General features: G+C 30.3%; 4 protein-coding genes across 6 annotated transcripts; 2 read left to right on the top strand and 2 right to left on the bottom strand.

The window, feature by feature from the left end:
- Positions 1-4,394: 4,394 nt before the first annotated feature.
- LOC135961830 (sodium-dependent nutrient amino acid transporter 1) lies at positions 4,395-12,868 on the bottom strand. The gene is made up of 7 exons (XM_065513450.1): positions 12,726-12,868; positions 12,311-12,596; positions 11,751-12,244; positions 11,572-11,675; positions 5,108-5,574; positions 4,770-5,041; positions 4,395-4,713 (listed from the first exon to the last, which is right to left on the bottom strand). The coding sequence occupies exons 1-7, from the start codon at positions 12,831-12,833 to the stop codon at positions 4,561-4,563; spliced, it is 1,884 nt and encodes a 627-aa protein (XP_065369522.1). The 5' UTR covers positions 12,834-12,868; the 3' UTR covers positions 4,395-4,560.
- Positions 12,869-32,112: 19,244 nt separating this feature from the next.
- On the bottom strand, positions 32,113-43,118 carry salto. Of its 3 annotated transcripts, XR_010576643.1 has the most exons (17): positions 42,897-43,118; positions 42,761-42,847; positions 42,566-42,696; positions 42,448-42,507; positions 42,080-42,395; positions 37,384-37,578; positions 37,191-37,324; positions 37,030-37,131; positions 36,842-36,973; positions 36,597-36,724; positions 36,236-36,539; positions 36,116-36,174; positions 35,976-36,054; positions 35,677-35,916; positions 35,412-35,614; positions 32,546-32,689; positions 32,238-32,379 (listed from the first exon to the last, which is right to left on the bottom strand). XR_010576643.1 is itself a non-coding variant. In XM_065514131.1 (16 exons), the coding sequence occupies exons 1-16, from the start codon at positions 42,943-42,945 to the stop codon at positions 32,211-32,213; spliced, it is 2,388 nt and encodes a 795-aa protein (XP_065370203.1). In that variant the 5' UTR covers positions 42,946-43,118; the 3' UTR covers positions 32,113-32,210. The 3 variants fall into 3 exon arrangements, 2 of the variants coding, with proteins under 2 accessions (XP_065370203.1, XP_065370205.1); XM_065514131.1 differs by lacking the exon at positions 32,546-32,689 and having other exon boundaries at positions 32,113-32,379; XM_065514133.1 differs by lacking the exon at positions 32,546-32,689 and having other exon boundaries at positions 32,113-32,379; positions 42,761-42,823.
- A 577-nt stretch (positions 43,119-43,695) lies between these two features.
- Positions 43,696-51,256, top strand: LOC135962119 (spondin-1-like). The gene is made up of 7 exons (XM_065513867.1): positions 43,696-43,986; positions 47,402-47,574; positions 47,638-48,224; positions 48,284-48,538; positions 48,605-48,776; positions 49,615-49,982; positions 50,051-51,256. Exons 2-7 carry the CDS (start codon positions 47,406-47,408, stop codon positions 51,161-51,163), a joined length of 2,664 nt encoding a protein of 887 aa, XP_065369939.1. The 5' UTR covers positions 43,696-43,986; positions 47,402-47,405; the 3' UTR covers positions 51,164-51,256.
- Positions 51,257-55,389: 4,133 nt separating this feature from the next.
- On the top strand, positions 55,390-64,534 carry LOC135961116 (spondin-1). Its single transcript, XM_065512611.1, has 7 exons — positions 55,390-55,516; positions 55,575-55,981; positions 56,043-56,255; positions 62,669-62,926; positions 62,995-63,160; positions 63,219-63,547; positions 63,599-64,534. Exons 1-7 carry the CDS (start codon positions 55,390-55,392, stop codon positions 64,532-64,534), a joined length of 2,436 nt encoding a protein of 811 aa, XP_065368683.1.
- Positions 64,535-65,940: the final 1,406 nt, after the last annotated feature.

Genomic DNA, 65,940 nt, shown 5'->3' with positions numbered 1-65,940 from the left:
GGTGATTTCGTGCATTCTTTCGAAATTTTGATTTTTTAAAAAAAATCAAGCAAAAATAAATAAAGGAATATTTGCTTAATATAATAAGTATTGCTATAAATTTGAGCCCAAAATTTAAAAAATTTTATAAAAAAATTTAACTTTTTGTTTCAATATTATAAATCCTTCTTATTTTAACAAGTTTTTTACTATTCCTTTACTTTATTTAATAAATTATTTTAAAGATCTTACACTTCTCTCAAATATATATAAAAAAAACACAAAACACTTAAAGAAAATCAATAACTTTTTACTTCAAATTGAAGCATTAATGATCTAGTCAGTCAATGAACTCTATTCATATTTTGAAGGCAATATGTAAAAATAAATACAAATTAATTAAATAATTTAATAAACAAAATAGTAAAGTATCAAAATAATATCATTAAGTAGTAAAAAGATATTAAAAAACTTAACAAATCAAAATAAAACATATAGAAATTTTTACTTAAAAAAAAATAAAATAAATAAATTTAGAAAAATCAAAAAGAGTAACAAAGAAATTTAAGCTTAAAACTAGTGATAAAATAAATAAACAGGCAAATAAATTATAAATAAATAAAAATCATTATAAAATTAAAGCCATAAAAGATGCAAGTGTTTTTTATTTAAGGAGGGAAAAGCAAGGGTTGCTGCAGGGATCGCACAGTGGTTTTGAAACGTTTTTTTTGGAAAGCATTGGAGATATTATTACGAAATTTCACTTGGTTGGAGCTGAGGTGTTTTCGAGTTGATGTACGTTTACTCAGCTTCCTAGCACTAATGGGGGCCAGTGTGTTGCCTCTCAAATTTGGTCAACTCGGGTGTAAAATTTTTTAAAAAAATCACAAAAATCTATTTATGATCCAAATGAGCTAAATTTTAAAATATAAATAGTCCTTTAAAAGATCTACTAAAAATGCACTCACATGTGTAAGTTATCTCTATTAGTTGAAGAGATATTAAGGTTTATTGATTTACTTTTTTTAATATCGCTCGATCTTTTTATGGATTTTTAAATATGGCAGGCCTAAGGAGGTTCGAAATTTATTTCTAAAATATCAGCTATATTGATGATAGAATTCCAAATAAAATAAATAAAACTTGCTAATAGTTATCTCTACCCTATAAAAAGTTACACTCGTTCAAAGTTGGAACATGTAAAAAGATTTTTCCCAAAAAAGTCCCAAAATTTTTTCTTTTGTAGAAAAAATTTTCTTCGAAACTTTATAAAATTTTTATATTATCCTAAAAGAGAACTTAATGCAAAAGCTTTTAAAAACAAATTTGACTCTCTTTATCTGACATATTACCTCCCAGACCAAAGCAAACTTAGCCAATTTTAAAAACAAATTTTAGGTTTGATAAAAAAATTCTAAAAACAAAAAAGCATTGATCCTCGAAAAAAATCCATATTTATATAACCCTATATGTTTCTTAAATATCTACAAAGTTTTTTTACTACCACAAGGTAAATAACGTTACAGTAGGCTTTTTTCTAAAATAACTCAATTTTTGGCACATATTTTCCTCGTTTTAGAAATTTCGGTATTTGAAAATAAAAAATTTCAAAAATTATAATTGCTTTGATTTAAGAACATTTGAGGGTATTTCAGATCCAAATTTTGTTATGATATCTTTAACCCGTAAAATTTTACATTAATTAAAATTTTATATTTTTCTTTATGTAAAATCTCTATATTATAATTTTTTCAGTTTTTAAGGTAAATGTCATTCCAAAAAATTATAAAATTATTTAATTTTTATAAAATATCATTCTTCAAGTCCTTACGTTTTCAGCAATATTAAATACTTATATCAAAATCTTACATTTACTCTTCAGCAGCTCCACAAACTTTGTCCCCTTTGAAACATTTTTAACATTTTTTCATATACTATATCAAGCCGGTCTTGCATGATCAAGATTGGGTAATGCTACGGGCTCGGATCATACTGATAATAATTTGAGTCCCTGTAAGTTATTATAAAAAAAGAGAAAACTAAATTTTCTTTTCATATTATTTTCCAAAAAAGTACAGGAAAAAGCTATTATTTTGTAAACAAATGTTAACAAAATTTATTTGGCAGACTCTTAGCTATATTATTGCCATATATAGTTAAGCTGTAAAAGCAAGATTGAATTAGCTGTTGGCCAAAAACTGATGACACCTTTTTTCGAGGGCCCTCACATTTTCAGAATCTTTGGAGGCCCATAAAAAATTGGTCATCTTTATGAGTTAATTAGAGTACCTAGAAGAAGAGCTCAGATTGCATTAAAATGTTCACAAGAGTTGTTCACTTTCACCGTAGCTATAACTGTGCTAAAGATTGTTAGTGACAAATTAGAAATACCTGTATGTTATTCTAAAAAAAGTGAAAAAAAAATTTTTCTTCTTATATTTTTATATTTTTTGTGAACAAATTTTAACAAAATTTATTTGCTAGACTCTTAGCTATATTATTGCCATATATAGTTAAGCTGTAAAACCAAGATTGAATTAGCTGTTGGCCAAAAACTGATGACACCTTTTCTTGAGAGCCCTCAGATTTTCAGAGTCTTTGGAGGCCCATAAAAAAAAATTGGTCATCTTTATGAGCTATTTAGAGTATCTAGAAGAGCTCAGATTGCATTGATATGTTCACAAGAGTTGTTCACTTTCACCGTAGCTACAACTGTGCTAAAGATTGTTAGTGAAAAATTAGGAGTCCCTGTAAGTTATTCGAAAAAAAGTGAAAAAAAAAGTTTTTCTCATATTTTTTTTCCAAAAAAGTAAACGAAAAAGCTATTTTTTTATGAACAAATATTAACAAAATTTATTTGCTAGACTCTTAGCTATATTATTGTTATATATAGTTAAGCTGTAAAACCAAGTTTGAATTAGCTGTTGGCCAAAAAACTGATGATAGCTTTTTTTGAGGTCACACGGATTTTCAGAATCTTTGGAGGTCCATAAAAAAGTTGGTCATTTTTATGAGTTATTTAGAGTGTGTAAAAGAGCTGAGGTTGCATTGATATGTTCACAAGAGTTGTTCAACTTTACCGTAGCTACAACTTTGCTAAATATTGTTAGTGAAAAATTAGAAATACCTGTAAGTTATTCTAAAAAAAGTGAAAAAAATTTTTCTTCTTATATTTTTTCAAAAAATGTGTAAGAAAAGGCTATTTTTTTGTGAACAAATATTAACAAAATTTATTTGCTAGACTCTTAGCTATATTATTGCCATATATAGTTAAGCTGTAAAACCAAGTTTGAATTAGCTGTTGGCCAACAACTGATGACAACTTTTTTTGAGGGCCCTCAAATTTTCAAAATCTTTGGAGGCTCATAAAAAAATTGGTCATCTTTATAAGTTATTTAGAGTGTGTAGAAGAGCTCAGATTGCATTGAAATGTTCACAAGAGTTGTTCAGCTTTGCCGTAGCTACAACTTTGCTAAAGATTGTTAGTGAAAAATTAGGAGTCCCTGTAAAATATTCTAAAAAAAGTGAAAAAAAAATTTTTCTCATATTTTTTCCCAAAAAATGTACAGGAAAAAGCTATTATTTTGTGAAAAAATGTTAACAAAATTTGTTTGCTAGACTCTTAGGTATATTATTGCCATATATAGTTAAGCTGTAAAACCAAGTTTGAATTAGCTGTTGGCCAAAAACTGATGACAACTTTTTTTGAAGGCCCTCGGATTTTCAAAATCTTTGGAGGCCCATAAAAAAAAATGTTTCCACCAAAATCGCCAAAATGAGTATGAAATATCAATCTTCAGGTCCTAAGGTTTCCATAAATACCAAATAGTTATATAAAAAACCTTTATTTACTTCTCAGAAGTTCCACAAACCTTGCCACCATTAACAATTTTTTTTTTATTCTACTAAACCCCAGTAACACGAAGTCTGGTTATTTGTTAACTAATAGTTATACTGACAGTTTTCATACAAAAATAATAAACGATAGTATAACTGCTAGTTAACGCATAACCAGGCTTCGAGTTAATGGAAGTAAGTTATACATTGAGTTAGGTTTTTTTTAGGTTGGTTTGATAGAGTTGACAATCTAGTCATATTCTTTGCCCCATGAGCATATGATTTGTGACTGTCCAATGTTGAGGTCATGCAGAGAGAATCAGCTTTAAAGGGCCTAATGAGCCTTGTGGTTTTTTTTTAGTATTTCATCAAATAGGAAAATTGGCTTCATAGGAAGCCTTAGTCTGTTGTGATGGATTTGAGGGTTAGTTAGATGGTTGGTAGTGCATAATTTTAAGAAGGAAATATATCAACCCAGATAGAATATGTTCTAACCTTCCAAAATCTCTTGAAAATCTAGCTAATTCTGACCAAACTCTCAAAACAAATTAAAAAATTCTATTGTAAAAAAATCAAAAAAATGTTTATAATTTTTATTAATATTTTTAATATTTTCTTAGAAAATATTAAACATTTATAAATTGCTTCTACACTTTTGTTTGGCACTGTAACAAAGTTAATACTAATTAATATTTAATACAAAAATCATCATAAAATTAAACTAAATTTAAACAAAAATTGTAACTAATGGAAAATATTATTATAAATTCGGGCCCATAAACTTGCATCAGCTTCATAGTCTTGCTCTAGGGTTTTTCTGTATGATAAATATTCCTCTAACAGCTTGGGCTCCAGGGGGCCCCAATGACCGCACGGCTTCAAGGAGTTGGAGAATTTCTGAAAGTCAAAAGTAAAATTTATTTCAACATAATTCAAATAGTTTTTCTACTTACCTCCTTTAATGTTTCCCCTGGCTGTTTATAAATTGTATAGAGGGCCCATAGGGGCAACTGACCCACTCCAATGCCCCACATTAGCCAGGCTAAATTATAAGCCAGCTGGGGATAAGCCACCTCTTTATATTCCAAGGGTTTTAATGTAATCAGGGTATAAATTAACACCAAAAACATTAAACCAGGCGTAATAATGGACCAACAAATACGCCAATACAGACTGGTTTTAACGCCCAGCATAAATTCAATGTCCTGACAAAGACGTTTCACACCTAAAAGAAAGGAAAATTAATTTAGAAAATTATCTAAATGTTATTGAAATCCCTAACAAAACTCACCATAAATCCAGGCCACCGCTATCAGCTGGGCTATGGCCAAAAATAACGCTATAAACGAACAGCCAAAGAAATCCACCAAATTCAACACAAACTGACCACCCGGTGTCATATAAACAATGCCACACAAGAAACCCACCACAGCCATGGCCGTCGACAAGAACCAATGCGGCAAATGATTAAAACGATCCTTTATGACGGTGATAACACACGAGGCCATGCCTATATTACTGCCCATACCCAAAACCAGAAGCATCAAAAAGAACAGCACAGCAAAGACTTGAGGTAAAACTTTAAATTTGGCTATAGCCTCGGGATAAGAGATAAAAGCCAGACCTGCACCGCCCTTTACCACATTGGCAATGTCCGAGGTATTGGTTTCGTAGGCTAAATTGCCCAAAATGCCGAAAATAATGCAACCCGCCAAAATGGAGGTCACCGAATCAACGCTGGTTATAATGATGACATCTCTGTAATAAATTTGAAAAGAAGATAAATTAAAATAAAAACTAAAATACCAAAACATAAAATCAAGCCGAAAATCGGAGGTGCCGAATCCTATATATCCTTCACCAAAGTAAATATTAATAAAGAATTTCCAAAAATCCTAAAAATTTCAAAACCGCGCTTTAGTATTTTTTTCTTTCTTCAAATACAATTTTTTGAAATTTCTATAAAAACACCCGGTCATAATAGTATAGGATATTAAAACCCTATACTCAGTTTAGAGATTTTGGTGGAAAAATATTTTTTTATGGGCCTCCAAAGATTCGGAAAATCTGAGGGCCCTTAAAAAAGGTGTCATTAGTTTTTGGCCGACAGCTAATTCAGACTTGGTTCTACAGCTTAACTATATATGGCAATAATATAGCTAAGAGTCTAGCAAATAAATTTTGTTAATATTTTATCACAAAATAATAGCTTTTTCCTGTACTTTTTTGGAAAAAATATAAGAAGAATAATTTTTTTTTCACTTTTATTAGAATAACTTAAAGGGACTCCTAATTTTTCACTAACAATATTTAGCAAAGTTGTAGCTACGGCAAAGCTGAACAACATTTGTGAACATTTCAATGCAATCTGAGCTCTTCTAGGTACTCTAAATACCTCATAAAGATGACAAATTTTTTTTATGAGCCTCCAAAGATTCTGAAAATCTGAGGGCCCTCAAAAAAAGGTGTCATTAGTTTTTGGCTGACAGCTAATTCAGAATTGGTTTTACAGCTTAACTATATATGGCAATAATATAGCTAAGAGTCTAGCAAATAAATTTTGTTAATATTTTTTCACAAAAAAATAGCTTTTTCGAGTACTTTTTTGAAAAAATTTAAGAAGAACAATTTTTTTCAGTTTTATTAGAATAACTTACAGGGACTTCTAATTTTTCACTAACAATCTTTAGCAAAGTTGTAGCTACGGTGAAGATGAACAACTCTTGTGAACATATCAATGCAATCTGAGCTCTTCTACATACTCTAAATAGCTCATAAAAATGACCAATTTTTTTTTGTGGGCCTCCAAAGATTTTGAAAATCTGAGGGCCTTCAAAAAAAGGTGTCATCAAATTTTGGACAACAGCTAATTCAGACTTGATTTTACAGCTTAACTATATATTGCAATAATATAGCTAAGAGTCAGGCAAATAAATTTTATTAATATTTTTTCACAAAATAATAGCTTTTTCGTGCACATTTTTTGAAAAAATATAAGAAAAATTTTTTTTTCACTCTTTTTTCAAATAACTTACAGAAACTTCTAATTTGTCACTAACAATCTTTAGCAAAGTTGTAGCTACGATAAAGCTGAACAATTCTTGTGAACATTTCAATGCAATCTGAGCTCTTCTATATACTCTAAATAGCTCATAAAGGTGACCAATTTTTTTTTATGGGCCTCCAAAGATTCTGAAACTCTGAGTGCCCTCAAAAAAAGGTGTCATCAGTTTTTGGCCAACAGCTAATTCAGACTTGGTTTTACAACTTAACTATATATGGCAATAATATAGCTAAGAGTCTAGCAAACAAATTTTGTTAATATTTTTTCCCGAAAAAATAGCTTTTTCGTGTACTTTTTTTAAAAAATTAAAGAAGAAAAATTTTTTTTCACTTTTTTTCGAATAACTTACAGGGACTTCTAATTTGTCACTAACAATCTTTAGCAAAGTTGTAGCTACGATGAAGATGAACAACTCTTGTGAATATATCAATCCAATCTGAGCTATTCTAGCTACTCTAATTAACTCATAAAGATGACCAATTTTTTTTTATGGGCCTCCAAAAATTCTGAAAATTTGAGGGCCCTCAAAAAAAGGTGTCATCAGTTTTTGGCCAACAGCTAATTCAAACTTGGTTTTACAGCTTAACTATATATGGCAATAATATAGCTAAGAGTCTATCAAATAAATTTTGTTAATATTTTTTCACAAAAAAATAGCTTTTTCGTTTACTTTTTTTTGAAAAAAAATATGGGATGAAGATTTTTTCTCACTTTTTTTAGAATAACTTACAGGGACTTCTAATTCTTCACTAACAATCTTTAGCAAAGTTGTAGGTACGGTGAATTTGAACAACGCTTGTGAACATATCAATGCAATCTGAGCTCTTCTACATACCCTAAATAGCTCATAAAGATCACTTGGAACCTTAAATATTTTTTTTTTTTTTACTATTTTTTTAAGCGAAAACAAAGATTTTTTTGTTAAAAAAAGTATGATCAAGTGCACCCTGCACTATTGTCCGGCAATAGAGAAGAATAAGCAAATCAGTATCAGTATGATCCGGACCCATCACGTTACTCAATCATGATCATGCAAGATATATGAAAAAAAAGTTAACATTTTTGAAAGGGGACAAGGTTTGTGAAGCTTCTGAAGAGTAAATATAGGATTTTTATATAAGTATTTGATATTGGTGGAAACCTTAGGACTTGAAGATTGATATCTTAGTACAATTAAATAATTTTATAAATTTTCCGGAAGACATTTACCTTAAAAACTAAAAAAAATATAATATAGTGATTTTCCCAAAAGAAAAATATAAAATTTGAATTAATGTAAAATTTTAACAGTTAAAGATATCATAACCAAATTTGTAACTAATATAGACTCAACTGTTCTTAAATCAATGGCATTATATTTTTTTAAATTTTTTAATTTCAAATACCGAAATTCCTAAAATGGGGAAAATGTGATTCAAAACTGAATTGTTTTAGAAAAGTGCCTACTGTGACATTATTTACCGTGTGATAGTAAAATAATTTTGCAAGTATTTAAGAAATATATAGGGTTATATAAATATGGAGTTTTATAGAGTATCGGTGCTTTGAGTTTTTAGAATTTTTTTGTTAAATCTAAAATTCGTTTTTAAAATTTACCAAGTTTGGTTAGGTCTGGGTTTTACTATGTCCGCTTAAGTGAGCCATATTTTACTTTAAATGCTTTTGCATTAAGTTCTCTTTTCGGATCATATAAAAATTGTATATAGTTCTGAAGAAAATTTTTTTCTACAAGAGAACAAATATATGGACTTTTTTGGGAAAAATACAAAATACGTCCATTTTCACATGTTCCAACTTTGGATGCATGTAACTTTTTATAGAGACGAAATAACTAAAAGCAAATTGTTTTTATTTTATTCGGGATTTTATAGCAATTATAACTGATATTTAAAAAAAATCTACCCTCCAGACAAAAAAAAACGAAAAAAAAAATTGGTGCAAAATAAAAATAAATAAACCTAAATATATCTTGAAATAAAAGAGACAACTTATATATGTTTACATGTATTTTGTAGATCTTCTAAAGGACTAATCAGATTTTAAATTTCAGCTCATTCGAATAATAAATGGATTTTTGGCCATGCCCCAATGGGGCATGTTATTTTGCTAATTAACCGCTTTAATTACAACTTTGGTATCTTTGTAGACCCTCACTGAAATTTTTCGGACAAAATTTTCGTGGAATATTTTAATCCTTAAATGTCCTTTTTGTAAGGACTTTTTTTGATTTTCTCGAAAAAGGGCTCAAATTGACCCCTAAAGAGTGGAGATAAAGGGTTAAGATCTTCCACAAAAATGATCACCATAAAATTCCACCATATAACTCTGACAATAAAAATTCTCTCAGACATTAACTTACAACATTTCTTTCATTTAGTATAATGCTCTCGTCGATCAAAAAAACTCAGACCACCTGGACTATAAGTTTATTCTACAAAAATTATCTACTCAACATGCTCTTTCAGAATTATTCAGTCGTTATTCTGTTCCAATCAAAATGTCTTAATTTGTTGGATAGTGTAGTGAACCTAAATATTAAGTACACATGATTCTGTGTGAGTTAGAATTCCTAAAAGATGACTTTAGTGGTACCTTTCATTTGTATTTTCTACTAAAAATAGTTTAAAAGTAAAAACAGAAGAATAATTGTCGGTTTCGCGTTTCGGTTTTAGACCTTGAAAACCCGCGGATTCGGATAAAACCGAATACGAAACTCTATTTCTTTGAAAGCTGTAGAAGTAGTTGGGCGAAAAAAATTCACATTTTGTTTAAATTTGGTGAAATAAAAAATTGTTGAAAAAAAAATTTTGCCAAAAAAATATTTGGTGAAATTTTTTTTTAGTTAAAAAGTTTGGTGAATTTTTTTTAAATTTCTTGAAATAAAAAACTTGTATTTTTTTTAAATTTGGTGAAATAAAAAAAATTATTTGGTTAAATTTTTTTTTTTTTAATTTGGTGAAATAAGAAATTGGTGAAACTTATTTTTTAATTTTTTGATTAAAAAATTTTATGAATTTTTTCTGAAATTTCGTGAAATAAAAAATGCTTAAAAAAAGTTCTTTAATTTTTTTTTTAATTTGTTGATTTTAAAAATTTTGTGAATTTTTTTGAAATTTTGTGAAATAAAAAAATATTTGGTGAAATTTTTTTTAATTCAAAAATTTGGTGAAATAAAAAATGTTTTAAGAAAAAAATTATTTGGTTAAATTTTTTAAATTTTGGTGAAAAAAATGTTGGCAAAAAAAATATTTGGTGAATTTTTTTTTAAATTTCGTGAAATAAAAAATGCATATAAAAAATATTTGGAAATTTGTAGATTTTAAAAATTTAATGAATTTTTTTTTAAATTTTGGTGAATCTTTTTAAATTTTGTGAAATAAAAAAATGTATTAAAATATTGGTGGTAAGAAAACAAAATTGTTTGGTAAGAAAACAGGTAAAGAGATAAATTCGACTGTACAGAATCTTATATACCCTTTGCCAAATTATACTCTAAAATAAAATTTTTAAATATTTTTAGGTAAACAAAATTTAAATTTTTTTCAAAAATGATTTTCTTTATTTTTAAAATTTTTTTTTCCAAAATTATTTTTTTTAATTTTTTTAAAAAATAAATTTTTAAATTTTTTTAAAAAATTAATTTTTAATTTTTTAATATTTCACCCATTGTAGGCCCAACTTACTATATCCTTATACCAAATAATTATTTTTCAGTTTAATCGATTAATTATTCGAGTAAATAAACGAATAATTATTGAAACTAAAACAACATTTAATAAAATTTGTTTGAAATTACATACAAAATTTAAGCGATTAATTATTCGAATAAAAAGCCAACAAATTTCTAAATAAGACACTATGTATTTGAATTGCCTTAAATTCTTTGGTAAATTAGAGAGGTAAAATTTTTTTTAACCGAATAATTATTTTTTTAGTTTAATCGAATAATTATTCGAGTAAATAAATTAATAATTATTAAAACTAAAACAATATTTATTGAAACAATTAAGAGATCTATATTCGGCTGTGCCGAATCTTAATACCATTCACCAAATTATACTTAAAAATATTTTTTTTTTAAAATATTTTTATTTAAACAAAATTAAAATTTTTTAAAAAAAATTTTTTTTTCCAAATTCTTTTAATTTTTAAAAAAAAAATTTTTGGAAAAGGAATTTATAACAAAAAATTTTTTGATGAAAAAAAATAGGGTTAAAAATTATTATTCCGGATTTTGACCCATTGTAGGTCCAACTTACTATAGCCTTATATACATCGTTGCAATGGACCTTGAAAACTCTATCAATAGATATCCATATTCTCTATATTAATGACTTAATAATCCAGATATAGATCAAGCATAGGTCAAAAATCGAGGTGGTCCCAGATTTTTTCTTATATCTCAGCCATTTGTGGGTCGATTTTTCTCGATTTTAAATAGTAACATAACCGGTTCTATAGCGGATATATTGATGTATGAATCATGAATGTAAGTTATTTGGTGACTTTGGAAAGCTGATTTCAACATACAGGCGGACATGGCTATATCGACTTGGATATCTATAACGATCCAGAATATATATACTTTATGGGGTTGCAAATGAAAAATTTTTAAATTACAAATGGATTGACTGGTGAAGGGTATAAAAACTCTTTTTTATAATTTATTTTTAAGATTGGATGTTCCTTACCGATAAATATTTTTACGGAAATTATTAAAGGAGGCATACATCACCAAGGTACCAAAACAAATGGCCAGTGAGAAGAACATTTGTGTTATGGCATTGTACCAAACCTGTGTTAGATGAAAAAAATGCATTAATATATTAAAGAATTAAATGTTTTCTATAAATTAAAGCAATCAACTTACATTTGGATTTAATAATTCACTCCATTGAGGCTTCAAAAAATACACAATGCCATCCCAAGAACCTGGCAATGTTAAAGCTCGTCCCAGTAAAATAAACATCACTATATAGGGAAATATGGCCAAAAAATAAGAAGCTTTACCCGAACTGCGTATGCCTTTGATTAGAATAACAGCAATAATCAGCCAGGCCACCATTAAACACAACACCAAATCCCAATTGGGGGAACCCAAGCCCTCATTTATATTGTCACTTTCCCGCAAAACCGTTTTGGTGAAAAATAACTCAGCCGACGAAATACGTTTAATGTGTGAAGAATTACCCTGCTCTAAAGACTCTGAGGTGGCTATACAAGTAGCTCCCCATTCTGTTAGGCAATAGGTCCAAGGTAAAACATCCGACAAAGAGGCTAATAAATATTTCAAAGTTAAAGCCATAATACTGGCATAATAGGTGGTGGCCAATGCTGTAGCATAAACCTGGCCATAGGCTATGCCTTTAAATACAAAACAATTTATATTAATTAGTTGTACATTTTAAGACATATTTATTTCCAACTCACCCTTCATTAAAGGCACCATATCGAAGGCCTTTATACACCCCCTGCTGGAAAATTGTCCTATTATCACTTCCATATAGTAAACGGGACGTCCTATTAGTAATAATACTATAATATAGGGTATAACAAAAGCTCCCCCACCATTGGCCAAAGCTATAAAGGGAAAACGCCACACATTGCCCAGACCCACGGACAAGGCAATGCAGGAGAATAGAAACTCAATTTCTTTGCCCCATTTCTCACGACCCACATCGGAGCTGCTGTCACTATTGGAACTGGAAGCTGAAAGCTGTTTGGAAAATGAACCAACAAAAAAACAGATAAAAGCTTTTAAGATTTCGAAAAGAAAAAAAAACAAGAGCAAGGGAAATGTTCTCATTGATCTTTTATAAATAAGTTTGCAAAAAGTTAAACATACCAGCCCCATATCTTTGCTGTAGGTAATACTTTGTTTTGGCTGTGCTTCCTTCTCAATTTGTAAGATATTTATTTGTTGTTGGGATAATTTGTCATACTGTGCATCCATAATGATCGGGGGTTTAACTAGATAACAAAGAATGGTTGTTGTAAAACTAGAATAGGAAAAGGAGGAAACGCTATTAGTAAATTTAGATTTATGTCTCTCAAATATAGATTTGAGTTATAATTTTACAACATAAAAACCTACGATTGGAGCTAAAATTCAGCGTTATAAAGACCTACAATTGGAGCTAAAATTTAACTAAATAAAGACCTAAGATTGAAGCTAAAATTGAACTAATTAAAGGCCTAAGATTAAAGCTAAAATTGAACTAAATAAAGACCTAAGATTAAAGCTAAAATTGGACTAAATAAAGACCTAAGATTTAAGCTAAAATTGGACTAAATAAAGACCTAAGATTGAAGCTAAAATTGGACTAAATGAAGACTAACGAATGAAGCTAAAATTGGACAAAATAAAGACCAACGGTTGAAGCTAAAATTGGACTATATACAGACCAACGATTGAAGCTAATATTGAACTAAATAAAGACCTAAAATTGAAGCTAAAATAAAACTAAAGAAAGACCTAAGATTGAAGCTAAAATTGCACTAAATAAAGACCTACGATTGAAGCTAAAATTGGACTAAATAAAGACCAACGATTGAAGCTAAAACTGGACTAAATAAAGACCTACGATTGAAGCTAAAATTTACTTAATAAAGACCTGAGATTGAACCTAAAATTGGACTAAACAAAGACCTAAGATTGAAGCTAAAATTGGACTAAATAAAACCCAGGATTAAAGCTAAAATTTGACTAAATGAAGACTAACGAATGAAGCTAAAATTGGACTAAATAAAGACCAACGGTTGAAGCTAAAATTGGACTATATACAGACCAACGATTGAAGCTAATATTGGACTAAAGAAAGACCTAAGATTGAAGCTAAAATTGGACTAAATAAAGACCTCAGATTGAAGCTAAAATTGGACTAAATAAAGACCTACGAATGAAGCTAAAATTGGACTAACGAAAGACCTAAGATTGAAGCTAAAATTGGACTAAATAAAGACCTAAGATTGAAGCTAAAATTGAACTAAATAAAGACCTAAGATTTAAGCTAAAATTGGACTAAATAAAGACATAAGATTGAGCTAAAATTGAACTAAATAAAGACCTAAGATTGAAGCTAAAATTAAACTAAATAAAGACCCAAGATTGAAGCTAAAATTTAACTAAATAAAGACATAAGATAGAAGCTAAAATTGGACTAAATAAAGACCCACGATTAAGCTAAAATTGGACTAAATAAAGACCTATGATTGAAGCTAAAATTGAACTAAAGAAAGACCTAAGATTGAAGCTAAAATTGGACTTAATAAAGACCTACGATTGAAGCTAAAATTGGACTAAACAAAGACCTAAGATTGAAGCTAAAATTGAACTAAATAAAGACCTAAGATTGAAGCTAAAATTGTACTAAATAAAGACCTACGATTGAAGCTAAAATTGGACTTAATAAAGAGCTAAGATTAAAGCTAAAATTGAACTAAATAAAGACCTAAGATTGAAGCTAAAATTAAACTAAATAAAGACCCAAGATTGAAGCTAAAATTTAACTAAATAAAGACATAAGATAGAAGCTAAAATTGGACTAAATAAAGACCCACGATTAAGCTAAAATTGGACTAAATAAAGACCTATGATTGAAGCTAAAATTGACCTAAGATTGAAGCTAAAATTAAACTAAATAAAGACCTACGATTGAAGCTAAAATTTAACAAAATAAAGTCCTACGATTGAAGCTAAAATTGAACTAAATAAAGACCTACGATTGAAGCTAATATTGAACTAAATAAAGACCTAAGATTGAAGCTAAAATTGGACTAAATAATGACCTAAGATTGAAGCTAAAATTGGACTAAATAAAGACCTAAGATTGAAGCTAAAATTAGACTAAATAAAGACCTAAAATTGAGGCTAAAATTGAACTAAATAAAGGCCTAAGATTGAAGCTAAAATTGAACTAAATAAAGACCTAAGATTGGAGCTAAAATTGGACTAAATAAAGACCTAAGATTGAAGCTAAAATTAGACTAAATAAAGACCTACGATTGAAGCTAATATTGAACTAAATAAAGACCTAAGATTGAAGCTAAAATTGAACTAAATAAAGACCTACGATTGAAGCTAATATTGAACTAAATAAAGACCTAAGATTGAAGCTAAAATTGAACTAAATAAAGACCTAAGATTGAAGCTAAAATTGGACTAAATAAAGACCTAAGATTGAAGCTAAAATTGGACTAAATAAAGACCTAAGATTGAAGCTAAAATTAGACTAAATAAAGACCTAAAATTGAAGCTAAAATTGAACTAAATAAAGACCTAAGATTGAAGCTAAAATTGAACTAAATAAAGACCTAAGATTGAAGCTAAAATTGGACTAAATAAAGACCTAAGATTGAAGCTAAAATTAGACTAAATAAAGACCTACGATTGAAGCTAATATTGAACTAAATAAAGACCTAAGATTGAAGCTAAAATTGAACTAAATAAAGACCTACGATTGAAGCTAATATTGAACTAAATAAAGACCTCAGATTGAAGCTAAAATTGAACTAAATAAAGACCTAAGATTGAAGCTAAAATTGGACTAAATAAAGACCTAAGATTGAAGCTAAAATTGGACTAAATAAAGACCTAAGATTGAAGCTAAAATTAGACTAAATAAAGACCTAAAATTGAAGCTAAAATTGAACTAAATAAAGACCTAAGATTGAAGCTAAAATTGAACTAAATAAAGACCTAAGATTGAAGCTAAAATTGGACTAAATAAAGAACTAAGATTGAAGCTAAAATTAGACTAAATAAAGACCTACGATTGAAGCTAAAATTGGACTAAATAAAGACCTACGATTGAAGCTAATATTGAACTAAATAAAGACCTAAGATTGAAGCTAAAATTGGACTAAATAAAGACCTACAATTGGAGCTAAAATTTAACTAAATAAAGACCTACGATTGAAGCTAAAATTGGACTAAATTAAGACCTAAGATTGAAGCTAAAATTGAGCTAAATAAAGACCTAAGATTGAAGCTAAAATTGGACTAAATAAAGACCTACGACTTAAGCTAAAATTGGACTAAATAAAGACCTAAGATTGAAGCTAAAATTGAACTAAAGAAAGACCTAAGATTGAAGCTAAAATTGGACTTAATAAAGACCTACGATTGAAGCTAAAATTGGACTAAACAAAGACCTAAGATTGAAGCTAAAATTGAACTAAATAAAGACCTAAGATTGAAGCTAAAATTGTACTAAATAAAGACCTACGATTGAAGCTAAAATTGGACTAAATAAAGACCTACGATTGAAGCTAAAATTGGACTTAATAAAGAGCTAAGATTAAAGCTAAAATTGAACTAAATAAAGACCTAAGATTCAAGCTAAAATTAAACTAAATAAAGACCCAAGATTGAAGCTAAAATTTAACTAAATAAAGACCCACGATTAAGCTAAAATTGGACTAAATAAAGACCTACGATTGAAGCTAAAATTGACCTAAGATTGAAGCTAAAATTAAACTAAATAAAGACCTACGATTGAAGCTAAAATTTAACAAAATAAAGTCCTACGATTGAAGCTAAAATTGAACTAAATAAAGACCTACGATTGAAGCTAATATTGAACTAAATAAAGACCTAAGATTGAAGCTAAAATTGAACTAAATAAAGACCTAAGATTGAAGCTAAAATTGGACTAAATAAAGACCTAAGATTGAAGCTAAAATTGGACTAAATAAAGACCTACGATTAAAGCTAAAATTGAACTAAATAAAGACCTAAGATTGAAGCTAAAATTGAACTAAATAAAGACCTAAAATTGAAGCTAAAATTGGACTAAATAAAGACCTAAGATTGAAGCTAAAATTGAACTAAATAAAGATCTAAAATTGAAGCTAAAATTGGACTAAATAAAAACCTAAGATTGAAGCTAAAATTGAACTAAATAAAGACCTAAGACTGAAGCTAAAATTTAAATAAAGAAAGACCTAAGATTGAAGCTAAAATTGGACTAAATAAAAACCTAAGATTCAAGCTAAAATTGAACTAAATAAAGACCTAAGACTGAAGCTAAAATTGAACTAAATAAAGACCTAAGATTGAAACTAAAATTGAACTAAATAAAGACCTAAGATTGAAGCTAAAATTTAACTAAATAAAGACCTAAGATTGAAGCTAAAATTTAACTAAATAAAGATCTAAGATTGAAGCTAAAATTTAACTAAATAAAGACCAACAATTGAAGCTAAAATTAAACTAAATAAAGAACTACAATTGATGCTAAAATTGGGCTAAATAAAGACCTACGATTGAAGCTAAAATTGAACTAATAAAGACCTAAGATTGAAGCTAAAATTGGACTAAATAAAGACCAACGATTGAAGCAAAAATTGGACTAAATAAAGACCTACGATTGAAGCTAAAATTGAACTATATAAAGATCTAAGATTGAAGCTAAAATTGAACTAAATAAAGACCTAAGATTGAAGCTAAAATTGAACTAAATACAGACCTAAGATTGAAGCTAAAATTGGACTAAATAAAGACCTAAGATTGAAGCTAAAATTGAACTAAATAAAGACCTAAGATTGAAGCTAAAATTGGACTAAATAAAGAACTTAGATTGAAGCTAAAATTGAACTAAATAAAGACCTAAGAGATTGAAGCTAAAATTGAACTAATTAAATATCTAAGATTGAAGCTAAAATTGAACTAAATAAAGAACTAAGATTGAAGCAAAAATTGAACTATATAAAGACCCAAAATTAAGCTAAAATTGGACTAAATAAAGACCTACGATTGAAGCTAAAATTGGACTTCATATAGATCAACGATTGAGACTAAACTTGGGCTAAATAAAAGCTTACGATTTGAGCTAAAATTTAACTTTATAAAGACCAACGACTGAAGCTAAAATTGGACTACATAACCAGGATTAAAGCTAAAATTGGACTAAATAAGGACCTACGATTGATGGCAAAATTTAACTTTATAAAGATAAACGATTGAAGCTAAAATTCGACTATATAAAGACCTACGATTGGAGCTAAAATTTAACTATGAAAAGACCTAGAATTGCGCTTTATAAAGTCCTTTAATTGTAGCTAAAATTAAACTTTATAAACCCCTACGCTTAGTTTTAGAATTGGGCTACATACAAATGTTGATACATTTTGCTGGGTTATATCAACATTACTACTATGTGGTCCATTGTGAAAACCATTAATTGATCGCTATTAATAATTCGCTTTGTAGTTGTTGTTCCACTCGCATTATCAGAGCTTTTATGGCGCTTAACTAGCATGTAAATCAGTATTTAAGACAAGAAAGTTCTAGACACAGAGAGCAAGACAATGCCTTGCAACTGTTAATGATTTATGTATATGGTGAGCAGGTATGGAAAATTCAGTATTATTACACTTTTGTTGTAGTTTTTCCTAGTACCACAAATAATTTTTTTTATTTAATATGTCTATATAGTTGGAGTGGTAATAATTCCTTAATAAATCGATTTTTTTAAATTAAAAAAAAATCTTCCTTCTATCCATCTATCTTTCTATGTATATATCCGTCTATTCAGTTAAATTCATTGCAATTAATTTGAAGTATATTTGTATTCAATTAACCACTGCAAGTCACTATTTCAGTGGTGAATAGCTTTTGCTTCTTTTTTTGCAAATGTCATTCACTTGGAACTGTTAAGTTTAAAGACATAATTATGCATCAATATATGTATGAAATTATTAGTTAATATTTCTATTAAGCTCATAATTTTAATAATAAAATTATGTTATATTTTCCATGCATTTTTATAATTCCAAATTTCCATTCCCGATAATGAATGATTTGTTTATTTATTTTTTTTTGCTGCTGTGTTATTGACATTCGCGCTTGAAATGATTGCTTGAATTGACCATTTTTTATGTATACATATGTCTAGATATTTTTACTTTGTTTTGCTATAATTTTATTGATAATATTTTTTTTGTTTTTCATAAAAAAAAAAAAAATGTAAAACAATTATCAAACACCAGTCATTGTAAGAAAATTGCACACGTTTTATTTTTTTTATTAATAAACTGCATACATAATTCGTTGCTTAAACATTAAATAAGAAAATTAAGGAATTTAAATAAAATAATAATGTGAAATAGGAAATAAATTAAAAATTTTGTAAAATAAATATTGCATTTTTTACAAGGCTTATTAAAACAGGTGACTGCAAAGGCGTTTTTAAAAGAATTCAGGGAAATTTAAGCGAATTCTTTCATTTTTTAATATATGATGTTTGACATTTACATTACGAATTAAGTGAATTTCAAACTCCATACATAAATAATATATGATTTCGCATGAATTTGATTTATTATTTTTTTTGGATGATTTACAACCTTAAAGTAGTCACAAACGATGAGCTTATATTGACTAATAAAGTCGTAAGTATTGTATCATATTTTGTAAAATAAATTAACAATATAAGAGAGTTACGGTTCTGTTTAGCCCTATTATTTGTCAATAGTTAGATTAAAAAGATTAGTTTATAATTTCTGTAAAAAAAATTAACAATTGTTTGCAAAAATCATAAGACTTTTAAGCTATCAATACCGGGTGAATGACAATTGCAAGAAAAAGAAGCTAAAGGTAAACAACACGAGAACATCAATATTGTTTAGGAATTGAATAATAAAATGAGTTTAAAGGGAATTTTAGGATAAAAATAAAAACATCAGTCTATTCTTAATTTTTAATTAATTAATTAAGCTGAAAATGATTATTGGAAGCCCTGATGATAATATTGGTTTACAAAAAGTTGAAAGAAGCCCTTATGATAATATTGGTTTACAAAAAGTTGAAAGTATTAGTTTTCTTAAGCAGTAAATAATTAGTCGGTATTTAATCGGCATTTAAACTCAACATATAAACTATAGAATTGATTTTTGTAATAAACTGCGTTTAAATTGGACATTAGTTTAACAAAACAACAGATTTATTAGACTTCATAAAAGACTGCGATTTGAGCTACATTTGGACTATATAAAGACCTATGATTGAAGCTAAAATTGGACTAAATAAAGACCAACGATTGAAGCTAAAATTGGACTAAATAAAGACCTACAATTGAAGCTAAAATTTAACTAAATAAAGACCAGGATTAAGCTAAAATTAGACTAAATAAAGACCCACAATTGAAGCTAAAATTTAACTAAATAAAGACCAGGATTAAGCTAAAATTGGACTAAATAAAGACCCACAATTGAAGCTCAAATTGGACTAAATAAAGACCTAAAATTGAACTAAATAAAGACCTAAGATTGAAGCTAAACTTGGACTAAATAAAGACCTATGATTGAAGCTAAAATTGGACTAAATAAAGACCTACGATTGAAGCTAAAATTCGACTAAACAAAGACCTACAATTGAAGCTAAAATTGGACTAAATAAAGACCTACGATTGAAGCTAAAATTGGACTAAATAAAGACCTACGATTGAAGCTAAAATTGGACTAAATAAAGACCTACAATTGAAGCTAAAATTGGACTAAATAAAGACGATTGAAGCTAAAATTGAACTAAAGAAAGACCTAAGATTGAAGCTAAAATTGGACTTAATAAAGATCTAAGATTAAAGCTAAAATTGAACTAAATAAAGACCTACGATTGAAGCTAAAATCGAACTAAATAAAGACCTAAGATTGAAGCTAAAATTGGACTAAATAAAGACCTAAAATTGATGCTAAAATTAAACTAAATAAAGACTTATGATTGAAGCCAAAATTGAACAATATAAAGAACTAAGATTGAAGCTAAAATTGGACTAAATAAAGACCTAAGATTGAAGCTAAAATTGGACTTAATAAAGATCTAAGATTAAAGCTAAAATTGAACTAAATAAAGACCTACGATTGAAGCTAAAATTGAACTAAAGAAAGACCTAAGATTGAAGCTAAAATTGGACTAAATAAAGACCTAAAATTGATGCTAAAATTAAACTAAATAAAGACTTATGATTGAAGCCAAAATTGAACAATATAAAGAACTAAGATTGAAGCTAAAATTGGACTAAATAAAGACCTAAGATTGAAGCTAAAATTGGATTAAATAAAGAACTAAGATTGAAGCTAAAATTGTACTTAATAAAGACCTAAAATTGAAGCTAAAATTGAACTAAAGAAAGACCTAAGATTGAAGCTAAAATTGTACTTAATAAAGACCTAAAATTGAAGCTAAAATTGAACTAAAGAAAGACCTAAGATTGAAGCTAAAATTGGACTAAATAAAGACCTAAGATTGAAGCTAAAATTAAACTAAATAAAGACTTATGATTGAAGCCAAAATTGAACAATATAAAGACCTAAGATTAAAGCTAATATTGAACTAAATAAAGACCTAAGATTGAAGCTAAAATTAGACTAAATAAAGACCTAAAATTAAACTAAATAAAGACTTATGATTGAAGCCAAAATTGAACAATATAAAGAACTAAGATTGAAGCTAAAATTGGACTATATAAAGACCTAAGATTGAAGCTAAAATTGGATTAAATAAAGAACTAAGATTGAAGCTAAAATTGTACATAATAAAGACCTAAAATTGAAGCTAAAATTGAACTAAAGAAAGACCTAAGATTGAAGCTAAAATTGGACTAAATAAAGACCTAAGATTGAAGCTAAAATTGGACTTAATAAAGATCTAAGATTAAAGCTAATATTGAACTAAATAAAGAACTAAGATTGAAGCTAAAATTGAACTAAATAAAGAACTAAGATTGAAGCTAAAATTGAACTATATAAAGACCCAGGATTAAGCTAAAATTGGACTAAATAAAGCCCTACGATTGAAATTGATTGAATATTGATTAGCAATTTGTTGAATTTATCAAAAACCAAATATTATTTGGAAATTTTGGTTTATTAAATGTTGTTAAGAAAAGAATTAAAGAATGGTGTCACTTATTTATAAATGTTTGTTATAAACTGTGTTTAAAATAGAGATTAGTTGAACAAAACCACAGATTTTTCAGGCTTTTAATAGTCTTATCACTATTAAGACTCTAACAAACTTAATAAATAATTTATAGATGCCTAAGATATACGATAAATTTATTTTTAAAGCCCAATAGAACTTACAAAAGGGTTAACTGTCAAACGAACTGTCATACTGCACTCACTTTTCGCATTTATGAACAGTATACTCTGGCAAATCATCATGAATAGATTGACACTTCAACAATGTTACAAATTATCCAAATTTACTTTGGAAATTAGTCATCAAATAGCGCAGCTTATATACGGCTGTGCCGAATCTTATATACCCTTCACCAAATTATATTTCAAAATAAAAAATTTAAATATTTTTAAGTGAACAAATTTTTTTTTTAGTTTTTTTCATTTTTTGGAAAAAAAATTTTCAAATTGTTTTTTTTAAATTTTAAAATTTTTTTAAATTAAAATTTTTTTAAATTTAAAATTTTTTTTTTTTAAATTTTAAATTTTTTTTTTTGTTGAAAGGGTCTTTGAAATATCTATCATTAGATATCCATATTGTCTATATTAATGACTTAGTAATCCAGATATAGGTCAAAAATAGGTCAAAAATCGAGGTTGTCCTGTTTTTTTCCTCATATCTCAGCCATTTGTGGACCGATTTTGCTGATTTTAAATAGCAAACTTCTCGAAAGCATGTCTGACAGAATTATTGAAGATTTGGATGCCGAAGATATCAGGGGTCTTCAGAAAATTTATTTCAACAGACAGACGGACAGACAGACAGACGGACATGGCTTAATCGACTCCGCTATCTATAAGGATCCAGAATATATATACTTTATAGGGTCGGAAATGAAAAATGTAGAAATTACAAACGGAATGACAAACTTATATATACCCTTCTCAAGATGGTGAAGGGTATAAAAATGTGTTTAGCGAAGGGTCTAATTTTTGGCTTAATGTTTTTGTTAATATACAAAATTGCCGCATAAATTCTGCGTTTGATGCGGTTTTTAAAAAATTAAGCCAGAGCTCACGTTACGGTCAATGCAGATCGTTATCGTTATCACAATTTGTCGGTAATTTGATTTCGAGAAATGAACCCGGCATTATTTCCTGTGGACCATGTGAAGTCACTGGTTTATGCGGATAAACCAGAAACAACTAATGGTGCCTTAAAGGCCAACATCGATCCTGTTATTCGCGACATGCCCGAAAAAGTGGCTCAAAATTGGATGTCCAGAATGTGCTTTATCAAGAACAGCCGCTGTGGCCATATGCTCGAAATATTTTTCAAATGTTAATGCCATTTATTGAGCTTTCGAATAAAAATATTGATTTTTGTATTATTTTTTTACAATTTCAAGTTGTATCGGGCTTAAAAAACACCCTGTACTTTACAGTTTTAAACCTCTAACTTTAATCAAAATTCTAGGGCTATATAATTTGTTTATTATTTGGAAAAAGTTTAAAAGATTTTGTTAGTAGGGTTTTTGAACCCTCTAATCATTAAACAAATATCAGCTTTTTAACAGTTCATCTCCAGAAAAGATAAACCTAATTTTTTTGGAGGGAAAATAGATAAAACTGCAATTTATTACAAACAAAATACAAAGTGGCAGTTGTTTAAACTAATTTTTTTTTTTTAAAAAAGATGAATTTGTATATGGTTTCATAAGATTTTATTAAAGTGTGTATAAACATTTAGTTTATCTTATCATTTAGTTGAAAACACTTTCTTTTCGAGGAAAAAAATAAGGAGTGAGATCGAAAAATTCTTAACATACATATATGTTTATAAAAAAGAAACCACTAAACTTACAGCTTTAATTTTTTTTTTATTTGATTGAAATTATTATTACAATTTACAAAAAAAATTATTTTTATAGTTTTAATCACTAGTGATGAAATTTTGAACCTTTTTCGGAAACCCTTCCATTAACGTTTTTATAGTGCTTTCTGTCACTTTGCTCGAACATGTAGTCCATCTCCGTTTAAAATCTACCACACTTTTGGACACCTTTTTTGTACTCTTCAATTCTCTTTTAACAAGAGCCCAATATCTCTCCACTGGCCTTATCTCCGGGCAGTTTGGAGGATTTGCCTCTCTTGGTACAAATACCACATTATTGTTCTTGTACCACTCAAGGGCTTGTTTGCCATAGTGACAGGATGCCAAGTCAGGCCAAAAATAAGTGGACACATTATGAAGTCTTATGAATGGAAGCAGCCTTTTTTGTAAACATTCCTTGATGTAAATTTCGGTATTTATAGAGCCCGTTGTAACAAATGAGTGGCTTCTTTTGCCGCAACTGCATATTGCTTGCCATACCAAGAACTTTCTGGGAAATTTTGTCTGCTTTTGGGTCCTAAACTTTTCTTCAACATTCCCTCGAGCATCAGCAACATAAAATTTTTGACCTGGAAGTTGCGAAAAATCTGCCAGAACATACGTTTCGTCATCCATTATGCAGCAAGAATATTTTTTTATAAAACTTGACTTCAATTTCCGTGCTCTGTTTTTGGCCTCTAAATTTTTAGTAGCGTTCCTGTCAGGAACTTTTTGAGCCTTGTATGTTTTTAAACCTGCATTAGCTTTAACTTTTCGTACCAAATAGTCCGAGCACTGAGCTAACCGGGCTGCTTTCCTACCGGATGTGTTGGGAGCTCTTTTGAAAATGCGTTCTATTTTTTTGGCTTTAGAAACATCATGTGGACCATTCCTTCTACCTGAACCAGGTTTTCTATCAACTGACAAGTTCTCCCGGTACTGTTTAATAACATTGGAAACAGTTTGACGGCAGACCTTTGTATGCTTGGCCAACTTTTTGTAAGACCAAGTTGGGTTTTGTTGAAAATATTTAATAATTTCAGTACGCACTTTTTTCTGGTCACTCATTTTAATCAGATTAACAAAAAAATTAATATAATTGACATTACACATAATAACTGACATGTTTTTCAAAGGTAACTTGATCAAAAAAAAATTCAAATAATACTTGGGTTAAAAAATGTAATGAAAAACGTGTGTTAAGAATTTTTCGATCTCACTCCTTAAAGCACTAAAAATAAATGTTAAGAAATCTCCAATGAAAGTAAAGAAAACCACAATTGAAAGGGAAGAATCTAGTAATTTTTTATGCCCTTTATTCGGTGGTAAAGATATATGGTAGCTATATAAAATTGTTATTATACATGAATGCATGATAATTTTATAATATTATTTACGTCCCCGTAAATTATATACATAAGATAGGCCTAAGAAAACAAGTTACTAAGGTCACCTTTAAAAAATTAAAAAAAGTTGTCATTAAAAAGACTTTCTAAGGCCCATTAAACAGTACTTTAATTTGGGGATTTATATCAAAAAAAATGCACATGTTAAACACGTGCTACTTTAAGGATATCAATTCCAAGTGAATGACATTTTCAAGAAAGAGAAGCAAAAGGTAAACAACAGGCGAATGTCTGATACATTTATGTCATGATAAACTTAAAATAGTTGTCACGATAAAATAAATTATCTGTTCTCCATTTATTGATATTATTGCTTGGAATTAAAATATTTACCCTTATATTGGTACAGTAGTACTAGATTAAAAAACAGGAACATTTAATCTTGCATCTAGTACAAAACTGTTGAAGGCCAACCGCGATAAGGATGATTTCGCTTCATTCAGTTTTGTTTTTGCTTTGCTTTTAATAATCTACAAAATGAATTTATACAAATTGACTTAAGACTTTTTGTAATAGAAAAATTTAATCATTCAATACATTTTTAAAGCTATTTTGTAACCCCCTGTCTATACCTGATACATTTTTATCATGATAAACTTCAAAATGTTTGTCTAAATAAAAAATTATCGGGTATAGTCTCCATTTATTAGTATTATTGCTTCGTTGTGACAAAATTGTTAGTGCTTTTGCTCAGACAACTTTGTCTTGACAACAAACGTCATTTATTGTTATGATAAATATTTGACAAGTATAGACAGGGGGTAATGGATTTGAATTAGAGAAAATTTTAATGATTCATTAAGGAATTAATTCTATAAAGAATGAATTCTCCAAAAAATTTGCAACATAAAGGAATTAGGCCTGTGAATCAATTCATAATGAATTCACTAATGCAATGGTTAAGAGATTAAATTTAAATTGATTTCGAAAATGAAATTTAGGATTAATTCGAAATGTGGTTTCAACAGGAAGGAAATTCATTACGAGATGGGACATGATTATCTCACGTTGAGGTGGTATGAACTGGCCACCGGTCAAATTCAGCATGATTTATGCGCCAGAGTCATATTGTACATATTCGGATGCGTGCCGAATGTTATATTCCATACATTATTGCATTGATAGGCCTTGCAAACGAATAACAAATTTCGATGAAGTCTCACAGACACTTTGTTTTATTTAAATTTAAAAATAGGAAGCGCTCAATAAAGGACCCTATTCTATTTAATTTAATTATTTATTGTTATAGAGGCTTTGGAAAATTATTAATACTTTTTGAGAGAAATCAAATTTGTTGAATATTTTTATACCCTTCACCTTCGTGAGAAGGGTATATATAAGTTTGTCATTCCGTTTGTAATTTCTACATTTTTCATTTCCGACCCTATAAAGTATATATATTCTGGATCCTTATAGATAGCGGAGTCGATTAAGCCATGTCCGTCTATCTATCTGTCTGTCTGTCTGTCTGTCTGTCTGTCTGTCTGTCTGTCTGTCTGTCTGTCTGTCTGTCTGTCTGTCTGTCTGTCTGTCTGTCTGTCTGTCTGTCTGTCTGTCTGTCTGTCTGTCTGTCTGTCTGTCTGTCTGTCTGTCTGTCTGTCTGTCTGTCTGTCTGTCTGTCTGTCTGTCTGTCTGTCTGTCTGTCTGTCTGTCTGTCTGTCTGTCTGTCTGTCTGTCTGTCTGTCTGTCTGTCTGTCTGTCTGTCTGTCTGTCTGTCTGTCTGTCTGTCTGTCTGTCTGTCTGTCTGTCTGTCTGTCTGTCTGTCTGTCTGTCTGTCTGTCTGTCTGTCTGTCTGTCTGTCTGTCTGTCTGTCTGTCTGTCTGTCTGTCTGTCTGTCTGTCTGTCTGTCTGTCTGTCTGTCTGTCTGTCTGTCTGTCTGTCTGTCTGTCTGTCTGTCTGTCTGTCTGTCTGTCTGTCTGTCTGTCTGTCTGTCTGTCTGTCTGTCTGTCTGTCTGTCTGTCTGTCTGTCTGTCTGTCTGTCTGTCTGTCTGTCTGTCTGTCTGTCTGTCTGTCTGTCTGTCTGTCTGTCTGTCTGTCTGTCTGTCTGTCTGTCTGTCTGTCTGTCTGTCTGTCTGTCTGTCTGTCTGTCTGTCTGTCTGTCTGTCTGTCTGTCTGTCTGTCTGTCTGTCTGTCTGTCTGTCTGTCTGTCTGTCTGTCTGTCTGTCTGTCTGTCTGTCTGTCTGTCTGTCTGTCTGTCTGTCTGTCTGTCTGTCTGTCTGTCTGTCTGTCTGTCTGTCTGTCTGTCTGTCTGTCTGTCTGTCTGTCTGTCTGTCTGTCTGTCTGTCTGTCTGTCTGTCTGTCTGTCTGTCTGTCTGTCTGTCTGTCTGTCTGTCTGTCTGTCTGTATGTCTGTCTGTCTGTCTGTCTGTCTGTCTGTCTGTATGTCTGTATGTCTGTATGTCTGTCTACCTGTCCGTCTGTTGAAATCTCTGTCTACCTGTCCGTCTGTTGAAATCAATTTTCTGAAGACCCCAGATATCTTCGGGATCCAAATCTTCAATAATTCTGTCAGACATGCTTTCGAGAAGTTTGCTATTTAAAATCAGCAAAATCGGTCCATAAATAACGGAGATATGAGCAAAAAAGCGGGACAACCTAGATTTTTGATCTATATCTGGATTACTAAGTCATTAATATAGACAATATGGATATCTAATGATAGATATTTCAAAGTCCATTGCAACGATGTAGATAAGGCTATAGTAAGTTGGACCTACAATGGGTCAAAATCGGGAAAAATATTTTTTAACCCGAATTTTTTTTTCATGAAAAAATTTTTTTTAAAAAAAAAAAAAATTTTTTTTTAAAAATTTGGAAAAAAACTTTTTTTAAAAAAAATAAAAAATGTTTGAAAACCAATTAAAAAAAATTAAATTTTGTTTACCTAAAAATATTTAAACAAATTTATTTTAAAGTATAATTTGGTGAAGGGTATATAAGATTCGGCACAGCCGAATATAGCTCTCTTACTTGTTTTTTTTTCAAAATGTAGAAAACTTACATATGTTGTATTTTTTTAAAATAATTTTAGCACTTTTTCAATAAATTCAATTGTAAACTAAAAGGTTTAATCCTTGTATGCATTTCTGTTTGATTACAAACAAATTTGTTTGAAAATTTATTTAAAATTTAGCATGTTGTTAAAATGATTGTCATAATTTTTTTTAAATAATACTCACTAGTATTGTATTTGATATTTTATTAGGCTTTTTAAATTTCTTTGAACTTCTTTGATTTTTTTTTTTAAATTTATAAAAGTTTTGCTTTATTTATAAAAAATGTAGCACTTTTTAAATAAATTCCAAGCTTTTAAATTTATTTTTTAAAAATACTTTTTCGTAGGTTTTTCTTAAAAATTTATTAAACTTTTGTTCTATTTTGAAAAATTTGTTTCACTTTTTAAAAAAGTTTCATTTCAAACTTAAAGGATAAAATCCTTATTTATTAATTTCACAAATTCTTTAATATTTTTTTTTAATCCTTTTTTTATTATTTACTTAATTTAAATTCCAATTTTATCCATAGTTTTTTTTTTAGTTTTTAAACAATTTTCCGCTTTTCCCGTTTATTCAAAGTTTAACTAAACCATTTGTCACGACAAGACATGATCAACTGAGAGTTTGATAAGATGTGATGTTATGTTTAACTATATTTTAATTGTTATTTCATTAAATCAGTGCTACGCTGGTTCTGTTTTAATCTACATACATAAAAATCATCTAGCTCATCATCATCACTTACTTGTACGTATTGTCTATAGTACACTGAGATTTTTATACATATTACTCTTACTAAATGGTGGAGCACATTTAATTAAAGACTACATAAAAATTATGTATATAAACTAGACAATTTACAACTGCTAAACTAAACTGCTAAAACGGGTTAAGGGTTTAAGTTTTGTTATAAAGTATTTAAATTTGTGTTTAGTAAAATTTAAGATAATATGGATTTGAAGTGGTATTCGATCATAGATTTGAATCTAAATAGGTTTTGCATAAAATTTTTATACAAAATGATAAAGAAACTTTTTATTGAGAACATGTTTAATATAATTTCTATTAAAAATATTCAATATATCTTGAATAATATATCAAAAAAGCTGTGTGGAAATAGCTGCATTTATTCACACATAAAATGCAAGTCGTAAGGAAGCTATCAATTCCTAGTGAATGACATTTGCAAAGAAAAAGAAGAAATGTCAACAATAGACCAAGGCGAATTTATTATAAGGCGAGAGCGATTCTAAACAAGTACAACATTTTAATAAATTAATTAAATTCTTTTCCAGTTCTGTTCTAGTTCTGTTCTAATTCTGTTCTAGTTCTGTTCTAGTTCTGTTCTAGTTCTGTTCTAGTTCTGTTCTAGTTCTGTTCTAGTTCTGTTCTAGTTCTGTTCTAGTTCTGTTCTAGTTCTGTTCTAGTTCTGTTCTAGTTCTGTTCTAGTTCTGTTCTAGTTCTGTTCTAGTTCTGTTCTAGTTCTGTTCTAGTTCTGTTCTAGTTCTGTTCTAGTTCTGTTCTAGTTCTGTTCTAGTTCTGTTCTAGTTCTGTTCTAGTTCTGTTCTAGTTCTGTTCTAGTTCTGTTCTAGTTCTGTTCTAGTTCTGTTCTAGTTCTGTTCTAGTTCTGTTCTAGTTCTGTTCTAGTTCTGTTCTAGTTCTGTTCTAGTTCTGTTCTAGTTCTGTTCAAGTCCCTGCTTAGGACATGCACGTGTTCGGGACAGTCATCCAGAACGGCTGGGATATTTAGATAAATTGAAATGTCAGTTTATGTGTGAAGAATTTTAAAGAAATGTGTTCTTATCTAAAGATCGTCTAAGACAATTATAGTACATACTATGTTTTTATTTAAGTTAATTGTTTTTAGTTTTATTAGTATTTAGCAAATCTTCAAATATGTTTTTGTTTATCTCTTTTAATTTCATTAGCCGAATTTCAAGGTTGTTAGTTTTTTCAAAGATTAAAAGATAAATAAGATAAGATGTATACATAAATTGTTATGGTTTTAAATGGTTTCAAACAAGTGCATATTATGATTTAGTTTAATTTGTAAAATTTTTATGGTGGAAAAACAAAAAAAAAGTGTTTGTTACAGAATAGGTATATTCTCCAAAAAGTAGTAAAATTAGCTACTACTTTTTTCAAAAAGTAGTAATTTTTGTAAAATTTATAATGGAATTTTTTTATTTTGAATGAATAATTGCAAAACCATTACTATATTTTTATTTCAAAACAGCAGTAGAGATACTACTTTTTAGAAAAATATTTAGTTCACTACAATTTTGTATAGAAAATGATTTTCCAAAATGTAGTGTTTATAGAAATCATATTTTTTATAAAAATATTTCAAAATAAATACTAAATTTAAATACTAAAAATACTAAAATTTACAAAATTTATAAATTTTTGTAAAATGTTTAATGCTATTTGTTTAAAATGCAAAAGTAATTGAAAAATCATGTTTTTTTAATTTAAAAATGGTAGTAGAAATACTACTTTTTTAGAAAAGTTCAGAATTCATAATATTTTTGTATGGAATACGGTTCTTCAAAATTTTATATTTAAGAAAACTATGTTTTTTATAAACGTTTGATAAAAAACTACGAAATTAGCTACTACTTTTTTTATAAAAAGGTAGTAATTTTCGTAAAAATTTTAATGAAATTAGTTTATTTTGCAAGACTAAGTGGAAAAATTTATTTATTTTTTAATTTTAAAATAGTAGTAGAGATACTACTTTTTTGCAAAGTACTGAATTCATGAAATTTTTGTATGGTATATGATTCTTCAAATTTATTATTTAAAAAATTATATTTTTTGCATATATTTTTTATAAAAGTAGTAAATTAGCTACTACTTTTTAACAAAAAGTAGTAATTTTTGTAAAATATATAATGGTATTAGTTTAATATGTAAGACTAATTAAGAAAACATGTTTATGTTTAAATTTTAAAATGGTAGTAGAAATACTACTTTTTTGGAAAAGTATGGAATTCATAATATTTTTGTATGAAATACGATTCATAAAAATTTTATATTTAAGAAAACTATATTTTTATAAACATTTTTTAAAAAACTACTAAATTAGCTACTACTTTTTTACAAAAGGTAGTAATTTTTGTAAAACTTTTAATGAAATTTATTTATTTTGCTAGCCTAAGTCAAAAAACATATTTATTTTTTAATTTTAAAATAGTAGTAGAAATACTACTTTTTTGCAAAGTACTGAATTCATGAAATTTTTATTTAAAATAAGATACCACAAAATTTTATATTTCAGAAAATTATATTTTTTATGTAATTGTTTATAAAAGTAGCAAATTAGCTACTATTTTTGGACAAAAAGTAGTAAATTTTGTAAAATTTATAATGGAATTTACATATTTCGACAGAATTTATTGCAAAACACCACCATAGTAGTGTAGGCCCACTTCCGAAAATCACTCAGGAAAATAAATTATTGAAATTTTAAAAGAAAAATGACAGTGTAGGGTACAAGCCCGACCATACTTGTTATTTGTTACTTGTTAAAAAAAGTGTCTACAGAATTTCATTTAAAATTCTGTCACACATAACTGACTGTCTGCTGCTTATAATGTTACGGTTATTGATCATATCAAATAGTATGTCCGTATGAATATAATGATTATGCATTAATTAATAACTAAACATCATAATGAACAATGTTTATCTTAATAAAATGGATTAAATAATACCTACAAAACAGTAGAATGTCTACACAAGACTTCAGACATCGGTATACAGCAGACGAAAATAAATTTGGCATCACTTTATTATGTCAAAAGGCCTCGCGCTTGCATTTTTAGCCGCCAATAGTTGGGAATCTCTGACGCAGTTTTTGCATATTTTGTTATTAATTGATGTTCCGATTAAATGTCTAATTTGGCCCTGTTCTAATTTGTCTAAATAATTTAAAATCTATGACCACACATTCACAACTAAATAAAGATTAATTAAGCCCTTTGAATAAAAACAGATACAAACATTTAAATGACAACATAAATCTCTAAACAAACAGTTAGTGACAAACAAAAGGTTTTTAATAAACATTTGAAACATTTATTAAATTTTGCTACACATTTCACCAAAAACCCAACAAATTTTTAAAAACATACACATTTAACCAAAAAGTCTTTACGCCTCATATTTCTTAACATTTATATCCACTTGACGTTTACGCTTGCGTTGACTCACATAATAATAACAATTTTCATTAGCTTCCACATTGCTGGGCGGTAAAACCGGAGTGTAGAGTAAATGTTTGCCTGTGTGGCCGCTTAAAATGTTGCTGTGATAAAGGGCTCTGCAATGAAAGTAAAAATATTAAAAAGCTTAATTACAATGAAAACAAAACTTAAGTGAAAGCTTTATGCCAGCAGCACATTGAATATTAACGGAAAACTTTGTAACATAAAACTTTCAATAAAAGCTTTGTTATTTACTTGGCTTTATTTAATCAAAAAGCTTACTTGTACTGTTAGAATTATTTTATAGTTTAAATTTGGTTTATGTCTAAACAAAGTTTTCCGTTGAGTATGGCTGATATAAAAAAGAAACGTCTGCTTTAGTAGGGCATTAGAAAGGCGCTTTGACAATGCTGTTGATAGATTTTGCTAAAAAGGAGAAAAATATAAATTTATCATCCATAAATCCTTCACATTCCTTTTATATTTCCTCTACTACTTTCTCTCCTGTTTCATTTCATATTTCATTTCTACCTCTCCCACTTCATTTCCTACTTTCTTTCCTATCTTCTTCAGCAGCTTTTTTCCTATCCTACTACCTCAGCTTCTTTTTTCCAACATATTTCCATACACCCTTCCAACCTCCTTTAATTTTCCTGCTTCCTTTTGTATTTGCTTTCCTACATCCTCCACTACTTCCTTTCCCAATTCCTACTTCCTTTAATACTTCCATTCTATTGCTTTCAAAATGAATTTCCAACTTCCTTTCCAACTTCTGTTCCTAGTTCCTTTTCTACTTCCCTTCATACCTCCTTTCCTACTTCCTTTCCTACTTTCATTTCCACTTCCTTTTCTATTTTTTTTTCATTCCTTATTTCATACATCCTTTCCCACTTCCTTACCAACTTCATTTTACATCCTTCCCTATTTACTTTCCTACTTCATTTCCAACGTGTGATCCTAGTTCCATTCCTTTTTAATTGCTTTCCTACATCTTCCACTACTTCTTTTCCTACATCCTTTTCTACTTCAATTTTTTTTACCGATTTTCCAACTTCCTTTCTTACTTCCATTCTTACATTCTTTCCTAATATATTTCATACATCATTTCCCACCTCCTCTCTTACTTGTTTCTCTAATTCCTTTTCTCTTCCAAATTTACTTTCAAAATTCATTTCCAACTTTTGTTCCTAGTTCCTTTTCTACTTCTCTTCATACTTCCCTTCCTACTTTCTTTCCTACTTCCTTTTCTTGTTTCTTTCCTACTCCCTTTACAATTTCCAGTTTTCCATCTTTTCCAATTTTATTTCCTATATATTTTACTACTTCCTTTACTCCTTTCATTCCTACTTCCTTTTCTACATCCTTCCCAATTTACTTTCCTGCTTCATTTCCAATGTCCATTCTAACTTCTGCTCCTTTCTTAGTTCATTCCCTACTTCCTTTCCCACATTCTTTTCAACTTCTTTTACAACTTTAATTCTCCCTTTCCTAGTTTCATTCCTACTTCCACCTTACCATCTTCTTTTTATACATCCTTCCAAATTTACTTTCAAACTTCTGTTCCTTGCTACTTCCTTTCCTACATTATTTTCTAAGTTACATCCTACATCCTTTTCTACTTTCTTTCCCACTTCCCTATTTCCTTCCTTTCCTTATTTCATTTCTACTTCCGTTCCTACATCATTTCCTAATTACTTACCAACTTCCTTCTCTACATCCTTCCCAATTTACTTTCCTACATCATTTCCAATGTCCTTTCTATGTTCTGATCCTTTCCTAGTTCATTTTCTACTTTCTTTCGAACTTCCTTTACAACTTAAATTCTTCCTTACATAGTTTCTTTCCTACATCCATATCTACGTCATTTCTAACTTCCTAAATCATTTCCTACATCTTTACCATCTTCATTTTATACATCCTTCCCGATTTACTTTCCAACTTCTGTTCCGTGTTTCTTCCTACTTCCTTTACAACTTCCTCTTCTACATTATTTTCTACTCCCTTTCCTACTTTATTTCTTTCCTCATTTTCTACATTCTTTCCTACTTCTATAGCAACTTATTTTTTCCAACCTTCCCCATTTGCTTTTCTGCTCCTAGTTCATTTCCTACTTCCCTTCCTGCTTCATTTCCAACTTTTTCCTTCCTTTCCTAGTTTTTTCGTCACTTTCTTTAAAACTTCATTTTCGTCATCCTTTACTACTTCATTTCCTTCTTCCTTTCTAACATCCTTTCCCATTTCCTTACCTACTTTCTTTCCTACATCCTTTACTACATAATGTCTTTATTTCCTTCTTCCATTTCCACTTTCTTATATTTCTACATCCTTTCCTACTTCCTTGTGTTCCTATTTCCAACTTCCTCTTCAACTCCTGATCGTAGTTCCTTTCCAACTTTCAATCCTGCATTTTTCCTTTCTTTTCTAGTTTCTTTAAAACATCCTTTCCAACATAGTTTATTATTTCCTACCTCTATGTCTACTTCCTTCCTAACTTTGATTCCTACAGCCTTTACTTCTCCATTTCCTTCTTCCTTTCCTAGTTTTTAATTTTCTATAACTTTCATTCCTACATCCTTTCACACTGCCTTACCAACTTCATTTAGTACAATCCTTCTCAATTTCCTTTCCTACTGTATTTCCAACTTCTGTTCCAAGTTATTTTCCTACTTTTCAAATTTTTTCTAGTTCTTTTCCTACTTACTTTGCTTCTTTACTTCATAAATCCTTTCCTAGTTTCTTTCTTTCCTACTTCTTTCTTACTTAATTTCGTACTTCCTACTTTATCACCCACTTCATTTCATATTTCCTTTTTGACATACTTCGCAATGTACTTTCCTAATTCGTGTCCAACTTCCTTTCCTACTTCCTTATCAATTGCATTTTCTACATCCTTCGCAATGTACTTTCCTAATTCCTTTCCTATTTCATAACCTACTTACTTTCCAACTTCCTTTTCTAATTCCGTTCCCAGTTTCTTTCCAAATTTACTTCCAACTTAATTTTCTACTTAATTTCATACTACCTTTCCTACTTTCTTTCCCACATTCTTTCCTACCGTTTAATACGTCATTTTCTACTTCACTGTCTATATTATTTCCTTCATTATTTACTTCTTCCTTTCCTTCCCCCAATTTCCCACCCAACTTACATCGTCTGCTTAAGATGTGCCAACTCTTCCTCCATGCGACCTATTTTTTCCTCCTGTTTCACACGCAACATTTGGCTGCGTTCATTACTCTCCTCCAGCAGTTTAATAATGTGCTCTTGATTTGCTACTTCCACTTGTTTAGCACTTAAATTGGTAAATAAATTGCGGAATTCTTCCGATTTTGTTTGCAATTCACCATTAAGCTGATTAACATTAAAAACCTCAAATCAAACTTAGAATATCCAAGTATTTAAGAATAACCCACCTCATTTATTGTGGTATTCTTTTCGCTCACTTGGGCAAACAGCTCCTCCATGTGAATGCGATTAGTTTTTTCATTTGACTGCAATGAATTAATGAGTTCACTGCGCACTTCCAGCAATTGCAGATCACGTTGTATTTGCTGTTCCAGCTGGCACATACTGAATTGAGCCTTCGAAAGCTCTACCTTTAGCTTATCGATTTCACGTCGTTTTTCCGCATCGGCTTGACGAAATTTGGCAAACTGTAAGGAATGTTTGGATCAATAAATTTGTTTGTTTTGTTCATAGATTCTTAACGTACCTCCAATTGCACTTCTTTAGAATAGTCGGGCACAATTTCAGCGGTATTTTCTTTAGCCTCAAGCTTTTTTTGTAGGTCTCTATTTAAAAAGGAAGGTAAAGTTAAATCCTCATTTCATTACATTTCCTGTAAATACTTACTGCAATCTTTGCTCGGTTTCCAAAAGTTTTTCACGCATAATTGCCACATCATTTAGTTCCTTCAATTTTTAAATTCGACTTAGGTTAGCTTTGAATATCTTATGTTAAGTGTTCTCATACCTGCTTTAGCTGTTCATTTTGATGACTCATAGCCTCTTTATCAGTTTCCAAACAGTTAACTCTATTAGTTAATTCGGAAATTTGCTTTACATGTTCCACACATTCGTTATGGGATTTGTTCTTTAATTTATTTTGCAGCTCTTCTAGTTTGTTAGTAACTTCGGTCAAATTTGTTTCCAATTTCTTTTTATCCTCCAAATCACTTTCAAATTTCTTGATTATTTCCACTTTCGATTTTAAATCCTTTTTGAATTGGCTCAATTGTTGTTCGGAGGCTTGAAGTTTTGTATTGGCGTTAGCAATGCTTTAAATTAAGAACATTTAATGGAGTTTGAGGAACTTTTTTGAAGATCAGACTTACCGCTCTTTGCAGGTATTTAGATCTTCATGCAAGCGATTTTTCTCAGCTAGTAAATTATTCTTTTCCTTTTCCATATTTTGTATAGAGGATTTGTTTAGCTTATCTTGAGTTTTTAATTTATTTTGTAACTGTTGAAAATAAGAAAAATCTTAAGTATCGCTTGTTTCCCAGCTCCTTATCACTCAACATTTCTTTCTCTTGTTTGAAATCTATATTTTCTTCCATTTCCCTCTTTCCTCACTTACCTCTTTTATTTCCTCATGATCTGCCGCAGCTTTCTCCGCCAACTCCTTTTCCCATTTAATACTTTCCTCATCAAGCCGTTTAGTTAACTCATTACACTTCTGTTCCGAATCCCTCAAACATTTATTCGATTCCTAAATTAAACAGTTTTAATGAGAATATTCTCCAACATATTCCAAATAAATCATACCTCTAACATCTTTTGCAAGTTCACAATTTTCGAATCACAACCCTCTACAGTTGAGGCACACCAATCGTCTATTAAGGATAAAATACCATTCGATTGCAAGATCTATAAATTAGTTTAAATTACTAATAAAGTTTTGTTATCATACAATTTGCATAACTTACTTGCAGCTGTTCCATATTTTCTAAATCAACTGCATTAGCTTCCTTAGTATTGTTTAACTCATCCTTAAAACTGGAAAACCACTGATCCATATGCGTTTTAAGTTTATCCTTAAAATCATTAACTATATCCGGGGCTAGAATATAATAAGGAATTATTTTTCATTAGCTAGCTTTCATTACAAGTTTTATTTACATTTAATTTCCTCTGTTGAGATTTCCTTAAGGTTTTCGGTTATCTGTTGACGTCCAATTTGCTCGGGTTTTGTGTTACTTTCAAGTCGGTCAATTTGCTTATGGTCTCCAGCAGTTGATAACATTTTGCGTAAATTTGTTTCTTTCTCCCCCTTTCTTCTGGCACAGGGTGTACTTCGTGTCGATATGTTGGATGCTGTAAAGGGAAAGGATTTTATAATTTAATAAAAAAATATCTTTCCTACTACCTTTCTTAAATGCTTTCCTATTTTCTAGAAGACTTCCTTTGTCACTTCCTTTATAACTTCTTTCCTATCTTCGTTGCTACTTTTTCCTCCTATCCTATCCAACTTCCTTTTTAAATTCCTTTCTGACATCATCTTCAACTTCCTGTCATACTTCCTTTCGAACTAGGAACAACTTATTTTCGAACTTCTATTTCCAAGCTTCTTTCTACTTCCTTTTCTATGTCTTTTCTTACTTAATTTCCTACTTTCTTCCCTCCTTCCTTTTCTACTTCCTATCAAACTCCTTTTCCTACTTAATTTCCAAATTCCTATCCATATCTTATACTACTTTTCCTTCATTCTTTCAAACATCCTTTCGTACCTTTCATACATCCTATCCTACCTCTTGTCATCATTCCTTTCTTTAATCCTCATTTATATCCAAGTAGCCACTTCCTTTTCTACATTCCTTCAAATGTCTTATTCTACTCCCTTTATAACTTCTTTCCTATCTTCGTTGCCACTTTTTTTGCAGGTTTCTTTCCTTTTTTCCTCCAAGTTCCTATCAAACTTCCTTTTGAATTTCCTTTCTTACATCATCTCCAACTTCCTGTCATACTTCCTTTCGAACTAGGAAAAGAACAACTTCCTTTCGAACTTCTATTTCCAAGCTCCTTTCTACTTCCTTTTCTATGTTTTTTCCTACTTAATTTCCTACTTTCTTCCCTCCTCCTTTTTCTACTTCCTATCAAACTCCTTTTCCTACTTAATTTCCAACTTCCTATCCATATCTTATACTACTACTTTCCTTAATGCTTTCATACATCCTTTCGTACCTTTCATATATCCTACCCAACCTCTTGTCCTCATTCCTTTCTTTAATCCTCATTTCTATCCAAGTAGCCACTTCCTTTTCTACATTCCACCAAATATCTTATTCTAGTTCCTTTATAACTACTTTCCTATCTTCGTTGCTAATTTTTTGCAAGTTTCTTTCCTTTTTCCTCCAAGTTCCTATCCAACTTCCTTTTGAATTTCCTTTCTTACATCATCTCCAACTTCCTGTCATACTTCCTCTCCTACTTCCTTTCGAACTAGGAAGGAACAACTTCCTTTCGAACTTCTATTTCCAAGCTCCTTTCTACTTCCTTTTCTATGTCTTTTTATACTTAATTTCCTACTTTCTTCCCTCCTTCCTTTTCTACTTCCTATCAAACTCCTTTTCCTACTTAATTTTCAACTTCCTATCCATATCTTATACTACTTACTTTCCTTCATTCTTTCATACATCCTATCCTACCTCTTGTCCTCATTCCTTTCTTTAATCCTCTTTTATATCCAAGTTCCTATCAACTTCCTTTCTTATTTCATTTCCTACATCATCTTCAACTTACTTTCCTACTTCCTTTCCAACATTCTTTCAAACTTCTTTTCATACATTCTTTAACTACCTTACTTTCTTCTACTTCCTTTTTTACGTCTTTTCCTATATATTTTCCTACTTTCTTCCCTCCTTCCTTTTCTACTTCCTATCAAACTCCTTTTCCTACTTAGTTTCCATCCATTTCTTAGCTTCCATCCTATCCATATTTTATTCTACTACTTTACTTCATTCTTTCATACATCCTTTCCTACTTCATTTCTACATGCTTTCCTTCATTTTACTTCCTTCCCAATACCCTTTCCAACATGATTTCCTACTTCATCTCTACCTTTCGTACTTCCTAACCAACCTCTTGTCCTTATTCCTATACTTTTTTGGGAGTTTATTTCCTCCTTTCTCCTATCCAAGTTCTTATCAACTTTCTTTCTTACTTCCTTCATCATCTCCAATTTCCGTTGCTACTTCCTTTCCAACTTCTTTTCTTACATTCGTTCCAAACTGCTTTCTACTTCCGTTTCTACGTCTTTTCCTACAAATGTTCCTACTTTCTTCCCACTTCCCTCTTTCCTTTTCTACTTCCTATCAAACCCCTATTCCTATTTAATTTCCAACTTTCATTCGTATTATTTTCCAATTTCCTATCCATATCTTATACTACCTACTTTCCTTCATTCTTTCATACATCCTTTCCTACTTCATTTCCCACATCCTTTCCTACTTTAGCCCAATATCATTTTCAACATTATTTCATACTTCCAATCCTACCTCTTGTCCTTATTCCTATACTTTTTTGGAAGTTTCTTTCCTCCTTCCTCCTATCCAAGTTCCACTCAACTTCCTTTCTTACTTCCTTCATAATCTCAAACTTCCTTTCCAACTTCTTTTCCTACATTATTTCCAAACTCCTTTCTACTTCCGTTTGTACGTCTTTTCCTACAAATTTTCTACTTTCCTCCCTCCTTCTATTTCTACTTCCTATAAAACCCATTTTCCTACTTAATTTCCAACTTCCATTCGTACTATCTTCCAACTTCCTATCCATATCTTATTCTACATACTTTCTTTCATTCTTTCCTACTTCATTTCCCACATTCTTTCCTACTTTATGCTCAATATCCTTTCCAACATGATTTCCTACTTCCTATCCCACCTCTTATACTTTTTTGGGAGTTCCTTTCCTCCTTCCACCTATCCAAGTTCCAATCAACTTCCTTTCTTACTTACTTCCTTCATCATCAACTACTACTACTTCCTTTCCAACTTCTTTTCCTACATTATTTCCAAACTCCTTTCTACTTCCGTTTCTACGTCTTTTCCTACAAAATTTTCCTACTTAATTTCCTACTTTCTTTCCTCATTTCTTTTCTACTTCCTACCAAACCCCTATTCCTATTTAATTTCCAACTTTCATTCGTATTATTTTCCAATTTCCTATCCATATCTTATACTACATACTTTCCTACTTCATTTCCTACATCCTTTCCTACTTTAGCCCAATATAATTTTCAACATTATTTCATACTTCCAATCCTACCTCTTGTCCTTATTCCTATACTTTTTTGGAAGTTTCTTTCCTCCTTCCTCCTTCCTCCTATCCAAGTTCCACTCAACTTCCTTTCTAACTTCCTTCATAATCTCCAACTTCCTTTACTACTTCCTTTCCAACTTCTTTTCCTACATTATTTCCAAACTCCTTTCTACTTCCGTTTGTACGTCTTTTCCTACTTCATTCCTTCTTTCCTTTTCTACTTCCTATCAAACCCCTATTTCTATTTAATTTCCAACTTTCATTCGTATTATTTTCCAATTTACTATCCATATATTATACTACCTACTTTCCTTCATTCTTTCTTTATACATCCTTTCCTATTTTAGCCCAATATCCTTTCCAACATGATTTCCTTCTTCCTACCCTACCTCTTGTCCTTATTCCTATATTTTTTTGGGAGTTTCATTCCTCCTATTCATATCAATTTCCTTTCTACATCATTTCTACATCCTTTCCTACATCATCTCCTACATCGTGTCCTACTTCCGTTCCTACTTCCTTTCCAACTTCCTTTCGAACTTCTTTTCCTACATTGAATCCAAGCTACTTTCTACTTCCTTTTATACGTCTTTTCCTACATATTTCTCTACTTAATTTCCTACTATACTTCCTATCAAACTCCTTTTCCCAATTAATTTTACATCATTCCTATTTCATTTACTACTTCCTTTCCTACTTCCTTTCTTACTTCCTTTCCAACATCCTTTCCAACTTATGATCCTATTTATCTTCCTACGTTTAGCTTCATTTATTTTTTTTTCCAACATCCTTTCCAAATTCATTTCCTACTTCATTTCCAACTTTCTTCCTTCCTGTGACTTCCTTTCCTTCCTCATTTCTAACTTCCTTCGCAACATATCCTCACTTCCTTATCCACTTTATTTCTTACAGCATTTCCTATTATATTTCCAACTTTCTTCGTTTCTTAAATCCTTTCCAACTTCCTTTGATACTTCATCTACAACATCATTTCCAATTTTCTTTCTTTTCCTACTTCATTTCCTGCTTGCTTTCCTACTACCTTTCCAACATTATTTCCAACATATTTTCCTTTCCAGCATTCTTTCCTTCTTAATTTCGAACTTCAATTCCTAATACCTTTGCAACTTCCATTCCTACTTATTTTCATACATCCTTTCCTCAATCCTTTCCTCCACCCCTTCATACTCCTTTACTTCTACCTTTCCTACTTCATTTCAAACTTCCTTTCCTAATTATTTTCCTATTTCCTTGACATATTCCTTTGTTACTACCTTTACTACTTCATTTCCAATTTTCTTTCTTACATCTTTTCCAACTTCCTTTCCTGCTTCCTTTCCTACTAACTTTCCAACTTATTGTCGTACTTCCTCCCTAATTATTTTTCTATTTAATTTCCTACTTTATTTCGAACTTGCTTTTATAAAACTTTTTCAACTTCCCTTCCTACTTCCTTTCCTGCTGCTTTTCAAACTTCCTTTCCTACTTCCTTTTCATTTTCCTAATTCCTTCCTCTTCTGTTTTCATTGTATCGTATTTTTTTTCTTCTAAGACTTACCGCTTCTTTTACTAGCACCTGACCCCGGCGATTCTGATTTTGAACGAGCAGATTGGCTTTTAGCTATCATTTCCGCTTGTTTTAAAGTTGTTCCAGATGTTAAAAAACTAGATTTTGAAATGCTACCGGGTATTTCCTCAATTTTCGGTGATACGGATCTGCTTATGCTTGATTTAGACTTAGAGCTCCTAATCATGTTCAGCGATTGCTTTTCAGTTGAAAGCTTTAGTTGGGGAATTTTCTGGCACAGTGGAGTACGTCCTTGAGGTTTTTGTGGTACTGTTGTTTTGTTGTTTATGTTAGAAGTGGAACTGGGCTGAAAGATGGGAATTTATCAAGCGATTTTTGGGTTTCCTGCAAGTACTTACCGATCTTTTCATGGCCGGAATTTTGGACTTCACAGGCGGTTTTAAAGAATTTGGCGAGGTCTGGTAAAAGTTATTGAAATTATTATTTCATTAAAATGAAAATACAAGCAGTACTTACAGTTTTTCTAGCTTGAGCTATTGAGGTTTTGTTGAGATTTTCATTTTTGTTAAGACTTATTAGACTTTTACTTGCAGCCTTTGTATTGACTAATTTTGGTATAGATTTGCTACTTGCTTCAGATCCAACAGCTATAGGAACAGGAAAGGCATAGTGTTAAGTTCTTGTTTTAAAAGAAATTAATGTAAAACTCACTTGTTTTACAACTTTTAACACTCGATCGGGCTGAAGAATTATCTACATTATCTTTGGCAACCTCTTGAGATTTTAAGGGAACAGGATCTGAAAATATAAACATTTAATTGTTATACCATCTTTCTCTTGGACCTACCTAAAGATCCTTTATTTATTTCGGGTAATGGTATGACAGAATTATCCATAGTTTCCAAAAAAAACTTTTATATTTTCCGGGTAATTTATTTTTCGCTATAATTTTTGTTTATTTTATTTGAAAATTGTAAAATAAATTTATTTTCAAATTTCTAACAGGCGGCAGGAAAAATTTATCAAGTTTCTACATGAAAAATATATTTGAAATAATAAAATAAGACAACCTGAAATTTATAACAAAAGTTGCTGGGGTTTATTTTGAATTGCTATTTATAAGTTACAGTGCAGGCAAAAAGTAGCTGGAAAATATTTAGCAAATTACTTATTTCAATATTTTTACAGACTGTAGCATGCATTCGCATATTACACAACAGAATCATTTGTTGTTTAGAAATTGCAAACAAAAACACAAAATTTACAATAAAAATAAATTCAAAAACATAAAATAAAATACAACTAAAAGCCGGAACAAGAAGATGGACCACAAAATATAAATCTACAATAAATCAATTGACAACAAAGAGAGAGACACACAACGTGGACATGGACAATCTGTGCTCGTTTAATCAGCATGACTACTGCACGCGTTTAAATTTTGTGCTCATTTCTGCCCTTTCAATTAATACTAAACTCACACAGTGTGCAGATGACACTACATCTCCTCCCTTTACCTCTATCCCCCCCACTACATTTTTAGTAAAATAACCCTCTTGCATTTTTCATTTAAAATTTATTTGTTTCCATTTTTCTCAACCCCATCAATATTCTATACAATTCAAATGCATCGCACTTGAATATTTTTTAGTTCAGTTGACCATTAAACGTTGAGCATTCGAGTCTTATCATCATCGGCCACAAAAACCCAGCCGTTGAGGTTTTGTTTTTTTTTTTTTTTGTAAAGTGATTAAAGTAAAAGTGAATAAATAATATAAATAAAATAGTACAGGAGGAATTAATTCTATTAATTGATTCAATTGAAACGAATTTAAAACAAATAGCAATTGTTTACACACAAAATTTATTTTTAACGATTTTTATACAATAACTTTTAGTTTTATTTTTTTATATTTCAATTCCCAGAAACCTAACAAGTGAGTATTTTATGAAACTAGTGTTTGTAATGATTAATTGTATTAATCGGGAATTTAGGCATCTAATTGTTTGAAAAGAGATTAAATTTTAGATAAATCAGGAAAGAGATAATAATGAGATAATTTTAAATTGTTTTTGAAAATCTCTTAAGTTGAATATCGTGAGTGTAAATGTTATTAAGAAACTTGTAGAAAATGTAATACATCAATTAAATGTATTATTTCATTACTACAAGAATCTGATTCCGCGAAATTCTTTTGATATTAAACAAAACAAAGACATTTTCCATCCCTGCAAGACATATCAATTTACAGTGAATGACAATTTATAAAAAAAGAAGAACAATTTTATCTTAAAACAAATGCATTAAATTCTAAAAAATAAAAAAATAATTTATAAATGACTAATAGAGGAGGACCCAAGCTTTCTAAAAATGAAAACTTTAATCATCCAACTGGAATACAGCAACAGCTATAGTGTGCCAAAGTTGACCATTTCGAGACTGAAAAACTTTTTAAGGGAGAAGAACCTAAATATCTTAATATGACTACATAAAGACTTATGATTGAAGCCAAAATTTAACTACATAAAGACCTACTATTGAAGCTAAAATCGGACAATATAAAGACCCATGATTCAAGCTAAAATTAAACTAAATAAACACCTACGATTGAAGCCAAAATTGGACAATATAAAGACCCATGATTGAAGCTAAAATTATACTAAATAAAGACTTACGATTGAAGCCAAAATAGGACAATATAAAGACACATGATTGAAGCTAAAATTAAACTAAATAAAGACTTATGATTGAAGCTACAATTGGACAATATAAAGACCCATGATTGAAGCTAAAATTAAACAAAATAAAGACCTACGATAGAAGCTAAACTTGGACAATACCCATAATTGAAGCTAAAATTAAACTAAATAAAGACTTACGATTGAAGCCAAAATTGGACAATATAAAGACCTACGATTGAAGTTAAAATATTACTACATAAAGACCTACGATTGAAGCCAAAATTGCACAATATAAAGACCCATGATTGATGCCAAAATTGGACAATATAAAGACCTACGATTGAAGCTAAAATTAAACTAAATAAAGACCTATAATTGAAGCTAAAATTGGACAATATAAATACCCATGATTGAAGCTAAAATTAAACTAAATAAAGACCTAATATTAAAGCCAAAATTGGACAATATAAAGATCCATGATTGAAGCTAAAATTTAACTTAATAAAGATCTACTATTGAAGCCAAAATTGGACAATATAAACACCTATGATTGAAGCTAAAACTAAACAAAATAAAGACCTACGATTGAAGCCAAAATTTGACAATATAAAGACCTACGATTGAAGCTAAAATATTACTACATAAAGACCCATGATTGAAGCTAAAATTAAACTAAATAAAGAACTACGATTGAAGCTAAAATCGGACACTATAAAGACCCACGATTGCAGCTAAAATTAAACTAACTAAATACCTAATATTGAAGCCAAAATTAAAGCTAAAATTAAACTAAATAAAGACCTATGATTGAAGCCAAAATTGGATAATATAAAGACCTAAGATTGAAGCTAAAATTGGACTAAATAAAGACCTAAGATTGAAGCTAAAATTGGACTAAATAAAGACCTAAGATTGAAGATAAAATTTTTCTAAATAAAGACCTACGATTGAAGCTAAAATTGGACTAAATTAAGACCAACGATTGAAGTTAAATTTTTCTAAATAAAGACCTAAGATTGAAGCTAAAATTGGACTAAATAAAGACCTAAGATTGAAGCTAAAATTCGACTAAATAAATACCTAAGATTGAAGCTAAAATTGAAATAAATAAAGACCTACGATTGAAGCTAAAATTGGAATAAATAAAGATCTACGATTGAAGCTAAAATTGGACTTAATAAAGACCTACGATTGAAGCTAAAATTAAAATTAAACTAAATAAAGACCTATTATTGAAGCCAAATATAAAGACCTACGATAGAAGCTAAACTTGGACAATATAAAGACCCATGATTGAAGCTAATATTAAACTAAATAAAGACCTACGGTTGAAGCCAAAATTGGATAATATAAAGACCTAAGATTGAAGCTAAAATTGAACTAAATAAAGACCTAAGATTGAAGCTAAAATTGGACTAAATAAAGACCTAAGATTGAAGATAAAATTGGACTAAATAAAGATCTACGATTGAAGCTAAAATTCGACTAAATTAAGACCAAAGATTGAAGTTAAATTTTTCTAAATAAATACCTAAGATTAAAGCTAAAATTTAACTAAATAAAGACCTAAGATTGAAGCTAAAATTGAAATAAATGAAGACCTACGATTGAAGCTAAAATTAAACTAAATAATAACCTACTATTGAAGCCAAAATTGGACAATATTAAGATCAATGATTGAATCTAAAATTAAACTAAATAAAGACCTAATATTGAAGCCAAAATTGGATAATATAAAGACCCATGATTGAAGATAAAATTAGACAATATAAAGGCCTACGATTGAAGCTAAAATCGGACAATATAAAGACCCATGATTGAAGCTAAAACTAAACTAAATAAAGACCTACGATTGAAGCTAAAATTAAACTAAATAAAGATCTACTATTGAAGCCAAAATTGGACAATATAAAGACCCATGATTGAAGCTAAAATTAAACTAAATAAAGATCTACTATTGAAGCTAAAATTGGACAATATAAAGACCCACGATTGAAGCTAAAATATTACACATAAAAACCTTTGATTGATGCTAAAATTAAGCTACATTGGACCGTATAATAAAACTATATAATATAAAGACCTACGATTTAATTAGTTTTATTTTTCCTAAACATTTTGAATAGCTTCGAAACTCTCGAGATAAGTTAAACAAATAATTTTAATATGCCCAATAGTTGTTAAACAATACATAAATGTTATTTATATGAAGTAAAATTATCCCCAAATTATTCAAAATGTCATTTTGTTTACATTTCCTTTTCACATCCACTTCCAAACAATGATATGAATTGTTGTAAAAAGTGTGGCCATCTTTGAAGCAATTATTTTGTAAACAAACATTTTACCGTTATAAAAAACATTACTAAAATCAGAGTTACCATATTAGCAAACACTGTGGAGTTACCCAAAACAGAAAGTTAAACTTAATTTCAACGAATTTAAAAACTAAAATTAATATTTTTAAGCAACTGCGTCATAATAAAATAGTATGCAGTTTCTGTCGGTCATCATGTAATTGATAAGTGTTTTTTGTAGTTTAGCCGTTATTTTTTCAACAGAAAAAAAATGCCCCCAAGCCAATAATTAGTATCAATTACATCATAAATCTCTTATTACTAGAGCACACTTGTGAAATTATTATAATTTTAATTTTGTTTATATTTATAGCAAAATGAATTGGTTAGCATTAGCCATTTCCATCTCAGCCACTCTAAATATAGCGTTGGCTTGCAGTCGCGTGCCCTCAGGCACTACGGCCGCTAAATCGCCAGTCGATGAAAGCTATGTGGTTTCGGTGGCCGGTAACCCTCAAACCTATGTACCAGGACAAAAATATAATGGTAAATAATAAAAATCATTATTTTTTTTTAAATTTTCAATGAATTAAACTGTTTTTCTTTTAGTTTCCATTATAGCCAACAATGACCAAACTTTTGTAAGTTTCATGCTGGGTTTGGAAGCTGAATCAGGAGGAGGCTTAGAAGCTGTGGGCTCCTTTGAAATAATAGATTTGGCAGAAACTCGCTATAGTCCCCGCTGTGCCAATTTGGTGGAAAACACTAATACAAATGTTAAGACACGTGTAGATATGGTTTGGATTGCCCCAACTGCCTCTAATATGGGCTGTGTGCTGCTTAGAGCCACCATAGTCCAACATCGTGATGTTTGGTTTATCGATGATGGTTTCCTGACCAAGAAAATGTGCGAGGAAGAGGTAGATGACATCGACAGTCAGCCTCGCATTGAAGATCCTTGTTGTGCCTGCGATGAGGCTAAATACGAATTGACCTTTGAGGGCAAATGGTCTAGACATACCCATCCCAAAGATTTTCCCGCCAATAGCTGGCAGACACGTTTCAGCGATATTATAGGTGCCTCTCATACCATAGACTATCGTTTTTGGCAGTATGGTGAGATGGCGAGTGAGGGTTTGAGGGAGGTGGCCGAACATGGCTCCACCCGAACTTTAGAAAGTGAGCTGAAAGATCAGGTAACATATAAATAAACAAATTAGTGGCATTAATTCTTTTAATATATTTATTATTGTAGAGTGATCAAATACGCACTATTATCAAGGCTCGAGGCATTACTTTTCCCAATATAACGGGCAAAACTTTTGCTGTTTTTCGTGTCGATTCGAAACATCATTTAATTTCTTTGGTTTCCATGATTGACCCTTCGCCCGATTGGATTGTGGGTGTTTCTGGCTTGGAATTGTGCCAGACCAATTGTACTTGGGTGGAGAGTAAAGTTCACAATCTATATCCCTGGGATGCAGGTACCGACAGTGGTCCTTCTTATACGGTAGGTATTTTTTAATTTAAAGAGACTTTATTGTTTTCAATTAATTTGCATATAAATGTCTTTTAGTCTGCCGATCAACCCCAGTTGCCTCCCGATGTGGTAAGACGTATCAAGCCGAATTTTCCCAATGATCCGCGTTCTCCTTTTTATGATCCATCTGGAGCTCCCATGAAACCGTTGGCCACATTGTATATTAATCGCAGGCGTTTGTACGAGAAGACCTGTAATAGGGCCGAAAGTAAGTTAAAATAATAAAAAAAGTTTTTCTATAAGAAAAAAAGTCACTGACAGCGACCGTTTTTCTATCGGAAAAATTTGTCACTGACAGCGACCGTTTTTCTATAAGAAAAAATTTGTCACTGACAGCGACCGTTTTTCTATAAGGAAAAAAAGTCACTGATAGCGACTATTATTCTATAAGAAAAAAAGTCACTGACAGCGACCGTTTTTCTATAAGAAAAAAAGTCACTGACAGCGACCGTTTTTCTATAAGAAAAAAAGTCACTGACAGCGACCGTTTTTCTATAAGAAAAAAAAGTCACTGACAGCGACCGTTTTTCTATAAGAAAAAAAAGTCACTGACAGCGACCGTTTTTCTATAAGAAAAAAAAGTCACTGACAGCGACCGTTTTTCTATAAGAAAAAAAGTCACTGACAGCGACCGTTTTTCTATAAGAAAAAAAGTCACTGACAGCGACCGTTTTTCTATAAGAAAAAAAGTCACTGACAGCGACCGTTTTTCTATAAGAAAAAAAGTCACTGACAGCGACCGTTTTTCTATAAGAAAAAAAGTCACTGACAGCGACCGTTTTTCTATAAGAAAAAAAGTCACTGACAGCGACCGTTTTTCTATAAGAAAAAAACGTCACTGACAGCGACCGTTTTTCTATAAGAAAAAAACGTCACTGGCAGCGACCGTTTTTCTATAAGAAAAAAACGTCACTGACAGCGACCGTTTTTCTATAAGAAAAAAACGTCACTGACAGCGACCGTTTTTCTATAAGAAAAAAACGTCACTGACAGCGACTATTTTATAGGAAAAATATCACAGAAAATTACTCTTCTTTCCTTCACAGACGAAAACGAACCACCCGAATGTGCCACCTACGGTTGGTCCAGCTGGGATGAGTGTAGCGCCCAGTGTGGTCCAGGCAAACAATATCGGACACGTGAATTTAAAAATGCTGCCGTAGCCAAACGTTCCAATTGTCGCACAAGTTTACGTGAAGAGCAGGATTGTACCGGTAACCGCTGTAACTCAATTGACGAGGAAGCGGCTACAGCCATGGAAACGGAAAATTTACATATCGGCCATACTCCCGAAAGGCCTGAATGTGCGATATCAGATTGGAGTGATTGGTCTTCATGTTCGGTGTCGTGTGGTACCGGCACTGAAAGGCGCACACGTCACTATTTGAATCCCAGGGCCAAGAAGAAGTGTCAGGTGGGTTTTATTTTGTTTGGATATAGTACATTTTTAATTGAATTTATTCTATTTTGGACCTTCCACAGCAAGTCAGCCGAGTTAAACTGCAGGAGCAACGCACTTGCAAGGGTGTAGATTGTGGTGGTGATATTAATGGCTACAATAGTGTTAATGGCAATAACAATAACAACAACGAGAATAATGAGGCCCAAGTGGATGGCACCAAATCTTTGTTTGGCAACATAGATGATGAAATACGTTATCGTGACCTGGAGAGTTTTAGCCAAAAACTCGATGATTACATACCACCCGAATGTGGTGTCTCCCATTGGTCTGATTTTTCTCCCTGCTTGGGGCCTTGCGGCGGCATAGGCACCAGTGAACGCCAGCGTGTGGTATGGAACAATGATGAGGTGTATGGTGTACGTAAACCCGACCATGATTCCAATTTAGATCCTTGCCGGCATATTAAACGAAGAGAGGTGGTTAATTGCACGATACCCACTTGTGATGCCATTGTGCCGCCACTGTGCTATGAAGAGCTGAAAGTTAGTTCGTGTCGCGATAGTGATACGAACAATTATTGGTTTTACGATCACATGAGTGATCATTGTGCCATTTTCTGGGCTGACAAGTGCGACAAGAATCGCAACAAGTTCCCATCCAAAGAGGTGTGCGAGGAAACCTGCCGCCAGCCCAGGCAAAAAATGGAATTACAAAGTGAGAGCTTGCGTGTGGATCCCATAGATTGTTTGGTCTCAGATTGGATAAGTCATGCCTGCAATGCCACCTGCGGCGAGGGGATACAAATCAAAACTCGCAAAGTATTAAGATCACCCAAATATGGGGGCAAACCTTGTCCCAAACATTTGGTGCGTTTGGAGCAGTGCTATCAACGTTGTGATGACATTTATTCGGTGGGAGGTTATGCCTCCAGCAGTTATGTTGGCGAACGTAGACGCAACAGTGTTAAACATCATTCCAAAATGCAAGCGATCGAAAAGAATGAGTGCCGCTATTCGGAATGGTCCGTGTGGACTCCCTGCACCGTCAGCTGTGGCGATAATTCGTATCGTCAAAAAACACGCACTCTTCTCAATACGGATCTGAGTTATAAGTGCAAGGATCGGGTTAGAATTGAGAAATGCTCAATGTTACCTTGTCTATTGAATAGTAATGATGATAATGACAAGTGGTAGAAGCTGGAAAAATGGAGATTATTTTGATTTTAGAGCTATAGTTTGTATTTTAGTAGTTTAATAAATAAAGTATAATTAATGGATGAATAATAACTCTTTCATTTGCTTTTAATTCTGTAATTTTCAACTTTGGATGCATCACCCTATTCTGATCCTATATTGCATCTAAACCAGCTTTAGAATGAAATTCTGTTGAATTGACATTCAAATTCAAATGAATTGCATTTGTATAGACGTTTATAATTCTCCAACAAAAACTGTTTTTGAGATCTTACTTTTTATTTAGATAAGATCCATGGTACATGCCTATGGCTTCCACAATCTCAGGCATTTTCAATCTCCGATCGGTCAACAACATATGGTGAATTTTTAAAGACCTCAAATGGTCGTCCAGAACTTTCCAGAATCTTCTGTATTTGTACGGCCACAAAGAAATTCAGTAAGCCACTTGTTATACCCTTCACCATGAGTGGCAAGGTTATATACACTTATATGTATATAAGTTTGTCAATCCGTGTGTAATTTCTACATTTTTCATTTGCGATCCCACAAAGTATATATATCTGGATCATTATAGATAGCGAAGTCGATATAGCCATGTGCGTCTATGTGTTGAAATCACGATTGATACTTTAATATATCGGAAATTCTCCCGTATCGGTTTGCTATTTAAAATCGGCCAACAAATGACTGAGAAAACCGGGACAACCTCGATGTTTGGCCTATTGTTGATCTCTATCTGGATTACTAAGTCCTTAATATAGACGATATGGATATCTAATGATAGATATTTCCAAGTCCATTCCAACGATGTAATTTGGACCTACAAATTACAAAAAATATTTTGTAACCCAAATTTTTTGTTCCCAAAAAAATTATTTTGTCATAATTTTTTTTTTACTAATAAATTTAAAAAAAAAAAATTTCAAAATTTTGAAAGAAAAAAAACATTTTCGAAAAGTAATTTTTTACATTTTGTTTTCCTAAAAATATTTAAAATTTATATTTTAGATATTTCCAAGTCCATTCCAACGATGTATGTATATAAGGCTATAGTAAGTTGAACCTACAATGGGTTAAAATCGGGAAAAACATTTTTTAACCCGAAATTTGTTTGCCATAAATTTTTGTTCACTAATAAAAAAAATATTTAAAATTTTTTTTTTTTTTAATTTTGTTTTTCTAAAAATATTTAAAATTTATACTTTAGATATTTCCAAGTCCATTTCAAAGATGTTTATATATGTAATATGGAGCTACAATGGGTCAAAATTTTGTGTCATTAATTTTTTTTCACTAATAAATTTAAAAAAAAAATTCGATATTTTTTTTTCAAAATTTTGAAAAAAAAAATTCGATATTTTTTTTTAAAATTTAAAAAATTTTTTTTCAAAATCTTTTACATTTTGTTTTCCTAAAAATATTTAAAATTTATATTTTAGATATTTCCAAGTCAATTCCAACGATGTATATAAGGTTGGCTATAGTAAGGTGGACATACAATGGGTTAAAAATATTTTTTAACCCGAATTTTTTTCCCAAAAAAAATTTGTTTGTCATAAATTTTTTCACTAAAAATTAAAAAAAAAATTTGGACAAAAAATATAAAAAAAATTTCTAAATTTTTTTTTAAATTTTGTTTTCCTAAAAATATTTAAAATTTATATTTTAGAATTTCCAAGTCCATTTCAACGATGTTTATATATGTATGTTATATATGGTCAAAATCGGGAAAAATATTTTCTACGCCGAATTTTTTTCCAAACAATTATTTTGTGTTATACATTTTTTTTCACTAATAAATTTTGAATAAAAAAAAATTTTGAAAAAAAAAGTTTTTACATTTTGCTTTCCTAAAAATATCAAAAATTTATATTTTAGATATTTCCAAGTCAATTCCATCGATGTATATAAGGCTATAGAAAGTTGGACCTAAAAATATTTTTCCCGAATTTGTTTGTCCTAAATTTTAGTTCAGAATTAAAAAAATTTGGAAAAAAAATAAAAAAAAAATTTTCAAAATTTTGAATGGGTCAAAATCGAGAAAAATTATTTTAAACTAGAATTTTTTTTCCCAAAATATTTTTTTTGTCATACATTTGTATGACATACAAAAAAAATGTTCGAAACAATTTTTTTTTCAAAATTTTAAAAAAAATTTAAAAATTTTTAAAATTTTATTTTCCTAAAACTAATTTGGTGAAGGGATTAACAATTTTTTTATTAAAAAAATTATTTTTTTTTTAAATGAAAAAAAAAAATTGGAAAAAATATTCAATATTTTGTGTCACAAACATTTTTCAAATTTGGTTTAATTAAAAATATTTAAAATTTGTCTTTTAAAGTAGAATATGGTGAAGGGTATATAAGATTCGGCTCAGCCGAATATAGCTCTTACTTTTATATGAAATTGATGGTGCAGAATTCCCATACACAAATAGGTGTCAAATTTGACGTTACAAAAATTCAAAATCCGATGATAGGGCTAGCAAATATTTTGTACTACAATATAAGTGTTGTGTTAAAGCAAAACGCTATATACATCGCGAAAATGCTAGACAAAGTAATGAAATCAAAACAAACGAATAATCAAAAACAAAACAATGAAAACAATCATACAGAAAGAGACAAATAGAAAACGAGATTATTTTGTGTTTCCATAGTATTTATCAAGCTTATCCTTTATTTCATAAATAATGCTTAAGTCCCGGTCCACACTGTGAAACATTTGCTGCAAAACATTTTTAAATTCTCTTTTGAAAATGCATTCGTGTCCACACGGTGAAGTTTTTGCTTTTCAGTTTTTGACATTTCTGTTCAGAACGAATATGAACGAATAAATGTGGATGACATACTCAACAAAAACTTCATATACATGAAACAGAGTACCCTTTTCCATTCCTCTTTCCCCTTTCATCAACAAACTGAAATGTTTTGCAGCAAATGTTTCACAGTATGGATGGGGACCAATGAGCTCACGAAATTTACTTTTGTTTGCATTTTCTCCTCCAGTCACTTAATTCAAATTTTGACAGGAGTCAAAATTTGAATTAACAATAGCAGTGTTGCCCTTTCAGTTAAGAGGCGGGAAATTCATAAAGTCAGGGACTTACTGATCCGCCCTCTTAAGTATAATTGAGAATTATCATGCGGAAGCTTAGCGCACTATGTTGGATTAGCTTGTAGGAGCTTCGCATAGTTTGAATTTTAGATTTTGGGAATATGGCGGCCTTGATAATGATTAAAGAAAATGGGGCTGGAGAGACTTAAGTTTAAGAAAAGACTTTATAGATTAAAACACTTCTCCAAATAAAAGTATTTGGAAAAGTGAGGGATTATAAAAGAAAAAAGGTTAAACTTCAAGTTATATTGGGTGTATGACTTAAAAATAAGGGATTTACAACAGATAACGTATATTTTGAAGGCGGTATGTCATTTTGAAGGGTACATATCTGTCATTTCTTTCCAAGCTAGATTATCTTTCTACAAAAACCATTGAAAATTCCAACGATTTATTTTTATAGTTCTAAGACCAAAGGTCATTAACCTCAGCTGGAGAGAGAGAGGCATACACTGAACATCTTCAACAGCTACAAAATTATTTGACACACACACTCTCTCACTCACCAGTAATTTAGAGCAATAAACTGATCATGACGCAGCATTAATTGAAGCGCGTGGCAACTTTTCACTATTCTTGTGAATGAATGAAACCAACGAATAAATGAATTACTTAATATTTGTTTAACCACAACAATACAATGACGCTGTCAAGTTAAGATTACTTAAACAAAAAAAAAAAAAGATGCCGGTTGGCTGACTGGCTGGCTGGCCCATCTAAACAATTTGCGTCTTTCCCACACAGTGTCTTGCGATCAAAACTCTTTCTAGCTTTCGTTATAGTAAATAAAATACTACACAGTCAATTAATTGATGCCAGAACACAGGCAATTCTCAAAACAATTTAATTAGGGGGAAATATTTGTACATTGCAAATGAATTAATGAATGAATGGGTTGAATAGAAGAAATTTAAAATATGTAATTGTATGTATCTTCTCTGTGACATAGTTTCGCTTTCAAATCGATACAACTGTCATTGTTTAAGATTCAGTGTTTGTTTAAGAGTGAAGCGGTTAAGATCGTTAAGAAAAATACTTCCGTTCCAAGACAAACATGTCTTTAAAATTAAAATTTGTAATATTTTTAAGCTTATGGGTATTTGAAATGGCTTGGGGGGCTTGTTACCGTAAACCCCAAGGAGCTACCGGAGATCATTCGCCGGTAGATGAGAATTATCAAATACTAATTGATGGCAATCCTTCAACCTATATACCGGGTCAACAATACAATCGTAGGTTTCAGTCTTAATTTAATAATTGATTAATACTACATTATATTCTCTTTAACAGTTTCTCTTTCCGCTAGTAATGGCCGCAAATTCATTAGTTTCACTTTATTGATGGAAGCAGAATCTCCAGCTGCTGTCCTAACTACCAGCCCTAATAATGAAGATTATGTTCTGGGACGTTTTGATATCATCGACAATGCCGAAACAAAATTCAGCACTTTGTGTGAGAATATGATAGAGAGCAGTAATACGAATGCCAAAACTCGTATCGAAGTGGCTTGGATGGCTCCCTCTGACTCACAAAGTGGTTGTGTTCTGTTCAAGGCGGCCATTTTACAGCATCGTAATGTATGGTTTATTGATGGTGGTTTTCTAACAAAACACTTGTGTCCCGAAGAAATCGATGAGATCAATAGTCAAACGCCGCCTGTTAATCCCTGCTGTGCCTGTGATGAGGCTAAATATGAGGTATTAGTGAAAAGAGAGGAATATTTCTTCTATAAATTCAAATGTCCTTATGTTTATATAGATTATTTTGGAACGCAAATGGATGCGTAATACTCATGCTAAGAATTTTCCTTCGGAGGCTTGGCGCACCAGATTGGGTGAGGTTGTGGGGGCTTCCCATCGTCCGGAGTTTCGTTTTTGGGAATATGGTGGCCGTGCCAGCCAGGGTCTGCAACAGTTGGGTGAACATGGAGCTACCAAGACATTGGAGCAGGAGATCAAGGAACATACCAGGGTAAGTAAGAGATATTTTAATTTTAAGATACATCAAATAGTGGTCCAATTTTAGCTTCAATTGTAGGTCTTCTTATAGTTTAATTTTAGCTTCAATCGTGGATCTTTATATTCAAAAATTTTAGCTTCAATCGTGGATCTTTATATTGAACAATTTTAGCTTCAATCCTGGATGTTTATATTGAACAATTTTAGCTTCAATCGTGGATCTTTATATTGAAAAATGTTAGCTTCAATCATGGATCTTTATATTGAACAATTTTAACTTCAATCCTAGGTCTTTATTTAGTCCAATTTTAGCTTCAATCGTGGATCTTTATATTCAACAATTTTAGCTTCAATCATGGATCTTTATATTGAACAATTTTAGCTTCAATCGTGGATCTTTATATTGAACAATTTTAGCTTCAATCATGGATCTTTATATTGAACAATTTTAACTTCAATCCTAGGGTTTATTTAGTCCAATTTTAGCTTCAATCGTGGATCTTTATATTCAACAATTTTAGCTTCAATCATGGATCTTTATATTGAACAATTTTAGCTTCAATCGTGGATCTTTATATTGAACAATTTTAGCTTCAATCTTGGATCATTATAGAGAACAATTTTAGCTTCAATCCTGGATCTTTATATTGAACAATTTTAGCTTCAATCCTGGATCTTTATATTGCACAATTTTAGCTTCAATCTTGGAACTTTATATTAAACAATTTTAGCTTCAATCGCTGATCTTTATATTGAACAATTTTAGCTTCAATCGTGGATCTTTATATTGAACAATTTTAGCTTCAATCCTAGATCTTTATATTGAACAATTTTAGCTTCAATCCTGGATCTTTATATTGAACAATTTTAGCTTCAATCATGGATCTCTATATTAAACAATTGTAGCTTCAAACCTGGATCTTTAAATTGAACAATTTTAGCTTCAATCCTGGATCTCTATATTAAACAATTTTAGCTTCAATCCTGGATCTTTAAATTGAACAATTTTAGCTTCAATCCTGGATCTTTATATTGCACAATTTTAGCTTCAATCGTTGAACTTTATATTGAACAATTTTAGCTTCAATCCTGGATCTTTATATTGAACAATTTTAGCTTCAATCCTGGATGTTTATATTGAACAATTTTAGCTTCAATCGTGGATCTTTATATTGAAAAATGTTAGCTTCAATCATGGATCTTTATATTGAACAATTTTAGCTTCAATCGTGGATCTTTATATTGAACAATTTTAGCTTCAATCGTGGATCTTTATATTCAACAATTTTAGCTTCAATCATGGATCTTTATTGAAAAATTTTAGCTTCAATCCTGGATCTTTATATTGAACAATTTTAGCTTCAATCATGGATCTTTATATTGAGCAATTTTAGCTTCAATCCTGGATATTTATATTCAACAATTTTAAACTCAATCGTGGGTCTTTATATTGAACAATTTTAGCTTCAATCGTGGATCTTTATATTCAACAATTTTAAACTCAATCGTGGGTCTTTATATTGAACAATTTTAGCTTCAATCGTTGAACTTTATATTGAACAATTTTAGCTTCAATCGTGGATCTTTATATTGAACAATTTTAGCTTCAATCAAGGATCTTTATATTGAACAATTTTAGTTTCAATCATGGACCTTTATATTGAACAATTTTAGCTTCAATCCTGGATCTTTATATTGAACAATTTTACCTTCAATCCTAGATCTTTATATTGAACAATTATAGCTTCAATCTTGGATCTTTATATTGAACAATTTTAGCTTCAATCCTGGATCTTTATATTGAACAATTTTAGCTTCAATCATGGACCTTTATATTGAAAAATTTTAGCTTCAATCCTAGATCTTTATATTGATAAATTTTAGCTTCAATCTTGGATCTTTATAATAAACAATTTTAGCATCAATCCTGGGTCTTTATATTGAAAAATTTTAGTTTCAATTCTGGATCTTTATATTGAACAATTTTAGCTTCAATCATGGATCTTTATATTGAGCAATTTTAGCTTCAATCCTGGATATTTATATTGAACAATTTTAGCTTTAATCATGGATCTTTATATTAAACAATTTTAGCTTCAATCCTGGATATTTATATTCAACAATTTTAAACTCAATCGTGGGTCTTTATATTGAACAATTTTAGCTTCAATCGTGGATCTTTATATTCAACAATTTTAAACTCAATCGTGGGTCTTTATATTGAACAATTTTAGCTTCAATCGTGGATCTTTATATTCAACAATTTTAGCTTCAATCATGGATCTTTATTGAAAAATTTTAGCTTCAATCCTGGATCTTTATATTGAACAATTTTAGCTTCAATCATGGATCTTTATATTGAGCAATTTTAGCTTCAATCCTGGATATTTATATTCAACAATTTTAAACTCAATCGTGGGTCTTTATATTGAACAATTTTAGCTTCAATCGTGGATCTTTATATTCAACAATTTTAAACTCAATCGTGGGTCTTTATATTGAACAATTTTAGCTTCAATCGTTGAACTTTATATTGAACAATTTTAGCTTCAATCGTGGATCTTTATATTGAACAATTTTAGCTTCAATCAAGGATCTTTATATTGAACAATTTTAGTTTCAATCATGGACCTTTATATTGAACAATTTTAGCTTCAATCCTGGATCTTTATATTGAACAATTTTACCTTCAATCCTAGATCTTTATATTGAACAATTATAGCTTCAATCTTGGATCTTTATATTGAACAATTTTAGCTTCAATCCTGGATCTTTATATTGAACAATTTTAGCTTCAATCATGGACCTTTATATTGAAAAATTTTAGCTTCAATCCTAGATCTTTATATTGATAAATTTTAGCTTCAATCTTGGATCTTTATAATAAACAATTTTAGCATCAATCCTGGGTCTTTATATTGAAAAATTTTAGTTTCAATTCTGGATCTTTATATTGAACAATTTTAGCTTCAATCATGGATCTTTATATTGAGCAATTTTAGCTTCAATCCTGGATATTTATATTGAACAATTTTAGCTTTAATCATGGATCTTTATATTAAACAATTTTAGCTTCAATCCTGGATATTTATATTCAACAATTTTAAACTCAATCGTGGGTCTTTATATTGAACAATTTTAGCTTCAATCGTGGATCTTTATATTCAACAATTTTAAACTCAATCGTGGGTCTTTATATTGAACAATTTTAGCTTCAATCGTGGATCTTTATATTCAACAATTTTAGCTTCAATCCTGGATCTTTATATTGCACAATTTTAGCTTCAATCTTGGAACTTTATATTAAACAATTTTAGCTTCAATCGCTGATCTTTATATTGAACAATTTTAGCTTCAATCGTGGATCTTTATATTGAACAATTTTAGCTTCAATCCTAGATCTTTATATTGAACAATTTTAGCTTCAATCCTGGATCTTTATATTGAACAATTTTAGCTTCAATCATGGATCTCTATATTAAACAATTGTAGCTTCAAACCTGGATCTTTAAATTGAACAATTTTAGCTTCAATCCTGGATCTCTATATTAAACAATTTTAGCTTCAATCCTGGATCTTTAAATTGAACAATTTTAGCTTCAATCCTGGATCTTTATATTGCACAATTTTAGCTTCAATCGTTGAACTTTATATTGAACAATTTTAGCTTCAATCCTGGATCTTTATATTGAACAATTTTAGCTTCAATCCTGGATGTTTATATTGAACAATTTTAGCTTCAATCGTGGATCTTTATATTGAAAAATGTTAGCTTCAATCATGGATCTTTATATTGAACAATTTTAGCTTCAATCGTGGATCTTTATATTGAACAATTTTAGCTTCAATCGTGGATCTTTATATTCAACAATTTTAGCTTCAATCATGGATCTTTATTGAAAAATTTTAGCTTCAATCCTGGATCTTTATATTGAACAATTTTAGCTTCAATCATGGATCTTTATATTGAGCAATTTTAGCTTCAATCCTGGATATTTATATTCAACAATTTTAAACTCAATCGTGGGTCTTTATATTGAACAATTTTAGCTTCAATCGTGGATCTTTATATTCAACAATTTTAAACTCAATCGTGGGTCTTTATATTGAACAATTTTAGCTTCAATCGTTGAACTTTATATTGAACAATTTTAGCTTCAATCGTGGATCTTTATATTGAACAATTTTAGCTTCAATCAAGGATCTTTATATTGAACAATTTTAGTTTCAATCATGGACCTTTATATTGAACAATTTTAGCTTCAATCCTGGATCTTTATATTGAACAATTTTACCTTCAATCCTAGATCTTTATATTGAACAATTATAGCTTCAATCTTGGATCTTTATATTGAACAATTTTAGCTTCAATCCTGGATCTTTATATTGAACAATTTTAGCTTCAATCATGGACCTTTATATTGAAAAATTTTAGCTTCAATCCTAGATCTTTATATTGATAAATTTTAGCTTCAATCTTGGATCTTTATAATAAACAATTTTAGCATCAATCCTGGGTCTTTATATTGAAAAATTTTAGTTTCAATTCTGGATCTTTATATTGAACAATTTTAGCTTCAATCATGGATCTTTATATTGAGCAATTTTAGCTTCAATCCTGGATATTTATATTGAACAATTTTAGCTTTAATCATGGATCTTTATATTAAACAATTTTAGCTTCAATCCTGGATATTTATATTCAACAATTTTAAACTCAATCGTGGGTCTTTATATTGAACAATTTTAGCTTCAATCGTGGATCTTTATATTCAACAATTTTAAACTCAATCGTGGGTCTTTATATTGAACAATTTTAGCTTCAATCGTGGATCTTTATATTCAACAATTTTAGCTTCAATCATGGATCTTTATTGAAAAATTTTAGCTTCAATCCTGGATCTTTATATTGAACAATTTTAGCTTCAATCATGGATCTTTATATTGAGCAATTTTAGCTTCAATCCTGGATATTTATATTCAACAATTTTAAACTCAATCGTGGGTCTTTATATTGAACAATTTTAGCTTCAATCGTGGATCTTTATATTCAACAATTTTAAACTCAATCGTGGGTCTTTATATTGAACAATTTTAGCTTCAATCGTTGAACTTTATATTGAACAATTTTAGCTTCAATCGTGGATCTTTATATTGAACAATTTTAGCTTCAATCAAGGATCTTTATATTGAACAATTTTAGTTTCAATCATGGACCTTTATATTGAACAATTTTAGCTTCAATCCTGGATCTTTATATTGAACAATTTTACCTTCAATCCTAGATCTTTATATTGAACAATTATAGCTTCAATCTTGGATCTTTATATTGAACAATTTTAGCTTCAATCCTGGATCTTTATATTGAACAATTTTAGCTTCAATCATGGACCTTTATATTGAAAAATTTTAGCTTCAATCCTAGATCTTTATATTGATAAATTTTAGCTTCAATCTTGGATCTTTATAATAAACAATTTTAGCATCAATCCTGGGTCTTTATATTGAAAAATTTTAGTTTCAATTCTGGATCTTTATATTGAACAATTTTAGCTTCAATCATGGATCTTTATATTGAGCAATTTTAGCTTCAATCCTGGATATTTATATTGAACAATTTTAGCTTTAATCATGGATCTTTATATTAAACAATTTTAGCTTCAATCCTGGATATTTATATTCAACAATTTTAAACTCAATCGTGGGTCTTTATATTGAACAATTTTAGCTTCAATCGTGGATCTTTATATTCAACAATTTTAAACTCAATCGTGGGTCTTTATATTGAACAATTTTAGCTTCAATCGTGGATCTTTATATTCAACAATTTTAGCTTCAATCATGGATCTTTATTGAAAAATTTTAGCTTCAATCCTGGATCTTTATATTGAACAATTTTAGCTTCAATCATGGATCTTTATATTGAGCAATTTTAGCTTCAATCCTGGATATTTATATTGAACAATTTTAGCTTTAATCATGGATCTTTATATTAAACAATTTTAGCTTCAATCCTGGATATTTATATTCAACAATTTTAAACTCAATCGTGGGTCTTTATATTGAACAATTTTAGCTTCAATCGTGGATCTTTATATTCAACAATTTTAAACTCAATCGTGGGTCTTTATATTGAACAATTTTAGCTTCAATCGTGGATCTTTATATTGAACAATATTAGCTTCAATCGTGGATCTTTATATTGAACAATTTTAGCTTCAATCTTGGATCTTTATATTGAACAATTTTAACTTGAATCGTGGATTTTTATATTGAACAATTTTAGCTTCAATATTGGATCTTTATATTGAAAAATTTTAACTTGAATCGTGGATTTTTATATTGAACAATTTTAGCTTCAATCATAGGTCTTTATCTTGTCCAGTTATTTATGTTATAAAACTCTTTCCTTTCTTCTTCTTTTAGACCGGCAACATACGCACCATAATCAAGGCTCCTGGCATTATATATCGACCCAATGCTGTGGGCAGAACTTTGGCCACCGTAAGAGTAGGACCAAATCATCATGTCATATCATTGGTATCGAAAATCGACCCTTCACCTGATTGGATATTAGGAGTATCCGGCTTAGAGCTATGTTTAACAAACTGTACCTGGATAGAGAAGAAAGTACTAAATCTATATCCCTGGGATATAGGCACAGATGCTGGGCCTTCATATATGGTAAATTATTTATATATTAAAAGGAATACAAACTATAAAATACTTTCCTGCTTTTTATATTAACAAAGTCTCCCGATCAAACTCAACATCCTCCCGATGTTATACGACGTATAACTTCTACCTTTCCCAGTGATTATCGTTCGCCCTTCTTTGATGAAACGGGAGCACCCATGAAACCTTTGGCCACTCTGCATGTCAATAGGAAAAGAACCTATGAAAGAGAATGTGATTTTGGTAGGTTATACGCATATAAAAGAAATGGAAATGTTTTAAATTAATTTCTATATCCTAGAGGAAAGTGGTCCGTTGGAGTGTTCTACCCATCCCTGGTCTAGCTGGAACGAATGCAGTGCCAAATGTGGTGCAGGCACACAATATCGTACTCGTTCCTATAAAGACGTGAAGGTAGCGGAAAGTTTTAATTGCAAAGTAGTTTTGAGACAAAATCAAAATTGCATCGGCACTTTATGTGGGTTGCAACAACCCGACTTACCGGGGGCTGAATGTGAACTTACAACTTGGTCTGCATGGTCGGAATGTTCTAAGAAATGCGGCAAAGGATTTCAATCTAGAACCAGAGATTTCAGCAATCCTTATGCCAAGGAGAAATGTCAGGTAAGTGTGAATAGATAATTAGACAATTAAGAAATTAAGAAAAACTTTAAAATTTAGTCAGGTGTATCAGTTGATCTGCATCAAAGTCGTAGTTGCACTGGTGAGAATTGTGACGGCAGTATTTATACCTCTGCCTATGATAACAATAACCAAAATATGTTTAATACAAATTTCGAGCAACAAGAACCGGAGCTAAATCGTTTTCCATCTACAAAGTTTGACAGGAAAGCCTTTGGTAAACAACAACCCGCCTGGAAAGTCACCGAAATTGAAGAGGAACAACCAAACTATGCAGCACCATCATTTAACAATATGAATTTTAATAATGATAATTCCGATTTCAGATCTCAAGTCTTGCCACCCAATAGAAATGATCGGGAGGAGTTTGTCAATGTCAACAATATTTATGGCAATGAAAAATTAGTGGGCGGCAAAAAGAGCAGACCCTATGAGGAACAGCAAATTGAAAACTCTAATATATTTGGGGAATCAGAAACCCCTTTTACGGATAATAGACGTCTAACGAATAATAGAAAATCTTCCCTAAGACCCACACAACAATATGGCTTAGATGCCAACAATATGGACAGCAATAAGGATGTAGACACTTTCAATAATCGTCGCGGCTTCACAAATTCACGCCATACCACCCCCAAGCCAAGTGATTCTTACCATTTCGTAACCATTGAGGAGAAAAATGATAAATACTGTTTATTTAAGCCAGTGGGCAATCCGGACCCTTGCAACACAAAACAATTGGTAGTGAAAAACTATTGGTTTTATGATGCCGATGATGGTGAATGTAAACTCTTTACTGCGGATAATTGTGACCAGAATAGGAATAAATTTAGGAGTATGGAGAAATGCTTGGAGTATTGCTCGTACGTTGGCATTAAGCAGAATCAGGATGAGATGCCAGCTAATAGAGAACGTTATGGGAATAGAGGCTTTGAGGTGCCACAGCAGCCGCCCTATCAGCCGCGGTGGAATTAAAAGTATTTGGGGGTATTTTTCAATAAGTTTTAATAAAGAAATACCTGAATATAATGAAGTAAAAGGGTGTTTTAATTGTACTAAAAATAGAAATACTAGCCTAAACTGGGCTTCAGAAAACACTTCAATTGAAGCTAAAATTGTTCAATATAAAGAACCATGATTGAAGCTAAAATTGTTCAATATAAAGAACCACGATTGAAGCTAAAATTGTTCAATATAAAGATCCACGATTGAAGCTAAAATTGTTTAATATAAACATCCACTATTGAAGCTAAAATTGTTCAATATAAAGATTCACGATTGAAGCTAAAATTGTTCAATATAAAGATCCACGATTGAAGATAAAATTGTTCAATATAAAGATCCACGATTGAAGCTAAAATTAATCAATATAAAGATCCACGATTGAAGCTAAATTGTTCAATATAAAGATCCACGATTGAAGCTAAATTGTTCAATATAAAGACCCATGATTCAAGCTAAAATTGAACTAAATAAAGACCTAGGATTGAAGTTAAAATTGTTCAATATAAATACCCACGATTTAAGCTAAAATTTTTCAATATAAAGATCCACGATTGAATCTAAAATTGTTCAATATAAAGATCCACGATTGAAGTTAAAATTGTTCAATATAAAGATCCACGATTGAATCTAAAATTGTTCAATATAAAGATCCACGATTGAAGCTAAAATTGTTCAATATGAAGATCCACGAATGAAACTAAAATTGTTCAATATAAAGATCCACGATTGAAGCTAAAATTTTTCAATTTAAAGATCCAGGATTGAAGCTAAAATTGTTTAATATAAAGATCCACGATTGAAGCTAAAATTGTTGAATATAAAGATCCATGATTGAAGATAAAATTGTTCAATATAAAGATACACGATTGAAGCTAAAATTGTTCAATACAAAGATCCACAATTGAAGCTAAAATTGTTCAATATTAAGATCTACGATTGAAGCTAAAATTGTTCAATATAAAGATCCACGATTGAAGCTAAAATTGTTCAATATAAAGATCCACGATTGAAGCTAAAATTGTTCAGTATAAAGATCCACAATTGAAGCTAAAATTGTTCAATATTAAGATCTACGATTGAAGCTAAAATTGTTCAATATAAAGATCCACGATTGAAGCTAAAATTGTTCAATATAAAGATCCACAATTGAAGCTAAAATTATTCAATATAAAGATCCAGGATTGAAGCTAAAATTGTTCAATATAAAGATCCATGATTGAAGCTAAAATTGTTGAATATAAAGATCCACGATTGAAGCTAAAATTGGACTAAATAAAGACCTAGGATTGAAGTTAAAATTGTTCAATATAAAGATCCATGATTGAAGCTAAAATTGTTCAATATAAAGATCCACGATTGAAGCTAAAATTGTTCAG

Source organism: Calliphora vicina, chromosome 5, assembly GCF_958450345.1.
Source record: "Calliphora vicina chromosome 5, idCalVici1.1, whole genome shotgun sequence".
Lineage (NCBI taxonomy): Eukaryota > Metazoa > Arthropoda > Insecta > Diptera > Calliphoridae > Calliphora > Calliphora vicina.
Note: the sequence above shows the minus strand (reverse complement) of the source record. Positions and strands in the feature narration are given on the sequence as shown.

Coding starts and splice junctions, on each gene's coding strand:
- LOC135961830 (XM_065513450.1), bottom strand. CDS start 12,833: ATGGATGCACAGTATGACAAATTATCCCAACAACAAATAAATATCTTA. Junction 12,597..12,725: donor ACAGCAAAGATATGGGGCTG/GTATGTTTAACT, acceptor TTTTCCAAACAG/CTTTCAGCTTCCAGTTCCAA. Junction 5,042..5,107: donor AGCGGTGGCCTGGATTTATG/GTGAGTTTTGTT, acceptor CCTTTCTTTTAG/GTGTGAAACGTCTTTGTCAG.
- LOC135961116 (XM_065512611.1), top strand. CDS start 55,390: ATGGCTTGGGGGGCTTGTTACCGTAAACCCCAAGGAGCTACCGGAGAT. Junction 62,927..62,994: donor ATGCTGGGCCTTCATATATG/GTAAATTATTTA, acceptor ATATTAACAAAG/TCTCCCGATCAAACTCAACA. Junction 63,161..63,218: donor TGAAAGAGAATGTGATTTTG/GTAGGTTATACG, acceptor TCTATATCCTAG/AGGAAAGTGGTCCGTTGGAG.
- LOC135962119 (XM_065513867.1), top strand. CDS start 47,406: ATGAATTGGTTAGCATTAGCCATTTCCATCTCAGCCACTCTAAATATA. Junction 48,225..48,283: donor AAAGTGAGCTGAAAGATCAG/GTAACATATAAA, acceptor TTATTATTGTAG/AGTGATCAAATACGCACTAT. Junction 49,983..50,050: donor GGGCCAAGAAGAAGTGTCAG/GTGGGTTTTATT, acceptor GACCTTCCACAG/CAAGTCAGCCGAGTTAAACT.
- salto (XM_065514131.1), bottom strand. CDS start 42,945: ATGGATAATTCTGTCATACCATTACCCGAAATAAATAAAGGATCTTTA. Junction 42,508..42,565: donor TAGCTCAAGCTAGAAAAACT/GTAAGTACTGCT, acceptor AACTTTTACCAG/ACCTCGCCAAATTCTTTAAA. Junction 37,325..37,383: donor CTCAACAGAGGAAATTAAAT/GTAAATAAAACT, acceptor ATTATATTCTAG/CCCCGGATATAGTTAATGAT.